Source organism: Patella vulgata, chromosome 1, assembly GCF_932274485.2.
Source record: "Patella vulgata chromosome 1, xgPatVulg1.2, whole genome shotgun sequence".
Lineage (NCBI taxonomy): Eukaryota > Metazoa > Mollusca > Gastropoda > Patellidae > Patella > Patella vulgata.
Window position 1 is genome coordinate 22,550,987 of NC_065879.2, and position 72,089 is coordinate 22,623,075.

Below are 72,089 nucleotides of genomic sequence, written 5' to 3' on the forward strand. Positions count from 1 at the left end.
ATTACTGTTTCTAGAATCATTTTATAGTAGTATATCAGCAGGAATCTCTTGATACCTGCGGCTGAAATATGCATGGCTGTACATTTTATATGGGTCCATTGCTTGGGACTACTCACATAGCTCTATTTTCAAGAATGAACAATTACCTATGAACAAAGTCTAACAAAATCTTTAATTGTGAGATATTGAATCTAGAGTTGTCAAATCGTGACCAGTGATAAATGGGTTGAGTACATTACGTCAAATAGATCGCCCAAAAAATATGAGTTGGCAAAATATACTTTCTGTTGCCCACCTGTAAAAACTGTGCCACTGGTCCGTTTAGTAGAATCATCTATTTTAATAAATGTACTTACATACGCATCGACTAATGTTATGAGAACTTGCATGTAGAGTTGTCTTTCCTCCGTCACATGGTACGCACGTGCTGTTATAATGGTAAGTACCAAGGGGACACTCCTCACAAATATCATTGATACTATTATACACACTTCCAACTGCACATGATTCTAAAATAACAATAATATACTGAATACATTTAATATAAGGAATAAAATTACGCGAAGAAATTTTAACAAAATTATAGTTATGAATATTTCTGCGTCCTCTATAAAAGGGTGGTAAAACTGTGTAGATTTCAGATTTTTATTTCGGAAATTTATCCTGACGGAAGACATTTCTTGCCCTGAGTGTGGACGGGAAAGAACCTTCGATATCTATCTTGTCCAGGTTTTACGGGCCGACATAACTTGTAGGTTAATTCGCGAAAGAAATGCTGGAATTATTGTGCTTATAGCCACATTAGAAACATAAATCTAAAGTATTATACGCCAAAGGTATATCATCCACAAGATATTTAATTCCCCATTCTAAAAGAAATATTTTATCACTTACGGCATGTTCCAGTGTCAAACTGGACAAATTCTCCCACACCACACACAAACTCGGCGGGGTTTTGGTAAAAATAAAAGCCTAAAGAAAATCCGGGAAAGGCGTTATCAAACGTCGCACTGTAGATGTCATTCTCCATGGCCAGTGCAAGTTCACTAAGATAAAACTCGTGCTCAAATCTTGCGTCTTCGATAGTCATACCATTTAAATCAAAATCTATACGGAATTGCCAGGTAATTATGGCCTTTTGTGTTTGTCTTTTATAAATATGACGAACCTCAAAATCCTGTAATAGTACATATGTGTTAACGACGGTGTTTCTGTATTAAAATTAAATATATTTCAAATAATGGCGTGCTGCGGGACAGATGGGGCTTCCATTTAATTATCGTTGTACAAACTGTGCAGCTTAATCTAAAGCATCTAGCTTTCTCACATTTCTCAGTAGACTACTACTAGGTTCTATACGTGAGTCCTGGAGGCATACCATATAGGAGTTGGCCCCGGCATCACAAACCATCTGAACGCCACTGATTCAAAATCAGTGGTCACCACAGCTTTAACATTTATCATCTCTGCCAATAGTGCGTCTATTGTTACTAAAAGTATCACACTTATCACGGCTACATAATCATAATACGCGGATAGAGTGGTACTTTCGGCAGGTGCAGGGTATTTCCGGTTTCTAATATCGTTTGAAATTTGCACATTATTGAGAGGCATAAAAAGGATACTTCCGGTTGTTAATATCGTTTGACATTTGCACATCATTGAGAGGCATAAAAAGGTATTTCCGGTCGTTAATATCAATATCATTTGAAATTTGCACATTATTGAGAGGCATAAAAAAAGCCCTGATATACCATCCATCACATTCTTCAATGTTTCATAAATTACCTCGTGTCTTTTCTTTCTGACGACTTGTTCTGAACATTGTACTTGAAGACGTTCTATAGAACACTGTCTGCCTGGTAAACATGCATCTTTCCACGTACCAGTATCATGTAGACTATTCATGAAGTTAGCTTTTATTTGGTCTATGTGAGTTTGGTCAGTACAAGAACCGTCATTTATTTCTAATTCCGCCACCATAGACATGTGTGTTGCAAACTTTTTATCTGTGAGTGGAGGAGAGAACAAAATCCTGTTTAACGTCCACTCAACACATTCCAGGATCAACATATGGTGTGTCTTTATTTCTATAACTTCGTTGTGCTTAGGGAGTTTAACCAGTGTGTGTGTGGGGGGGGGGGGGGTCGTTGAAACCAGAGAGGGTACACAGGTGAACCAACGTTTGCCACATGAAAACATGAGATGGTAACCATGGCATCTGAGTGAATGACCGAGTTTATGATCCAAAACTCACGCGCTATACCTGCACAATTAGGTAGTTTAATCTGAACTTCTTACTTGCACAATTAGAAAGATTGTTATGCACTTACCTGTACAATCAGGTAGTCTATTGGTTGGTTGCCATACATTATTTTCTATATCACATGTTAAAACTGTATTAACATCTCTAGGATAATCATACTGTCCATTACATATTAACTCACAAGTTTTAATATTAGAGTTCGTTGTACATGTTATTGTTCCTTGTACTGGTGCCAGTAAATCCACACATGGTATATCTAAAATAAATAACAGAAGACTGAATGCTAAGCATTAAAACCCATGCATTATATAGTAGTACATCTTTTACCAAATACTGTTTATAATATACCATTGTCAGTACTCAGTTAACATTTACTAAAGCTCATACTTTCCCTATTCATCTTGAAAAATAATAAACTTCTTTGATTCAAGTCAAATAAAATTATTGTATTGGGTTGATCTGATGTGTTATTTTCATTAATGATGAGGACAAACTCTGGTTATATTTTTGTTGAAATCGACAGGAGAACACAAAATCGGTTACAACTCAATACTGACTTTATATAATAGAAAATACTCAACTAAAACGGGTTATTATCGAAAAAATCAAACATAAAATCTAATGAAAGAGGTTTATAATCACTTTTTAAAAGATCATTATTAATGTTTCAACATACTTCAAGCTGGCTTACAGAATCGGTTCATCTTTGAGATCAATTTTGTCCTTAGGTTGTAGATATACAGTTAACAGTTGTGGATTCACCTTTTCATCTTTACGTTCCGGTTAAATTTTAGCACTTTGCGCATTATATTCCTAGTGTAGTTATTGTTTATGTCGCTGTAAAGAGATCTGTCAGTACCCCAAAAACGTACTATGCTATATTGGTTTCATATCACCTGTAACATTCACTAGCAACCGATTGGATATGTATTGGCAAAAGTCAACCAGTTTATAGTTCTCGGTTTTCTTATTTTGATATAAACATTAAAATATTTTTACCTTGACAAGTGGGTTCCCCGTTACCATTCAAGTTCCACTGGGCCTTTAATGGCTCACTACCAGAGTCTTCACATGTTATTGATGTTGATCCCACCAGAGATTTACCAGGTAAGCACGTGATATTACATTGATCACCTCGTGTATAACCACCACAACTATATCGTACAGTGGTATCAATAAACATAGGATCAATACATCGTAAATCTGGAAAAAAAGGCAAACGCATTAACGCGGATTCTATTTCGTTTCGTTTTCATAGATCAAATTTCTTAGTGGAGGTTGTCACTGAGAACACCAGACGACATTTAGTCATGGGTCGGTATTCTGTCGCCCTATGCAAAAATGATACATGTAGCGCCTAAGTCCACTGTGGCTCCTTTATTCATTTCTAACTTATACTGGTTTTTACATTACGCCCGTTCTTAATCCATTTTAGAATTTTAAGCGATAATTTGAGAGATATATCTAAAGATACTGACGTTTTACCACAATATTGAAGGTACAGATTGCTTCCTGGGCAGAGTCCTTTGCGACGTAAGTTACCGCTGTTGATCCAACTGGAAAGACTGCTCCGGATCCTTTTGTACTGTTCAAAATGACACTAACTATACCAGAGTTATCTTTGGCTGTGATGTTACTCCAAGTAGCTACTGTTGACACATGGATATCACTGGCGGTCAGAAATATTTGCTCCGATGTCGGACAGTTTTCAAATACTGGTGCTTCTGAATCTTAAAACATGAAATAAAATATTGGTTCGATATCTAACGATCGGCTTTCTCACACCAGATCAATTAACCATGACTGGAGTAACCAAATTCGATATCGAAAAAACTAGCTAAAAGTACATATATTTTTGCTTGGTCATTTTATGTGCTCTTTACATAGAGCGGCTTCCGTATAGCATTACTGGGAAATATTAGTGAAAAGAGACTGGTTATAACAGAATTATCCATATTCCTTTGATCTTCAGAATATTTAATCTAAATACATTCTGAAATGGAAGAACAATTAGTTTGTTTAACCTACCAGCACATTGGGGTATTCCATTTTCCCACTGTCTATTTATACATATACTAGTTGTTTGCGATCCTATAAGGGAATAACCGGGTTGACACCATACGGTGCACTGACTGTTGATATATTGACCATTACTACAACTGATATAGGTACCATTAGAGACTGGTTGTGAACATGTAATAGCTATTGGTAATAACAAATAGATTTTTAAAAACACCACAAAATATAATACATTGGTAATATAAGTTTATTAGATCGTATATCGTTTTCTTTGTTAAAGTCGCATTCTGGCTTCATATGTTATATAATTTATTATTTATTAACATGAAAAGCCCATAATGAACTCTCCGATGTTAAGTAGATAAAAAGATAGTCGAGACTTCGCTCAGAATAAGGGGTAACTTGACCAAACTTTTCAATATGTTCATTTTTAATTTTCTAAGAGTAAGCTTACCATCGCATGTTGGTTTGGGGTTATCATATTGCTTAGTATCCAAACAATTAGTAACAGAAGGACCATTGACGGTGTAACCAGGGTTACATTGAAAATTACACTGGGTTCCTCTTCTGAAATCTTGATGGTTGCAACTTAGTTGACCATTAATGGGTGCAAGAAGAACACTACAGTGATCAACTGAAATAATGATAATATTGTATTCCTGAATATGTATGAAACTTAATTTTAAACCCACAACACGCTAGAATAAAGATTAAGTCCATATATGGTCAAAAGTGTTTTTATTTAAAAAAAAAAACATATTGCTTCAAAAATTATTCAAATCGCTTTATGCTAACTTAACTTGAATGCCAAGTTTACATTGGTATCTATTGATTTCATACCACCATCGTCCTTATCCCTTCTTTCTTTGGGGGGGTTGGATGGCCGAATGGTTAGCACGCGCGCGCTGTATCATACGGTCTGTCATTGAGTCAACTGGCGGGGTTTCGAATCCCCGGTTGTACGTGACAAGGAGTAGGGTCGCTGTCCAACCTCGTGGGTTTTCTCCGGGTCCTCCGGTTTCCTCCCACAGCTAAAGACCCCTACGCGCAAGCGAATTATTGAAATAAAATTGAACCATGTGTTAGTCCCGAAATGACCTAGTTTGTGTAGAGTGGACGTTAAACCCCATTTCTCTCTCTCTCTCCCTTCTTTCTTTGTTCTATCTTTACTTTACTTACATGTGCTTAATTACACAGGGTATTTAAATTAGAATAACACTTTTTTATTATCATGAGTGTCAGTGTCAAGATATTAAGTGGTTTGTACGTATACCTTCAACTTCAAAATTAAAAGAACAGTTGTCTCTATAACCATTTCCATCTATTATTTCAAACTGTATAAGGTAGAGCCCTTTAGGAAACTGGTCACCAGATGAGTATTTACCAGCAATTTGTTTGACTCCTTGTATCTCATTCCCAAATGTATCTAAAGCTATCGGTGGTGACCACGATATCACGGCAGTTGTTTGTCCAGAATCAGCATTAAAGAGTTGACTAGATGGTGGATAACATGTGATAGATGGTGGACTTGCATCTATAACATTACATATACACACGACATACAATGAACAGATAAATAAATGTACATACTGTCTACGCTTCCAACACGGTCACTTGGATTATCTGCCTTCACCACTGGGCAATTTAAATCTGAGACAGGGCCGCCACCTTGTGCTTCCCAAAGAGTACAACAGGTTTTTTGTGTAACCATCCTACAGGTAGTCATTTAGACAAGAATACAGTGATGAAGTGACACGGCGTACAATTTGAGTCTTGGTCCTGTAACAATATGATCAAACTACCCCCCTCTAACCGTTGCGTAAATTCCCTCCCACCAGATGTTAATAAATGGAAGAGCTCCATCCGTCCTATCAGATGTTGCTAAGAAGTGTTTGCCAATGCTAACCTTATAGTCGTGTCAAATATTAAACTAGATCTATCTTTACAATACGAAACATGAAAACATAGTGACATAATATGTAATATAAAAAGAATGGAAAATTAATAGTCGCCGGCAAACGTGAACACAGCGCGAGAAAATGTCCCAAAAAATAACAAACTTGAAAAAAGTCCCGTTCTCACAGCTTTCTTGGCGAGATCGCAGAAACCTGACGTTTGTTTTGACTCGGCGATCTTTGGCGATGATAGAGACCACAGTACAATATCCACCACGCTTTTACCACGCTTATGGCGAACTTGACGCGCTCGGAGACCATTGTCCGTCGCCGTAACCGCGCAGTAAGGACGCCACCCCGGTCTGACGGGGGTATTATGTCATAGTTCTGTGTGTAGTTTCCTGTATATAACCTTTGTATCATGGATGCTATAAAGTTATTTAAACAGATTTATAATAACAAAGTGTTCCAAAGTTGCTTGATCATTGAGTAAAAAAGGTACACAGCGTGAAAGTCCAGATTGGTTAAGTGTCACCATTGTGTCACAGTCCGTTTTTTGGAGATCCGCAACCAGGATAGTGTCCCATTGGACTGAATATGTTTGATCTGCTAGCATTTAAATACATCAACTCTTTCAACACTTTATTACATTTTGACCTAAATCAAACAAGTTTAGTTCCTATAATTAACTTACTTTCACACGTCGGCGCTTCCTGGTCAAATTGACCGTTGTTCAGACATTTGGTTTCATTTGCTCCATTTAAACTATATCCTGCATTACAAACAAACTTACACCTAGTTCCCCAATATGGTGTAGATGAATCACAAATTCTCTTTCCATTGTCTGGCCAGGTCGGGACAGGGCACGTGTAAGCTGTAGATATAGTACATGTATGTTTTGATGTTCTTTAAATTTTGTAAATGACTGATACCGACCGACACACGATGACATATCACCTATGGAAGACTGTTGGGGCCATTTTATAATCTCGACATCTCGCTGAGAAAAGTCAAGAAGTCGACTCGGTAAACAATTTAATTTCAGAATACCAATCTACCAGTATCTTCATTTTGTTGTGCATAATTGTCCCGGTAAAATATTCCTACCTAGCAGGGCATGGCTAACCGTCGAAATAAAAATTGTCATTGATTGTTTCAAAATATTGTATTGACTTAAAATCCCATTCTGAATCCTGACAATTACAAGAAAATTTAAAACCTTTATTCATAGAAAGCCAGTACAATACATATAATCCCTAAAATGACCACAGCATGATTTAAATTAATCAGAAATTACGCATCGGTGAGTTCATTGAATTAACGTATTTCATACCTTTGACTTCAAATTGGAAACTACACGCCTGTGTAAAGCCAAGTTTATTAGTGGCACTATACATTATCTTATGGATTCCAATTGGAAATGCAGTTCCAGATTTGCCGTAACCACTTGTGAGAAATATCCTGTCAAAATATTAAAATATTTAGGCCTTAGATGTTATATAAATTATTAATTAGAAATTTCGCGACCTGAGAATTACACCATTTAGGTCAAAATTGAGTTCGATAGTAGAAATTGTTGGTATTACAAAGTTCTATCTAATAACAGGATTTATAACAATAAAATATTGTGGTCTTACGCCTACGACACAATTACAAAGTTCCAATTCACTGATGGACACCTTCTTCAAAATAATAGGGTTCTATATGCCACTTTAGGATTCTATCTGTCACTTTCCGCGTGGAAAGTGGCTGATAGAACCCTATTATTTTGAAGAAGGCGTGGGAAGTGGCAGATAGAACCCTACACTGTCAAGTACTCAAGATGACTGAACATCCCAATTACTAACTTGAAATATTCAATAGATGTGAAGAATTAGAAATTGAACTTTACAATCGCTTTTCTTAAAATGACCAAAATGTTAGTTAAAACCCTGTAATTCTCAGTTGCGATTATTAACATGTCAAGACAATAACCAACTCTCGATGCCATCTGATGCTCCAGATTTTAACTAGATTAGAACTTTCAGTCATTTATTGATTTAATTTAAAAATAGAGCAGAGAGTCTAAGTCTAAGTCACGAATATACCAATCAATGCGCACATCTTGTCAAAACTACAAACCATGATAACTTAGCTCAGAATAAAACAATTTAAATAAAATTGTCAGTATATTCATTTTACATTATCTATTTTTGAACTATTATAGCAAGAACGTTCAGTTCTTTATTTAAATCTTACATAATGTATCTTTAAGTGAGTGTGGTTAGGGATAATTCTGTACTCCGAATGCCGCATATATCTTAGATTTCTATCCGCCAAGCGAAAATTGTACTTTACGTACATCGAGAATGAAATCCCTTATACATCATTAAAGATTTTTTTTTTTTTTTTTTTTTTAGCAGGGAACAGAATTTAACAATTGTTTGAATTTGGAAGAAGTCAACTAATTTGATGCACTGGTCTGGTTATGTGTGTACTTAGTTTTTTTTTAATAGCCTGAAGCGGTCAGTAGGAGATGTACGCGCCTGCCAATCATAAGTAAAGCACAGCCTTGTGTAACAAAAACTTGATTAAATCAGAGAAACAGAATTTACTAACCCGTTACTGTCTAGATCTATATTATTATGTATTAATGTCGGTTCATTCCAAGTTACAACAGCTTCTGTCTTGCCTTCCTCTGTATATACATCAGTTGGTGGTTCCGTACAGTTAATAACCGGTACCTCATACACTGATGATAATAATTTGAAATATTTATCTCTTTTATGATTAACAATAAGTATGATGAGTGTGTACCAGAAAACAGAAGGAAATTACAAAATTTACAAAATTGATGTCCAATTCTTAAATATTTGGAAAAGAATAATAACAAAATTGTGTACATATTATTATAAACTAACTCGAGGGTTTCCATTGCAGTATATTATGATCATTTAATGGCAATCTGATTAAAAACAGCTCCATATTTCGTTTCGTTTTTTATACTTTCGATGACCTCTAGTACATGGCAGGTTGAGTCAGGGGTCATACGAGCGGGTTCCAGATCATAGTGCAGTAAAGACAAGTAAAACGAAATTTTGAACTATAAAAAACGAAACGAAATAGGATCTGTGTTTTAATCAGATTGATTTAAAGGAGCTAAATCGCTAACGCATATAATACTGTAATATGAATGTATATAAACTGATTTACATTCAATGGTTTCCGTTTTTACTCCAATTTCAAATCAGTTATGTTCGGCGAAATAAGCCAGCAGTCTCAAGCGAGTGCAAATTTCTAGCGTCTGGTTATTCCAGTCTACATACGCCGTTTGATTTGGTGCAATGTGTCTAGCCTCGTCCCTCGAGTCTCTTGATACAACTGGGGCGGAAGCTCATGTTGATTTAATTTGACAAATAAATCGTGTTTTCAATGTTGAAGATTTTGGATGATATTGAGTTAGAGACTTAGCTCCTTTAAGGTTTACATTAGCTTGATTTCACGTCGCCATCGTTTTGCGACGGTAATGTTTTGAAATATATTATGCGGGAATTATCCCCAGCAAACGTCGGCGTCAAGGGATCATCTAACCTCCATTTTGTTTGATGTCACATTTCCTGTTATATTATATCCATGTGTTTATTGCTTGAATATAGTTACCTTGTCCACACGGCGCATCGTACCATTGATTATGGTAGCAACCTTCACATTTATTTTGCCCACTTAGTTCACACATCTCCATTTCAGGAACTTTGGTATTGAACTGGAAAGCACCTGCTCGTTGAGAACATCTAGATAAAGGACGCGTTACTGTACATCCCTGTAAGGTGGGTTTATGCACCTAAAAAAATCGAAGTAATGGGATAAACTGAAGAACAAGAGATAAATATTATCAACGAATATACTTATGAAACAATATGTCGCCTGTTTAATCAAAATCATATTACCCCAGCTAAACTTCCCAGCAAAACACAGAGTACGATACCCTTTACCATTTGGAAAGATAGTTGGGAATTTAATATATAAAGAGACCAACCTCGAGACAAGCAGGCTATACCATCAACTGGAGTACATTTCACTCAAATTATATAGAACGGGACTTACCAGTTTATACATGATATTGACTATTGAATTCTCTGATGTTACCAGATACATCCCTTGAAGTAACAAAGCTAGTTTTATTATTGACAACTGAAAAAAATAGTATCATAAAAGGTGAAGATTGCACAGACAAATCCCGACATAATAAATGATACAAGAACACAGCATAGAAAATTATTCTGAGCAAAGACATGAAAATAGTATGCAGAAATAAAAAATAGATAAAGGAAGATCTGGAGAATACGAGCTTCAAGTATAAAATGCGTAATGTTAAACCTAAACTGGGGCTTATTTCGAAAAATGTCAATATAATTGTGGTTTATAATTAGTCTTAATGATTCTGGAACTGAAATGTCTTAACGGGTTTAACAGGTTTGATGCAATTCACATCGTTTGCAGATTCCCGTATCGTCAACCCAATAAACATGGAGTTGATCTTTGAATATTGTCCAAGTGTAAAATAAAGCTGTCCACAGCGGTTGTAACTAGTGCAGCCAATGTATTCTCGTATGTTATATGGTTGATAGCATTTAAATCAGAACACACCTTCAACGAATTTAAGTTTATATTGGTCCGTGAGTGGAGAAGTAGCAGAAATAAACAAGAGCGCCATATATCCCTGTGTAACACTGGTACTAATATCAAACTATTATTTGAAGTATTACTAATTCAGTGTTAAGTTATTCATCGAATCGAATGACCAAAAATAATGAACCAGGTGACTTACCATTCTCAGATTAGTGAAAAAAAATCGATATGAACAAAACAATTCAGTTTTAACAGCGATGTCATGATAGTCAAATCCAGTATGTGGTGTTTACTGTTTATTATGACGTTTCTAGCATGTGGAAGACTTTCTTATATTTCCCATTATAATACTAACCAATGACTAAAGATTTATGATATGTACCTCTATATAATTATAAGGTCACCTTACTCACCTATATCTATCAATTTCTATAATCGAATATAAAATGTGTGGGATTAAGAAGAAAGGCTCAGAGTATTCATTGATATAGAAATATATAACTATATGTAGTATTTTTCTTCATTGAATATCGACCAATAGTAGATTATGCCATCCATTTTTTCTGCTCAAATAAATGACATTAAAATGATGCCTATAACAACATTTATTCGATGCCAATATTAAATACGTTTTATTATATTGTTTATTTTTTCTTAATGAATTATTCAATTTAACAACCTTACTATAATATTAAAGAATACGCGATTAAAACTACATCGCCAACACCGGGATTGAACCGGGACCTCCTGGTTAGTGAGTCAATGCCTTACGCATTGAGCCACCGTGGCTCCCTAAATCGCAACACCAGGATTCGCACAAATGGAGCGAATAAACAAAATTCCTCACTTTTCTAACTTTTCGGTTCCACTATAATCTGGACCTATATAAATAACAAGAGCAGTAAGGTAATCGAGTACACGTATTTATAGAATATATTAATTTTTACAGAATTCGTTCAGCTTATAGTTACTTTTAAAATGAAAGAAAATAGAAGAATAGCTTCTTAATGCAAGATTCGTTCTTTCTTCTCGACGGAACTATCTCTCTTTCAAAAGCGTCCTCTTAAAGTTGCTAATAAATACTTATCTTTAATCTTTGCTAAATGGACACGATTATTATTTAATACGTCAAACACACAATTTAATTAAAAGGACGAAGGTCAACAAAAATGTCCAATTATGACCATGATTCCAATTTGTGTTATGTTATCTTCAGAACTATACTGAATGATATAGACAGAAGTTGAACTGAGATACAATGGTTTATTCAGTGTGTGTCTAACCTCGAAATAATCCCATGAATTAATCTATGAATGTTAATAAATTCGCTTATTGTTACAACTATAATCACCTATACGTTAGTCAATCAGTACAGTATACTATACTATATATATATATATATATATATATAGTATTTATAAGTAAAATAATATACGTCAGTCAAACAGTATTCTATACGTCTACTTACTTCATGACGTACAAATTTCTGCAAATTCTTTTTGAATATATAAAAACAATGTCGTAACTAACAACAGCTAGAACAACAACACCTTCCACTCCCAAAATCAAGAAATGCATTGCCTATAAATAAATAAATGCATTGCCTATTATTATGTACATAAAGAAGAATACATTCGCGGATATGTATAGAAAGGAATGGTGTAAAAAAACTTTATCTATGGAAAAAACAACATTTGTAACTCAATTTATCAAAAATTATTATAATTAACTGGGAAAAGCTGTATTTACACCAGCCCGTAAATGAATGCCACAAAAGTAAGGATATGATAGCTATGCTTATTTTCAATAAATTAATTAGTTTCTTTTTTTTTCGGGGGGGGGGGTAGTAATAGGTAATTAATATTGAAAGTCAAAACCACGCAAAATCTCAGGTTTTATGGGCCTACTTGATAAGACATAATCCGAAATGTCGGACTCTTTCGTTGTTTTATGGCCAGTTTAATTAAAATTATATCTGAAGTTTATATTAATTGTTATAAAATTTTATCAGAATTAAAACTATAAATATCCCGCCACGGGAAATGATAACAATTAAAATACAACATATTTTACACATTTTATCAAGGACTTTGTAGGATCCATAATATACTCTTCAAAAAAAGTTGGGGATATTCAGAAACAATACAAAACAGCGGAAATGCACTGCTGTTTTTATTAGAGGTAACCAGTGTATGTTAATAACAGGCCAATTGCCTACACATGAACATAAACAGTTCATATGGGCGGCTTATCTGACGGTCCTATTTCACTCGCAAAGAGATACACTGTCAAAAGTGAAAATGGACGCTTTTGATTTTTGTCTTAATAATGAGTAATTGCTCCACCAATCCTCAAACATTCAGCAATTCGTCGTGGCATGCTCCTAATCAACCGTCCAATCACGATTTGGGGCAATCTGACCCACTCCTCTTGCAGTTCCACGGCCAATTCTTGCAGTGGTGTCGTTTGACGTTGACGAACACGTCTCCCGATCAAATTAAACGTGTAACACACTAAAGCAAAGGTACGCTAAACAGTAAATCTTATGCAACAACTGATAGGAAAGTAAACATGGATAGGATAAACCAGCAAGCGGCAGTTTTCACCAACCCTGACTTGAAGTGTCAAATTTGACAATCAACCCCTCCCAAGTGTATGGCGCTATTGCGTGTCGCACATGCAGATCCAATCTAATTAAAATATAGATCTATATTTCGTTTCGTTTTTTATACTTTCGATGGCCTACACCAACTGTAGTAAAGACAAGTAAAATCGAAATTTTGAACTATAAAAACGAAACGAAATTGGATCTGTGTTTTAATCAGATTGATGCAGCTCAGTGGTTCTGTTGGGGCGATAAGGTCTTCATTTGTGAACATATACTCTCAAAGCATGTCAAGTGTCCATGACTATCAAAAGCGTTTTATAGCTGAGGCGCTGGAGGCGCCAGCCTCCTCGCGATAAAAGTCAAAGAAGTTGAAAAAATTAAAAGGGAGAAAAATGTTAAAACCGATGAGAAAAATGAAAATGTACCCTAGTTAGGGAGGGCCCTAAAGGCAGACAAAGGGGATCCACGTCTGACAAAGGGGCACCTCTGGCCATGGGAAGAGCCCCCGAGTCCGAATCAATCGTTTTCTATACACTGTTACTGTCGAATCCACTATTAAATGAGAATGCAGTCATTGCATTGGCATGAAAATCATCAATCAAGAAATCACCTTTTCTGAAAAACTACTAATAAGCTATTCAGGAAAGAGATGGCTAGGCCGCCTAGTGTGACCTGGCCTGGCGGAGCGAATATTTCTTTGCTGGGTATCGAATTGGGCCCCGGCCCTCAGATTAAACCGGCCTCGAGGGGCCTGGGGATATGTCAGAATGCACCAAAATGTTTTCTATTTTGCAAAATTTTCTCGACCTCCGGTGGCCGGGGGTAGAGACCCCCCCCCCCCCCCCGCGGAAGAGGGCCCTCAAAATCAAAATAGTTTAGCCTTCGTCATGATAAACCGTAAAACGCCCCTGATGACTATTTATCATATCACAAACTGCATAGGTATTTGCATTTCAATATCCCCTGCTTTTTTTGAAGAGTATATTATTTTAAAAGTTAATTTTCGGGGAAAAAAATTGCTTTCTCTTGACCATCCTTTTATGAAAAGTTTCCTATTAAACTAAGGGAATGGATATACTTCTATGTCCAAGTTAGGTTCGGTAAAAACCGGTAAATAGTCGGCCCTGTTCTCCGGTGGCATAATGTATATTGGTGGAAAAAATATCATTGGCGCACTGTCATGTACATCATTATTCATGATCTGGTTGATCGAGAGTATTATGCCTGATCAACCAAGACTATGTTTATGTTCCGGTCAAAATTAAATTTGACCTGCCTAGATTTGGGTAGGTCGGTATAATAAGCTAAGCTTGCGACTAAAATAGAAAAGATGTTTCGCAATGGCTTCGATTTATTTGCTAGCACTTTTAAATTATCGACATCTTGTATTTGATGAAAACTGGTAGGCTTAATTATGTCGGGTTGCTTGTTATCGCCGGGAAAAAGAAATCGACAATTGCCAACAATGTCTGAATCTTCTTATGCCAATGGCAATAACAGCGTTGTGGAGGAAAGTGTTACAGACACTTCCGAGAAACCAAGAATATTTGGACCATATACTAGGTGAGACAGCTTTGTTTCTTTTATTTAGAGATCCTTATAATATTTTATAACATGTAAAATATTAGGACTGCTACATGGCTGTGACATGTTAAAAGAATCTTGAATAGTAACCACTATGGTGCTTAACTTTAGGAAGATTATTACAAATAAAAGCACTTAGTAATCTACAACCGGTGGCATTTAAATGTGTGGAACTTTGATACAAGTGAATTTTATAGAATTGAGCAGGAATATCATAAAATAGAGCATAATGATCTAAGAAAATAACATTGGTATATTGTTTACAAACATCATAAAGAATGTTGTTAATTCTGTTTATGACACTATTTACTTTGTTGGATTTTCTTGGTAGAAGCTTGATGAATTTAATGACTGCATTGGGGAATATAAGATGACACTTTTCTATAAGGGATTTATATTGGGATCTTGTGTAGTCTATATAGGGGGAATTACTTGAATCATTGGAGCCAATTAGAAAAATAATATTTAATACTGTATTAGAAAAATGGCAATAGTCAATATAGTCAATTACATTAGCAATACAGGCACCGGGCATTGTTCTAATTTCAGTAGAATTACACCACTACATATTCATCTCTCAATAATAGACTTTCTATCTGTAGACCTAATAATTAAATATTTAAATGTAGTTTACAATATAGAGGCACAGTGCTTTGGAATTCTCTCCCATATTCACTTAAAAATATTAAAAATCTTCATTTATTTAAGAAAAATATCACTAGGCATGTTATTTCTTCTTCTTAACCTGTAGCCTATATTTAATATATCAACTACTTACTACATATTATCTATCATATTACTTTTAGTTTTAAAGTTAAACTATTTAGCTTATCAATATATATTTGAATGTTTTGTGTGTGAGTATTTGTTAAGTGTCTTGTTCTATTACTGTCTTTTTCATTTCTTTGTTATAAAGGGCAAAATTGTAAACAGGCTCTAAGCCTAATTTGAAAATAAAGATATTATTATTATTATTATAATTAAAAATCATAATTTAACAGCAATATTATTATTTATATAATTAATATTCCGGTAGGCTGATCATAGACATAACGGCCCTAAACCATAACGGTCAAAACATTTGGTCATAACAGCCCAAAATTTAGTCGAAACGGCAAAAGAAATTGGTCGAAACGGCCAAACAATTTGGTCATAACGGCCCTAACAAAACAAATCATTTTTTACATGTAGGAAATTAAATTTATTAACAAAAATATTGCGTAATAGATAATATAAATACATTAATTTAATAGATTAAAACAGAAATCCATTACATATAGATATTACATTGTATATCTCTTTTACACTACTGGAACATGAACTCTGGTACATATCCCTAGCAGCATCGACACACTGATACTACCTTCTTTGTACTCGTTCCACGAATTGAAAATTTCATCTTGTCTTTCTGTTCTATTTTTTATCAAATACCTGCGAAGTTTCCCCTCAAACATCAGAGCAGATTGGAGTGGCAGAAGTAAATTGGCTGATCTTCTTCTAAAATTTTATTCGCTACTTCGTCAAATATTACCCTGGCTGGTCTGAATGGATTGGAGAAGGCCATGTCTTTTACCTTTATTTGATAAAATATAAATGGTTAATGTTTATCTCATATTACCTAATCAGATCAGAGGGTGTGAAGTACCTAATTAGGGATTATCCAATCAGTTAAATAATTAGAACTCACCTCTTTCCTTTGAATTACAGCATGTAATTTGCCGTTTGGCTTGGGTGGTTACGGGCTATTTTTCCACTGGCAAATTCTTCAGGAAACATGGTTTGTATAACAGTAGCACCAAATTGATGTTTTATTGTCCTGTATCTCAGTTGAAGACTTCTTGACATATATGTATATCCATTTTAACCTAATTTATTTTTTCCTTTCTGCGACTCACTATATACCACTGTAAACTCTGGTACAGTTGTACCTGAACATGGTTCACACACCATACATATTCTGGTGAAGCCAAGGTGGTGTAGTTATTCCTGAATTTAATGTTAATATATCAAAAAGGCTACCAGATGGATGCTCCATCCATACCGCAGAATTAAAGGCAATATCCACAGCTCTTGAGTGGCTTATGTCATCCACGTAACGCAAGCGGATTCTTTTTCCCCACAGGGTTTTTTCTATCCGCACTGATCGTGTCAAACATCATTTAGTTGAATCTCCTGTTTTAACATGTTTTTATTATAACAAAGGGAGAAGATGACCCCCCCCCCCTCCCTTCTCACGACAGTTATTTTATAAGTGTGCTTTAAATTGACTATTTAATATACAAGGACATTATTTTGTGTGTTAACCAATTTTAAGAAGACTTTTGATATACACGGACGTTTGTATTGTATGTTTTTACCAATTTTCAACCAATTAAGTGTAAATAATTTAATTAAATCGGGGGGTTGGATGGCCGAATGGTTAGCACTTGCGTGCTGTATCATAAAGCCTGTCATTGAGTCAACTGCCGTGGTTTCGAATCCCCGGTTGTACGTGACAAGGAGTAGGGTCGCCTGTCCAACCTCGTGGGTTTTCTCCGGGTCCTCCGGTTTCCTCCCACTGCTAAAGACCCCTATGCGCAAGCAAATTATTGAAATAAAATTAAACCATATGTTAGTCCCGAAATGACCTAGTTTGTGTCGAGTGGACGTTAAACCCCATTTCTCTCTCTCTCTCTTTAATTAAATCAACCTGTCCATAATATCATATCTAATGTATTGGAAGTTAAATCTGTAATAAACAACAACATACAACAACAATATTTGCTCAGATATATTGCTTTTCATTAAATTAAAAATGTTTGGTCGTTATGACCAAATTTTTAGGCCGTTATAACCAAACTGTTTGGCCGTTATGACTAAAGTAGGCCCGTTTTGACCAAACCTGTTTTTGGCCGTTATGGCATAGGGCCGTTATGACTACATCCCGATCATACGTGTGTCATAAAGAAGGCCTTGCCCAAGTGATTCGTGTTGGATTCACAACGGGCACTGGTCTTGGGTGTCACTTTTAACCACAATTTGATAATAGAGAATTAAATGAGCAATATTGAATGAAATTTAACTTGCCTATTCAACTCAATATTCTGTCATTTTTAGACAGATACCGTTATATGGTAATCTTTATTTCTATTGTTACAGTTAGTGTGCGATACGAGGTAGAATAATTCTGCCTGGAAGTGGATAAATTTTCTGTTGTACCTTCCGAACAACTATTATAGACACACATTCTTTGTCAGCAGGCATATACATATACACCTCTGACAAGTGAGAACTGGTCTTAAAAAAAACCCCATCAAAGCTCTTCTCGATCCACACTTTGATTCAAACTCAAGACATTCTAGTTGAGAGGTGTCGGTGCCCTTTCAATTGACAGGTCAATTGAGCCAGACCCATTTTTCACTGATAACATCCATAGAATATATTTTTTTGTGTGTGTGTGTGTGTGCCTCTTATTTGAGTGGCTTGTAGTAAGTAGTGATAGAGATACAGTAAGGTAGGCCTACCGGTCCCTGAATTTTAGTTTGATATTCTGAATTTCGGAATTAAATAGGATTTTGTAGAATAGGTTTTCTCCCATAACTGTTTAATTGAATACCATTATTAAGATTACTACGGAAATACGTAGTTAGTTTTAAAGGGAATATTTATAATTTTGTATGCCTTCAGTGGTTACTTAAGTTTTAGGATGCTTAACAAATACAGCCTCTGACATTGTGAAGATGCTAGCTATAATAACCCTGGATCATTAGAACTTTGCAGTTTTTGTTATTACAGATCATATGGTATATATATATATAAATACACATGTAATCAACAGCTTATTTATTATATTAATTATTTTAGACATTTATTGGAAATATTTGAAAGATATGCTAAAGATGGTAAATTATCGCTGTGTAATGTGGTGTCAGCTTTCCATGACTTGAATTTATATCCTTCTCACTCTCAAGGTAAATATAAATTTATTATTTATATCTAATCACTGTTCTGTGGGGAGGTGGCTGTGTGATGTAACACATACGCATTACATCATAATGTCTATGTGACAAGGGCTAGTCAGAGCAGAACAGTAGGACGTTAAACCCCATTTCATTTTATTTCTGTGTGACTAGGAATTCATTCATCTTCCTAACCTCCAGTGTTTTCTACAGTTCCTCTGTTTCCCTTTCCCTCCACTTTGTCATATCATTCATCTCTACAAAAAAATCAGTAGGCTATTACCTATGCTATCGAAGGCAGCAAAAAGAAATTAGCTTTTGTTTTATAAGTAGCCATAAGGTATGTAATATATACAACAATGTAATGATTTGTTATGTGTATCATCATACCATAATTCTTGATACAGCCAATTCTATTGAGCACTTACAATATTTAGATATTTAAACACAGCTGTCTTAGACATAATTATTAGGAAAGCTGAAAATTATAAGATAAATTTTGTTTCCAGAGTTCCATCGGACACATAAGCTTGTATTTAGTTGTATATTCAAAATAGTTACCTGTAGATTTGTTGACAATGTTGGCATCTGATAGATTGACTGGCTGAAGATAAAAAAGTGTATTTTATTTTGAAATTTATTGTCTGGTACAATATTCATACAGAATACATTTATATTTTTTTCACAGTTCATCAGATGGTCCATTGTGCTGTAGAGTATGGAAGCCCATGCGTAGCTAATAATATTACATTTGGTGAATTTTGTGTTTTAGTGGAAGAATTACAGCATCATTATATTAAAAAGTTAGATTTTTGATTAGTTTTATTATAAGATATGTAAAGAAATGGAGAGTTTTCTCGGACGATTAAGTAGTCTTTACATCATTCTCGTACATGTATCTATGATATCTTGCCATTTCACTAACCCCTGGTCCCATCTCTTTAGATAATCAGTTTCATGTTATTAAAAAATCACTTTAATAGCTGAATAGAAAAAGTTCTATAGTAACAGATTTCTACATGTATGTTGAAACATTTTAAAAATAGAGATCTCTGAAGCCAAGGCACCTAAGAGATTGAGAATGTCTTCTTATCACATGCCCAGAATTGTTATGAACATATATTAGTTCCAATTAAACGTACATCATGCAAGAGGTAAATCTGCCTATTGCAGGTCTTTCTTTAGGCCTAAAATGTTATATAAACTATTAATTAGACATTTATTAGCATGACAAGACCATAATCAAGTCTCGATCCCACAGATGGGTCTGATTATAAGTAGTTTAAAACAGTTCAGCCGTTTAATAATTTAATCTGAAAATAATGAAGCAAGGCTATCAGCGCACACATCTTATCAAACCTTCAAAGGCTAATATCTTCACTCAGAATAAAGTAATTTAAATGAAATTTTCAATATATTCATTTTACGTTATCTATGAACTATTATAGCAAGAATGGCCAGCTCTTTATCTAAATCTTACATAATGTATCTTTAATGAACTTATCATAACTGACACAGTCATATGGAACAACAGGATTATAATGAACGTATATTTTACTTCCAGTCAACCCCTACCATGCCCTTCTTCGGCTGTCAAGTTGAAATGTGATGGTACAGAAAGCAGAAGAAAAAGAAAAGGTTAGTCTGTGTTTGGTAATTTTATCCTTAATGTTATGTTAATTGTTTGATTCATTATAAAAGGATTATTTGTCTGTGACACCCTAATTTCTCTTTGTGAATAGGTGCTTACTCTTTTCTAAACAGGTGATACAACTTTGTCATGGATAAACAAACAATTCTGACACAATTTTTTGCAAAGTCAACATACTATTACACTACTTTATCACTGCTGGACCTTAAATCGGAATGTCCTTTAAGATCAATGGTACTTGTTTCATTGATGCTGATGCTAGGTTCTACGATTGAAATCACGGTTTTAATCATGGAGTAATCATGGTGATCCTGACAGGTCTTATCGTAGCAATCGTGTTGACAGTATCGAAACGTATCCGAATGTGTCTGCATGTAGCAAATCATGGACTCAGTAGGGACAATCCTATCGTAACGCATCGTACGACTGTGGGAACCTTACCTGGCATTAGCCAGGGAATCAGTGTTATTTGTTTGTGTAAATACTGGTAATACGAGTAATTGTAATCTGTGGTGTGTTTTTTTATTTGTCCCCCGCCTTTCGAAGAAAGCAGGGGACTATTAAAATGGGTCTGTCGGACTGTCTGTCCGTCACCCTTTTTGAGACCCAATAACTCTCTTTCTAATTGAGCTAGAATGTTCAAACTTGGTGTAGGTGTTTATTAGGTCAATACCTTGATGGAGTTCGAAGATGAGCATTTTCTGCTTAGGGTAAGCAGAGATAAGCAATTTGATTGGTTGATGCTTTGGGACGCGATAACTATAGTCCTAATTAAGTGAGAGTGAGGAAACTTGGAGTATAGCTTTATTACATATATACCATGACTAAGTTTGGTAAAGAACATTTTCTGCTGAGGGTAAACAGAGCAATAAGCAATTTGATTGGTCGAGACTTTGGAACACAATAATTCTCATTCTAATTGAGGTAGAATGTTCAAACTTGTTGTAGGCATTCATTAGGTGAATCCCTTGATGAAGTTCGATGATGAACATTGTCTGCTTACGATAGGCAGAGATAAGCAATCTGATTGGTTAATGCTTTAGGGACACGATAACTTTGGTTATAATGAAGTGAGAGCGATGAAATATAGATTCATTATATCATTACCTTGACTAAATTCAATTGTGCAAATTTTCTGCTTGGGCTAAGGAGCGATAAGCAATTTGATTGGTCAAGACTTTGGAACATAAAAACTCTGCTTTTAATTGAGGTAGAATGTTTAAACCTGATGTAGATGTTCATTAGGTGAATGTCTTGACTGATTTCAGTGATTAACATTTCAAGCTAAAGCTAAGCAGAGCTAATCAATTTCATTGGTCGATGCTTTGGGACAAGATAATCTTGATTCTATCTGATAGAGAGTGATGAAACTTAGTGTGTAGTTTGATTGCTCTATTCTTTTGAAATAAATAATTGTGTGATTAATTAATATGCGTCATCTATTTATTTTGGGATTTCGGCGGGGGACATCAGCCTCACTGTTGGCGTGTTCTGTATGTTTTTCTGGATTTTATTTTCATACGATAACTCAGTAACCTTAATATTCAAGGTCATATTCTATTAATTCTTGCAACCCATCTTAATTACTGACACTGTTTTAGTGACATAGCTCGTTTGGAGTTGTCAGTGTTTTCTTTCAAAAGAGCAGTCATCCCTTAATCCTGTTGAATTAAAAAGAACTACTATAGGTAGTCTCTCTAAAATTCATTTCATGGATTAGTTCCAAAGTCCACATAGACAATTAATACTTAAATATCTCTTGATGATAGAACTTTTGCTTTTTTATATTGTTAGATTTAGATCTATCCACTGTCTTGAATAATGTGGATCACAGTAACTTAGTGGAAAGGCGCTGTTCAGATTTTGGTATAACTAGATCTGCACTTGCCCATATAGCTTGGTATCTAAAGAAAATAGTGCACAGTGTGCTGTCATCAATAATTTGCCACAGATAATTTTGACTTTTGGTGTTCCTCAGGGATTGGTACTGGGTCCTATTCTTTTTAAGCTTTACAATACATTACACCACTAGGCAATATTTTTCGCAAATATGGATAATCTTTTCACTTGAGTTATATACTATTCATTTACTCCCATATCCAATATCATGATACGAAAATCAAATCTGGGTCTGTATTAAAGGATTTTATTAAAGTTAAAAGAACAATATTCCAGGCTAAAAGGTGAATTTAGATTTCAGACAATAATGATAAAAAGTATTGTTAATTGGCTCACTTTAACTTAATATTTACTTTGAATACAGACCATATATTGCTGATATTAAGTGCTAAATGTCTAAAAATTTGAATGATGATCAAACTAGATCAACAAAATTGTATTTATGGGTAATCAACAGATTTAACTATGTTCATAGACTTGTCACATAAATAATTAATATAGAAGTATAAGTTGGTAAGAAAAAACAGTTTTTATTATTTAAGAAATACAGGAAAAATTTGAAAATATATAGGTAATGATACTACCATACCTGTTCTGTAATAGACTTTTGACAATTTTACTCGCTGCTAGTTGACCTACAGAAAGTTCTGAACTCTACCTCCAAACTTATCACCTTATCTAAATCTGCATCCTACATTACCACTATTCTATACACACAGCACTGATTCCCTTTTCTTTAATATCATAAAAATAATTTTTTATGTTATAAATAAATGCTAGAATAATTAATTTAACTACTCAATATTTGTCTGAAATTCTTGTTATTTGTAAGCGAAGTAGAAATTTCAAAACACCTGATTTGATGACACTAGCCTTGTATCTAAGTACAAAACTGCTGCAGGCACAAATTCTTGAATTTGTAAATTAGTAAATGTGATCAAGAAAAAAGTCCTATTTCAAATGACCTTTTATCAGATTATTTTTGTCAATGTGTTTTTATAAATGTGATTTCTACATTCTTCTATACTGTATTATGAATATTTTATCCATGTGTTGAATATTAGATGGTCCGTTTGTTTTATTTGACTGTGCAGGATACGATATATTTTTTTGAATATTGTATTATAAATCACACATAGCACATATTTGTGGAATCTTTGACTTTGCACTATGAAAATGTTGATGATAATAATAATAATATTGAGTATGAAGTTGTTGAAGTATAAATCAGTTTATTTTGGCTTAGCTTTATTTAGTCTTTTATATTGTTTATTGCAGAAAGTCAGTCAAATTCTCAAGGTAAGTTTATTAATGATAATATACTACCAGAAGATCTTGTTTTATATAAATTAAAACATCACAACTTTATCATAGTATGACTGAGGTTGATTTTAATTAACTTTTGAAATTTATTGTTTAACTTATAGGAAGATAGGCCATGGTTCTTCTGCTTGTTTGGATATTCTTTAAAGGTAAACTAGACATGACAAAATAAAACATAGTATACTTTATTTACTATGGCTTTACAATTACATGCAATTAGTTACAGTTGAAATTTGACTCGAGCTGCAACTTCTAGCAGCTAACAGACCTTAAACGTGCAATTTGTACACTTTTACATCCCATCGTTGCGTAGGACAGAACTTCTGTTTTCGTAAGCCAAGAATAAGAATAAATCTGGTATTCTTGAAATATTTCAGTTTAAAACAGTACGATGTACATTATTTTTATACGCCCACATGGAAATGTGGTCGTATATTGACATTGCCTCCGTACGTCACCAATTTCTTTTGAACACTCTACAAGCTACATTTATCATCTGACCATTTAAAATATATATATATTGTTTACATTAGTGAGATGAAGAATCCTATTTGATTTCAACAATTTCTGTTAATCACTTCTAGAATTATGGTCTGTTTTTCACTTTGTTGGATCTGTATTAAATTTATGTGTATTATTTAGATAAGTTAAACTAAGAGGCCAACTGAATTTTCGTTTGGAACTTCTAGAGTTATGTAACTTTTTTTTAACTTTGTTATCATCGGATCTGTATGAAATTCATATGCATTATTTAGATTAGTAAAATGAAGAACCCTATTGAATTTCAGCAAGTTATCATCCAGTCTGTATTAAATTTAAATGCATTATTAAGATTAGTAAAACAAAGAAGCCTATTGAATTTTTGAAGCAATTTCTGTTAATAACGTCTACAGTAATAACCTTTATTTGGACTTTGTTGAACCTTGTGATTATTCGATCTGTATGAAATTGATATCGTGTCTTGTAAATGCTCCTGTTACCTACAAAAGCATGAATATGACAGTGACAACACTTGTCGACTGCTTGGACAAATTAGCTACTGTGGTCGTATGTTTCATTGCCTAGCAACCTATCTCACAATATTTTTTTCAATTCGTGTTATTGTATTTTATTATTTCAGTATTTTTGGGTGGATCATGTAATCCTACAACATGGAGACATGATATAGCTATACCATTCCTTAAAAAACGGGTCATAACATTCTATAACCCTGTAAGTATTCTAACAATATATTACCAACATAATAACATTTTTATGTGGACGTATTTTGTCGCCCCTTTTTGTCCAGACCTCCGTTCACAATTTGTTTGTGGACACTCTGCAGGCCCCAATTTTTATCCAATTTTGACGAAATTTTAAATATATAGCTTTATTTCCCAAAGATCCTGTTAAAAATTTTTATCCGATTTTGATGAAACTTGAAATATATGTTTATAACCCAACGATCTCAGTTCCTTTCGATATTGGCATGTATCATATTGTAACTTCATGGATTATGGCCCCTGATTGTACGAAAAATTACGTTTTTTAGCTTGTGGACACTCTAGACCCTAGTAGAGGTCACAATTTTTATCCGATTTTGATGAAACTTGAAATGTTTATAACCCAAAGATCTCGGTTCCTTTTGCTATTCGCGCATATCAGACAGTAACTTCCTGGATTATTGCCCCTGATTGTTCGAAAAGCACATATTTAGCGTGTAGTCCCTCCAGAGGTCACAGCCGTTGGAATATATCACCGTTACACCATAGTGATGGTTCAGTTCGAATTTCGTGAAATAGTAGGCAAATATTAGTGTTAAAGTATGGTTCCTAGGTTCCTTTCGATATTCGTGCACATCACACCATATCTTCCTGGATTATGGCCCCTGATTATAGAAAAATTCACATTCATAGCTTGTGGACCCTCTAGAGGTGACGATATTAATCCGATTTTAAAACCATATAAATATATCACCGTTACACCATAATGAAGATTGCCCAAAAAAGGGCCACTCCTTGTATGCAAATAGTGTAAAAGCATGTGGACCCACTAGAGGTCACAATTTTTTGTCCGATTTTGATGAAACTTAAAATATATTTTTATATCCCAAAGATCTCAGTTCCTTTTGATATTAGCGTATTTCAGACCATAACTTATTGGATTATGGCCCCTAATTGTACAAAAAATCGTGTTTTTTTTTTTAGCTTGTTCTCTATCTATCTCTTGCAAAATGTGGGCGTATCGTGCATGGTAACCGCTGGTATAACCTTAAAAATAGGTTAATAACAAAAGGACTTTATAAAAATACAATCCTCTTGAAACACATGTAATAAATGCTTCTCACCTGTAAGGACATGACAGATATTAATCATTGTTTTGCTATATCATGTAAAGAAATGACAGATATTAATCATTGTTTTGCTGTATCATGTAAAGTAATACAGATATTAATCATTGTTTTACCACAGCATGTAAAAATATAACATTTATTAATCTTCGTTTTACAAATCTGCATTTAAGCGATGGCATATATTAATGTTTTTCTCTACAGTAGCATGTAAATGCATCACAGTCCTATTAATCTTTATTTTATTGTAAACACATGATGGTAATACTAAACACCCCAAAAATCTGAAAAGTACCGAAAAAAAAACTTTGATTATAATTACTGAAGAACTCCGAATACCGAAAAATCACTAAGTATGGAAAAAAAACAACACTATAATTACTAAAAAAAACCCCATAAATATCGAAATACTATAAATTTAGGGACCCCATTAGGTTCCTGGGCTCCAAGCCTCCAAGACTTCCCAGACCCCAATGGTATTGGCTCATTTGGGCGCCCAGCTCTCAGTAGACTTCCTGGGACCCGATCTGAATCTCCACTGTGCACAAGGGCTTCCAATGGTTTTCCTGTGCTCCTAATGGGCTCATAGCACCGATGGTCACTAGCATGGATCCCAGTGCAGGGGGAGCCCATTGAACAAACTGGACTCCTGTTGGGACACATCAATTACACTGAGGCCGGGGAAGTGGTTCTAGGACAATTACCCCCAGACAACTACTACCCCTGACAACCACCCATGACAATTGCACTCCACCCCTCTAGAGTCACACATAAGAAATGCGGAGCATTGCAGGTTGGTCATGGGTCAGACTAGGCCACACATAAAATTGTAGGGAACTCTAGGTTGGTCATAAAAATTGTTGGTAACTCCAGGTCACACATAAAAATGGTGGTCACTCTAGGTGGTTAGTAGATCATGCTAGGCCAGGCATAAATATAGTGGGACACTCTAGGTTGGTCATGGATAACGCTAGGTCACGCTTAAGACTTGTGGGGCACTGTAGGTGGGTCATGGGTCAGGCTAGGCCACGTATAAAAATTGTGGGGTACTCTAGGTGAGTCATGGATTTTTTGCCATATACATGTAGTACAGTTTCACATGAAAAACATTAACCTTTGTTTTACCATAGCAGGTAACACTTGACAAACATTAATCTTTGTTTTACCATAGCAGGTAAACACTTTACAAACGTTAATCATTGTTTTACCATAGCAGGTAAACATATTACAAACATTACTTATTGTTTTACCATAGCAGGTAAACACATTACAAACGTTACTTATTGTTTTAACATAGCAGGTAAACACATTACAAACGTTACTTATTGTTTTACCATAGCAGGTAAACACATGGAGACCAGAATTAATAGAATTAGAAGATAAGGCTAAACAGGTAAATATTAATGTATTGCATCATCGTTAGAATGTTTTCTGTCGCCAAACATTGCCTTTGAGAATCATAAGTTTCATATACTGCCATTGTTTATTTTGTCATGCCCTTGTCATGTATTTGCTGCTCAGTGACACTGTTAAATTTTCTGTAACGTATAAGCACAGAGTACAGTCTACAAAGATATAATGATAAACATTTACCAATATTAACGATCAAATTCAATGATTTTCTAAGAGTGTTTATGTGTTTTTTTAGGCCGCAGATTTATTGTGTTTTGTGATAGACAATCAGACACGAGCTGTTGTTTCTATGATAGAAACATCATATCTAGTCGGTAAGTCATGCCACGATTTTACACTTTTAAATCTTGCATCATCACAAACATCGTGCAAAGCCTGTAACAAATGATTTTAGTTTTGTTCACCTCTGTTAATATTTCAAATTTTAATAGTATCTTTACATGTAACAGGGTACAGTACTGATTTGACTAACGATTGTTGGTTAATAGTAATTTTTAGAACAATCACACCAATAGCCTATTCACTTTATTCACAGTTTTAGGTAAAATGTAGTCCATTTGTTACTTCACAAACCTGTTTTGTTCATTCCTCATCATTTTTTATATTAAAGATGCACATTACTTTGATGAAATATTACACAATTTTCACATATTTTATCCCATATATTGCAATATATTAATATATTGCATCTGGTATGTTCGTAATATATTAATTGGTGAAATCTGGCATTGACACTGTTGATTACAGGATGTTATCGCCAGATTATATTTGTAATGAAACAATACGATATAGATGAAGATATTATTATCAAAGGTGAAACTGTAACAGATGCGTAAGTTTATTTTTTCAATTTCTTGATTCTTTAAAACAAATTCCTTTTTTTTTTGAGAGAAGTGTAATGTTAAATGTCTTATTTGGTATAACTATAAAGTTTGTTATATATTTATTGAATTTAATATAATGTGAAATATATTATATTTTAGAGAGAAGTTGTGGTATAATATGTGTTATATTTTAGAGAGAAGTTTAGTATAATATGTGTTATATTTTAGAGAAAGAAATGTTGTATAAACGTGTTAAATTTTTAGAGAGAACTGTGGTATAAATATATGTTATATTTTAGAGTGAAGTGTGGTATAATATGTGTTATATTTTAGAGAGAGAAGTGTGGTATAATATGTGTTATATTTTAAAGAGAGAAGTGTTGATATAAAATGTTTTATGATTTAGAGGGTAGTGTGGTATAAAATATGTGTTATATTTTTGAAAGAAGTGTGGTATTATATGTGTTATATTGTAGAGTAAAGTGTGGTATAATATGTGTTATATTGTAGAGAGAAGTGTGGTATAATATGTGTTATATTGTAGAGAGAAGTGTGGTATAATGTGTGTTATATTTTAGAGGGAAGTGTGGTATAGTATGTTTTATTTTGTAAAGCGAAGTGTGGTATAATATGTGTTATATTGTAAAGCGAAGTGTGGCATGTTTTATTTTGTAGAGAGAAGTCTAGTATAATATGTTATATTTATATAGTAACAAGTGTGGTATATTTATTATTTTATGTGTGTTGTATTTTTAGAGTGAGAGAGAATCGACACAAATTAAGTCATATCGGGACTAACACATGGTACAATTTTATTTCAATAATTTGCTTGCGCGTAGGACTAGTAGGAGTCTTTAGCAGTGGGAGAAAACTGGAGGACCCAGAGAAAACCTACATGATTGGACAGGTGACCCTATTCCATATCACGTACAAGCAGGAAATCGAACCGTGCATTCCACCTACCCCCTCCCCCCTCCCCCGTCATATTTAAGTGAGAGAAGTGAGGTATAATATGTGTTATATTTATATAGAAAGAAGTGTGGTGTAATATATGTTATATTTGTTGAGAGAGAAGTGTGGTATTAAGATCTAAGAAGTATGTTATATTTTTAGGGAAAAGAGTGATTTAATACGGGTAAGAAATGTATTAATAGATATAGTAGAGAGAAACAGTATACCTGTATTTACAGATATAAATGACGCTTTACAGTGTGTTGTCTACTGTGTACATCAGGTTTGTACCTAATATCTTGAATACTGATAACTTTTAAACAAATTAGATTAAATACCATCTTGGCCTAAGAAATAAAGATGGTGGCATGGAATCAATAGAAAGTAATGTAAACTATAGAGATGGCAATAACTTGTTTTGGTGTGTTTAATAATTTTTGGATCGATATGGATTTTATGTGGTCTGTGTTTCCAGTTTATTATGGAATATTAGGATATGAGCGTTGTAATTTTATGCGTCTGCATTTCTTGTGGAAATATATTTTGATTGTCGACATCATTGGCCGTCCAAATAAATTACCCAAGGTGCTGTAATGGTCATGTATTACAATATGTACTTCCCAATTATGGTGGCGGTCACAAAAGTTCCACTGCAGGACCAACTGAAGTTTGTACAAGAGAATTTGCGTTGTTGTTTGTTACAGGGTATACCAGTACAAGATCTAGAAAAACATCATGGAGCTAATCCTGTAAAACACGGACATTTTGAAACTGGACATGCTTTATTGTACGTATTGTATAAAGTTTATAGTTAACTAGAAAACTAGAAATACACAAAATAATGTACAATAACCATACTGCAAAATGATATAAGTACTTCATTTATTGCAATATATTTCATAGATTGCCATACAGAGTTCCCTATGTTTTAGTTTTATTGGTGACTACTAAAAAAAAACTACTTTGCATTTACAAATTTCGGAGCAAAGGGGTTCCTTAAAAACAGATTCCATTTTTGATATGCACTTAATTTAATAATTTTTTTTTTATTGAAAGGAAACTGCGAGAAACATTTAATTCTATAACTTGTGATAATGAAAAAATGAGTCGTAAAGATGTAAGTACTTTTATATACATTTATGTTGTCAAGTTTTAATATCACTACATCTGTGATTAGGATTAATGGGATGTTGGATGGTCTAGTTATATATCTAACACATGTGCTTTAGTTTATAGGATTGTGTTGTGTGGACATTAAACCCTATTTCTCTCTCTGAAAGTCTATATTTATCCCGCTGTATCATAAGGTCTGTCATTGAGTCAACTGGCATGGTTTCGATTCCCCGGCAGTTGTATATGACAAGGAGTAGGGTCGTCTGTCCTCTGGGTTCTCTGGTTTCCTCCTACTGCTAAAGACCCCTACGTGCAAACGAATTATTGAAATAAAATTGAACCATATGTTAGTCCCGAAATGTTCTAGTTTGTGTCAAGTGGACATTGAACCCTATTTCTCTCTATCTCTATATTTGTCCTTCCAGTCTGGAATATTTAACCTTACTTTATTGTTATCTGTTTTAGGTTCAGTTGGCATATAAATGTATCACTGGTGAAGTTTTACCGTCAAATTGGATTCAAAGTCATTCTCGTGTATCTTCCTTTACTTTCGAAGATTTATGTTGTCTGGTTACAGAATGTAAGAAAAGGGTAAGCTATTTTACTTCTGTAAACATGGTCTGAAATAAAGTCACAAATTACTAGAATGTAAGAAACTAAATCAAAAGGACATTTCAGGAAGCTTTAAGCCTAAATTCTTAATAATTCAATCAATGACCATGACGAAAAATGTAACATTTATTTGGTCCATATGTAAAAAGACAGTATACACAAGCAACATCTTCTATTATAAACTTCATACCAGTCTGTTATATTAAAATGTGTATTAATCTAGATATCCTAATTTTTGTTACAGCGACCTTCCTATACTTCATCATTTCTGTCTCGATTAATTAGTCCCTTTACCAGCTTTATAAGTAAGTTACTACCTTAATATACAAATATACACTAGTTAAAGATCAAATCTAAATTATGATACTGGTGTTAGCTGCTATTCTTGTAAAACAGGTAGATAAAAAGTGGAATGATTTGATTTTAGATAAATTTAGAAGTAGACCACCACCACCACCAGTGTTTGATGATGGTGAATGTCGGGATGTATATCTTGGTGGTAGTTATGGAGTATCAACATGGAGAAAAAATATGGCGATTCCTTTACTCAGGTAGGAGACAAATTAGGACTTGACATGTTGGCAGTGAAATGGACTGGGTGATGACTTCGGCTTTTAGTTAGTTTACATGCCATATAGAATATTTCAAATTTAACCTTAAAGCTGTGGACACACTAGCTGAATGTTTTTGGCCGAATCAATCGGCGTCAAAATTCGCCTAGTGTGTCCACTGTCATTCGGCCGAATGATTCGCCTGAATCAAACAGTTTTGATATATTCGCTTAGTGTATCCGCTTCGGTGAAGCATTCAACTGATTGTAGAATTCATTAGCCAATCATCACTCATCATCCACTCATCCAGTCACACGATTGTTTGAAGACATGGTCGCCACCATGTTTAATCATGTGACATGAAATTGATGCAATCGACTGGTGAATCGGGCAAAAGATTTGCCTAGTGTGTCCACCCACACGGCCGAATGATTCAGCTAATATGTCCAACACTTTAAACACAATAATGACGTCATCCTTACTAGGAAAATGACTACTGGCTAGTTCCTTTTTAATTTTTGGAAACGGTCTCATCTATGGTTATAAATTGGGCCAAAAAATTATCAGGGTCTGCTTCAAAACAGTGCAGATCGTCACGGGACGTCAAGAGCTTTGGCACCCATTTTGCAGGAACTTTTGTCATTCCTTAACTCGTTGGCGATAATGTGCTCACAACACGGGCAATATGTCGAGTAGTCAATCATCGATCAGCCATCACCATGTCATGCACCCGGGTAATGTTTTCTTGAATGGGGCCTTCCAGGATACGGGTCATCGTCGGGGCTCTCTCTGCCACGCTTAAATTCCACAGCCAACTTCTTTGCTGTGGAAAAGGAAGAGGCAACATCCCCTAAAGTGAAGACTATGTTGGCAGGTATCTGTGCTGGGATTAGTCCTTTCAGTTGCAGGTACATGTACTTGATGACTGCCCTATAGTCAGTTTTGTCAATTTCTGGTGATTTCAATGGGTAGGGTCACAAGATGGTCTGGTACGAAGACAATAATAACACTACAGTTGCAGTTCTTATGTCTATGATTCATTCAATGATTATACTTGTTGGTGGCAAAAGCTTGGTTCAACCCAATGGATCTATCCTTTTCAGGATATAGATATAATAATTATGTATTACAGAAGACATGGGTTAATCCTATTTAATAGATATATTAATTATATATTACAGAAGAAATGGGTTATCCTATTTAAATCCTATTGTTAATGAATGGTCATATAATTTGATACCAATGCAAGTGGCTGCTAGAGAGAAATGTCGTCTGCTGCTCTATGTTTTCACACGTGATACAAGGTCATTTGCTGCCATGGTTGAAGTAAGTACATCAGTAACATATCAGCTGAGAATCCTTGGTCTTCCTCATCATTTATTTGTATTTAGCATCTTGGGAGCCATGGTGGCTCAGTGAGTAAAACGTTCAATCGGGCTCGTTAACCTGGGGGTGCGCGTAAAAGGTTCTTTGGCAGTAGGAATTTGATATATGAATGGGCTGTAGCGCCACTGTCCGGTCCATCTTCATTAGCCAAGTTGGAGTAGAAAAGTAGGACATTAAACCCCATTTCATTTCATTTCGCAAACTCCTCTTGTTCTGAAATGAGACACTATTGTAACAAAAAACTCTGTTCAAAGCTATCCATAATTCAGATACATTCCACTTCATTTTTACTTTCAAAGCTCTTGAAATATAAAGTACAGATTTTTGTGATGATTTAAAATTAAATGAGCAATCTCCTGTGAATAATTTACTATTTTGCCTAGTTTCGTGTTACTGCTATATTTATTTTGATAAGCCGAAAGATTTTGCAATTTTGGGCTGAAACTATGAGACCAGCAAAATAGGCTATTTCTTTACAGTTCGGTTATTGAGTTGCTCACTTGAATTCAAACACAATATGGCCATCAATTTAACTGCTTTGGTAGTCAAACACATTATCCTTTAAACTCATAACCCTAGAAGTTGAACTGCTCTTTTAGTGTTTTGTTTTTATATATTGTAGGCGGGTTATTATATAGGAAGAGGATGTCGTGTTGTGTTATGTATACAGTATATAACAAAAGATGCTGTTATTGCTGGAGAAAAGGTAAATTCATGAATCACTGTCTATATAATCATACAAATGGTAGAGGAAATGAGATCCTTTTAAAAAGCAATAAGTTTATTTATTATAATAAAGTACCATATCCCATGTTGATTTAATCATTCATTTTTTTATGAAAAATGTATCCGGGAAGTTATAACACAATAAGGCCATAACAAATTTATTCTGGTTCTCATACAATTCTTCCAAAATATCTGAGATGGTAGAAAGATCACATCAAGGTTTTCGATCTATCTCATTCTCTTCATTTATTAATTCATGGAGATTGTAAAGAATTACTTACATAATTACTGAGTATCATGTTACTAATGTGTATCTAAAATCTACTTCTGTTAATTGATGCAAAGCTCAATACAAGTTATTTTATGATCGCTAACTAATGTTCATCCCATCCTATGTGTGACACAAGTACAGTATCTGATAAACACAATAATTTATTTTATATGGCCTTGCAGTGGTAAGGCCGGACAATTTGCCCAGTAGCAACCCAATACTGTCAAATACCACAACATACTACCTCATTATTATCAAAAACTAACAGAGTTAATTGCTGGGAAAATTTGCAAACTTGTACAATAAACTGGAATGCGTGAAAAGGTTGGTATCTTGAACAAAATATTGCAATAGATGGTCTATTATCTGCAATATAACATATTTTGTTCAAATAATTGTTATGGTGTTTCATTTTTAGGTAGTATTGTGTCATTATTTTGTAGCATTAAGATGTTTTTTTATTAACATTAGGATAATATTTGTTAGTATTAAGTTATCAAGGGAGGAAACTGGAATTGCGAGACATTGTTCATCACAATTGCTGTTTTGGGTAATTGGGTTAGTATTAGCTGGTATTGGGTAATCATCCTAGACAGTATTCATACCATACTTTGCACTTGACACTTGACACACGGGTACTAGCCACATTAAAATATCAGTTGTGTTTGTATTTTTTATAGCTCAGTGAAAGTGCCTTAGAAGATTATAATCGTGGTCGAATGTATTTAAGTGATATGGCAAGTAAAGAAGGTATACAGATATTTGATGATATCAGTGATTCTATCAACTGTGCTATCTCTCTACTTAAAGAAATTAAAGAGCCTAAAGAGATATGATTAGTATATTGCCTGGGTCACATACTTATCATTCTCTTACATGACATATTTATTTTCAATCAGATTGGATATCATACTATCTGAAACTGTTAAATTAAATGGATTAAGTGGTACTATTATAATAAAGAAATTAAGTGATACTATTATAATAAAGAAATTAAGTGGTACTATTATAATAAAGTCAAGTGATACTATTATAATAAAAAAATTAAGTGATACTATTATATTAAAGAAATTAAATGGATTATGTGGTACTATTATAATAAAGAAATTAAATAGTACTATTATAATACAAGAAATTAAGTTGCAATATAATTACTGTTGTAATATAATAAAGGTACTGTTGTAATACAATAGGTGTGTTACATGCATTATTGTAATACAAGAATTTGAGTGGTACTATTGTAATACAAGAAATTAAATAGTAATTTTGTAACACAAGAAATTAATGTGTCATATTAAAATATAATTCAGATAGTCCTGAAATGACCTGTTTTGTGTCGAGTGGACATTAAACCCCATTTCTCTTTCTCTCGTATAATTCAGACAGCATTTTCTAGATAATGTCATTGTTTTGTTGTCAATAAAATTGATTTATCGTGTAATTAATCACCATCATGATTATTGTACTGTTTTCTGGGGTGTTTTTTTTGATAATTCCACTGATCTATAGGATAACTACTCTAAAACTGTTTTTTATGTGTATTGAAGTTAATGGGGCTGGTCATAGGACACATTTAACACATTAATTTCTTGTTTCCTTTATTTTTTTATTTTGTTGTAATAATCGATATCATGTGAATCATTTTTTATACGTGGACGTATATTGCCGTCACCCTTGTCTGTGTGTGTGTATGTGTGTGTGTCTGTGGGTCGCCTACATGGCGCAATTCTTAATGGATTGTCTTCAAACTTTGCATACTTATTCCTTATACCCTAAGGATGATCCCTATTGTTTTTGGTGCCGCCTACAGGTCGCAATTCTTAATGGATCGTTTTGAAATCCTTTCATACTTATTCCTTATTCCCAAAGGATGTGACCTCTATTATTATAATTTGGTGCATGCCCAACCCTCTGAGACAGAGCCATGCCAAATTTTTGTGTCTGTGTGTCATTTTGAAACTTTGCATACCTCTTCTTTATACCCCAAGGATGATCCTTAGCGTTTTTGGTGAATGCCCGACCCCCAGGGGCAGAGCCACACATATTTTTCCTTTGTGTGTTGCCTACAGGCCACAATTCTTAATGGATTGTCTTGGAACTTGGCATATGTATTACTTATAGCCTAAGAACGACAACTGTTGATTTTGGTGTATGATCCACCCCGTCTGGACGGTGCCACACCCACTTTTTATTAATATTTTATCTTTAAATGATCTAAAGGTTGCAATTATTAACAGATTTGGATCAAATTCGGCATGATCCACCATAGGGTTGTACCTATTTATATTGTTCCATATTCAACCCTCAGGGGCAAAGCCATGTCCAATTTTTAGTGTTTATCGTCTGCAGGCTGCAATTCTGAATGGATCATCTTGGAACTTTGCATATCTATTTCTTATACCGTAAAGACAGCTATTATTTATTTTGGTGCATGCCCTAACCCCCCAGAAATGTGGACGTATATTGCAGCGGTACCGATGCCCTTGTTTAAAACTGTCATATGGTTTTTATACTTAGTCTAGTTGTATAAGTTATTTGTGATTTCTGTGTATTTAGACTATTTGTAGCAGTGCTTCATAATATTAGTAATTTGCATAATTACAATGAAGTCTCAGTGTGCAAATGTACAATGCAATTTGATAGTTATGGGATCCGATCTTAATGTTAATTAAAAATGGTGTTCTCACACAGTAAGCTTACTGCAATAAGTATTATGACAATTATGTATAAATTTTTAAAAATTATATGATCTATACTAGTTATTTAAGGAGAACTTTGGAATACTCTTCAACCTCTTTCCACTATTGGCAATTCTTTGCTCTACATATGCTGTTCCAGTAGCAAATGACCCAAATTTATACAGAAAATTGCACTACATGTACTTAATTTGTTCCCAGAATATTTCTAAAATATTTGCACTTTTTTTGCACTGCTTTTTATCTCCATGGTGTGAAAGAAAAGATGATTCTAAATAAATGATTAGTTTTGAGACTTGTATTTCAAGAGTACCATTAATTGTGCCTAGTCTATATTTGCCGCTTAATCTGAAATATTGTGCCTTCAAACCTTTCTCAAATATTCTATATTGTGTGCATAGAATATTATTTATATATTGCTAATTTTATGTGATATTTTCTGAGAAATAAACGAATCTCTGTATAACTCCTAAAAAAAACTGATAGGGAATGACAGATCCTAAATCATTCTACCTGTAATTAAATTTATAATAATATTTTGTTCATTTCTGGGTTGGTTACTTCCTCCACTACAATTTCTCTATAAACCAATCAAGACTCATAATTCTTAAAAATTTTGTAAAGAATGCCCAAATTTGTTATGCAACCATAGAAGACATAAACTGGCCCAGAAAACATTTTTCTGAAACGGTTTTTCCATGTTAATATATTGACTATTATAATAAATGGTACGAAAATCATATTAGGTTTAATTAGATTGATTATAAATGGTCTGACTGAAAATATTAAATGTTTGTTTTGTTCAGGTTTTAAAGCATTTTCACATTGTATGAAGCATGATTTATCACCCAATAATACATTCTACAGTAGATACCGCTTGTGTGATATATATCATAATCTACTGCGATATCTCCTAAGTGAGATATCGCTTTACATGAATTTGATTGGTCAGATGAAAAGGAACTACTTTTTTTATTTTCAAAAAAACAGTTCATTTCTTATTAAAAGTTACTTTTTTTTTATTAAAAATAAACTATTGTTATTTAATTGACCTTCATGGAAACACTTGGTCAATATAAAGGACTTTGCAATGGTTGAATTGCTGTCAAAAAAAATGATGTATCACTACGCCGTAATGTAATCAGATTCAGTAAAAGTGAAATCTTCAGCAAAGAATTATATATATTTATTTGTGCATGTAAGAAAGGATTGGGTGATAAATAAAATCTGCTACTCGCCTTTTTTATATCAAAAAAGACTTGTAGGAGATTCTCTGTATATTCCTAACTGACTGAGCTATGGTGTTTATCAAAAAGTTGCTTGGTCCGATTCTGAAGCAATGGGCAACACATCCAAAGTTCTAAAGCTTTTCATAACCTGTCCAGTTTCTGCATATGAGTCTTGTTTGTGACAGATGTTCTGGTCACATCCAGTCAATAGTCTTAGTTTATTTTTTAATTGAGCAAGAAATCAGGTTTAAGGCCCATTCAAGCCTAACTAGATTATTTTAGGACAACAAATGTTGCACATAAGGAAAGTGGTAGGAAACCACAGAAAGACCACAAGATTGGACAAGCAACACTAATCATCACAAACAAATGTGGGATCGAACTTGCATCCATGACCAAACAATATGCTATATAGCTTAGACCCTCCCCTATTTATTTTGATAAACAACATCCATTGCAGTCATGGAAAATATGTGTAGTACTTTTACCAATAACAAAATAATGTTGATCTATGGGGTAATATATTATTATGTACATGTATTTTCTGACTATAAAAATGGCATATTTCTAGTGTGAATTTCAATTCTAGAATTATTTATGTAGTAATTGTTTATTTTTTCCCATTTGTATGTAATTATTATACTGACTAGTTTCTTTCTATATAAAATTATGAGGCAGTGCCAAATTAAACATTTTTTCAATCTTATGTATTATGTTATGGACATTGATCCTTCTGTTTGCCCAGAAAATTCCTTAACACTGGCCTTTGTCACTCCAAGCTATTCATCGTGGACAGCCTGATATGTCGACTGAACACAACAAAATTGCCAGGCAAGTGATGGATAAGAGAACAAACAAGAAAAAAATTTAGCGATTTTTCTACAATCTGGGGCTATAATCCAAGAAGTTCTGGTCTGAAATGCACGAATATCAAAATGGACTGAGATATTTGGGATACAAAGATACATTTTAAGTTTCATCAAAACTGGATAAAAATTGTGACTTCTAGAGAGTCCACAAACTTGGTATTGCATACTTTAACACTACATATTTGCATACAAGGAGCAGCCATTTTGTCAGGCAGTTTCGAACTCAACCGTCATTAGGGTGTAACGGTGATACATTTAAACGTTTTTTTAAATCGGATAAAAATTGTGACCTCTAGAGGGTCCACAAGCTAAAAGCGTGATTTTGCGTACAATTGGATAATAATTGTGACATCTAGAGGGACCACAAACTAAAAACGCGATTTTTCGTACAATTAGGGGTCATAATTCAGGAAGTTACGATTCGATATCCTCCAAGATCTTTGGGTTATAAACATGCACTTCAAATTTCATCTAAATCGGATGAAAATTGTGACCTCTATAGAGTGTCCACAAGCTAAAAACATGATTTTTCATACAATCAGGGGCCATAATCCATTAAGTTATGGTACGATAAATGCCAATATCGAAGAGATCTTTCGGAGACAGACGTACATTTCAAGTTTCGTCAAAATTGTGACCTGTATACGATCTACAAATTGTGAACGGGGTAACGGCATAAAATGTGGGCGTATAAAAATAACACAGTGAATATTGACCTACATGATATAACCCCCATGCTGTAAGATACAGTGTTTCAGTAGTGTTCATTATAAATTTCCCTAATGTGAATTAACAACCCAGGCTGCATTAAACAAGATGAGTTTTGAAGCGCTCCAAAATCAGACACATTCAAGATCTTTTGATCCATAACTAAAATTAAGTTTCATCTGAATCGGGCAAAAATTGCAGCCTCTTGGTCTACAATTTTATACATATTACACTATTTGTGTAAAAGGGAGCTGCAATTTTGACGGCAATTTTCGGTAAAATTGTCACGAAATCCGAACTCGAGCTAAAAACGCGATTTTTCGTACAATCTGGGGCAATAGTCCATTAAGTTGCAGTCCGATACATGTCAATATCGAAAGGAACGGAACCAAGATCTTTGGGATACAACCATATTTCAAGTTTCGTCAAAATCAATATGAATGGAAGTTCAGGCGTCCCCTGAATATAATAGTCCACTGAAGTATATATAATTTTCTAATTTTACAAACTAAATATCAACATTGATTCGATAAATTCTTCTATGTGATGACACAGCTGTCTTGGGAAGCTAGTGGTGTTTATTATACACCATCCTGAAGTGATATTAATCTTGAATCAAGTAGTGTTTGTATAATAATACAGAAGGAATGGGTCATTTCACATAGCTTACACATTAAAGGGAGTTAAATAAACAAATTGTCATTACACAAGTGTAAATTTAAATATACTTTATGCAAGAGCTAAATCTGCCAATTACAGGTCTTTCTTTAGGCCTGAAATGTTACCTAAATTATTAATTAGACATAATTAACTTATCCAGCCCATAATCAACTCTTGATGTCATCGCTAGCCTGAGCTATTTATTGGATTATAATCCGATCTGCTGCTCAACGCTCATTCATGATTGAATCAAAAGGTGGATAATCGAGTCTTATGTTGTTTTTTTTATTGTTCCGACTTTAGTAATGACGATCAAGGCTAGGCCCAAAATTTAATCACTAAATTCTTGGTTCAGAGTATTAATGACTGAAATTTTCAGCAAATTCCCTTTACATTATCTAGTTTTTAACTATTATAGAGAGAACTGCCAGCTCTTTATCTTATCTCCCATAATGCATCTTTAATCAAAATAAATGCAGTTACCACACTTACATTATTCGGGGACTATTTAATGTGGATACGTTTTTAAACTTTTATGATGAAAACTTTTGGCTCTTCTACTGAATAGTTGTATGTACCATCCTCAATTCACACAGAAATCAAATAAACATTACATTTCTTTATAGACGTCATTTTATTTTTCAACTTGTTATTATAGCAATAATTTACTTTGCAAATTTTGTGGTAAAAACTGAAGACTCACTACAAATACTTACAATTATCTTTTTCAATTATTTGAAAAGTGAACAAAAATAACACCATATAAAATAAAATGTACAAGCATTTATTAATGAGCTACACACCGCTGTAAATGGCACAGCACATTTGATCTGACTCACTCATTCATATACAAACAAATATGAGCCACAGACCTTATCAAGGTTGACCATGTTAAATCATCAAACATTATCAGCCTCGCACCGTGCGCAACCACTATAAACAACTTTCATACAAATAAACAAAGACACTCTTCAATCAGACACAAGTTAAAATGGACATCAACTGTCCTTCCGTTTGTGCCTTTTTATCCCACGAGGCTAGCTGGTATGCACAAACACAATAGAAGAAATACTTGTTCTTCTCAGCAGACCTCAAGTTATGATGTATAACAACAAAGTCATGCACAAATAATATATTAACATAAATAATTTTGTCTTTTTGCTAAAAAAAAAAAAGAAACAACATCTATATTTACTATATATATATATATATAAACACACAGCAATACTATGAGTCCTATTAATTAATTAGATGAGGGGCAATGTCACCTTTTAATTAATAACCATCACTATACAAATGTATAACCACTTTTCCAACTTACGACTGGGGGCACAGTCCAAGTAGGGTTTCAAGTCATCAGCATACAATTAAAAAACATTTTAATAGAATAAGCATTGTCAAAAATAATCAATATTTGGCCTTTATATCTTTACACATCCACCTCCATTTAAAATGGCTTTCTTATTATCATCAAAATAAATCTCTCAACTACCCATACCAGTTTCCCAGAAACCACACTTTGGCTTGTGTTAACAGGCACGTACAGGACATAGAGCATTGCTTTAAGCTAAATTTTCTTTCAAACTGAGCCACATTTTTTCTTCTGAATACATACATAATAGAACCTGGAACTAATACTAAATATATATATATATAATTCTGTGTACATATATATATATATCATAAACTACCTGTATCTGTGGTGCCATTCACACAATTTATGTTACGAAATCATGTGAAATAATCAATGCATAATGTACAAAGCTTTCTCATAAAATATGTACAGGTAAATACAAAGTTTGAGGATATCACATTTGACTACGCACATAAAATAATGTTTTGACCCAAAAATGGCGAAGAAAATGATCTGAATATAAATGAATGAAAAAGAAGAAAAAAAAAGAGTATAAAGCAATGGTTGAAATTAGTTCCTATTATGAATATGATGGTATGGTAATGAGATTAATGTAGGCTAGGTTTATCTTGGATCTTTCAAACCTAATTTCAACCACTGCTTTTCTCCAACAATGAATATGATAAGATTTTGGCACACAGGTTTAATATATAATATACTTAATAATAAAATAGGAAATTTACACAACTTCATTTATTTTGATGAACTTATTGAATTATCCTTTATTGTAAACATGTAATTTATAATCACAATGTTTACAAGTCCAATCTATACACTTGAGGTTTTAGTCCAGATTAAACAAATGCAGTCAGTAGAATTATCTTCCAGTAGTGCCTAGTCCTGTTCCGATGCTCTTTCGGTCCCTTTAGTACGTTGAGCCAAGGCCATAATGACTTCACATATTAACATTCATAGTTTGTTAATCAAATAAATACCAGTCTTCAAAAAAGAAAAAAACTTTGAAAAAGGAGAAAATACACTAAACTATATATAATTCAATCCACCTTCTAGATAATCTGATATCAGATTTAATGTTAAACACAGTGAAAAAAAAACTGTTCCAATTTCACAACATACTAATTTTTCTCCTTGGTGGTAGCAAGTTGATTATCCGACTTGCTTTCTGTGATACTACTTATAGCATCACTTAAATTCTTATCTTCCAGTGAGTCGGCTTTCGGTGGCGACTTGATACTGGGCTTGTTTTGTGGGTTCAGAAAGCTCTGAGCGTGTGCTAGAACCTCTCGTCTCTGTTTCTCGTGTAGCGCTTTCATCGAAGGATTAGTGGTCTGTGTGACAATAACTGGTGTTGGTATGGAAGTCTGTGTAATCAATGTTGTATTTTGTTGTACACCTGGTCTCTGTATTGGGGGAGGAAAAGTAGGTTGTGTTGGTGGAGCCGTGTTTGATCTCATCATACTTCCTACCATAATAGACGGCCTTACAACAGATGCTGAAATAAACAACATGGAAAACAATTAACATCTAAACTAAAGCTGACAATACTTGTGAATTTAGTACATATATCAGTTTTCCATGTAGAAAACATAAGCATTAAATAATTTCAAAATAGGTAAAAAAATGTAATTTTTTGTTTAATATTTTTTAACTTTGACACACATGGCAATGTAAAGAAATGTAAGACAGGTCATTTGCACTACTTTGTATTATACTTGTTATACAATTAATACATACCTGCACCAGACAATTGTTGAGCAACAAAAGTATTACCATACTTATTTCCTTGTAGCTGAGCTACATTAGGAAATCTCGGGGGCTGTCGGTTTTGTACTTGTGATGTGAACACCTTAGAGTTCGGACTGAGAGCCGATAGGGCCGTATTCATCATGCTATTTGGTGTCAACATGCTATTTGGTGTCATATTTTGAGATGGGGATTTCATCTGCAAGAAATTTGAAAAAATGTTTATAATCAAGCCATACCCATAAACAATTTAATTATCAACAGGGCCCAATGCTGTCGGTTGACAAAGTCACAATTTGCAATAAAAATATGGAAGTGGCGATTAAAATTTCATTTTGGCAAGAAGGGTCTACTGTCCAACCTTGTGGGTTTTCTCTGGGTCCTACGGTTCCCTCCCACTGCTAAAGACCCCTACGCGCAAGCAAATTATTGAAATAAAATTCAACTATATGTTAGTCCCGAAATGACCTAGTTTGTGTCGAATGGACATTAAACCCCATTTCTCTCCCTCTCTCATATTACTGTGAACCACAAATATGATAAAACTGTAAAAAATCTCTTGCAAATACCGTGGACTAAAAGCTCTAAAAGTGAACCATAAATATGATAAAACTGTAAAATATCTCTTGCAAATATAATTGAAATTCGTATCCTAACAGGGATTCATATTCTGATACCCTTTATGGTACCTGAAAATTATACACGCAAAACAAATTTAGAGAAAATTGGCAATCATTGGATGATATTTGACATGTAAATACTGAAAATATATTGTGTAGTACCATGTGCAAATGACTAAGTCACCAAATATAAAATCTGTTCTTAGCAAATCAAAACTGTGCTAATGTATTATGTAAAGACAGATTTTTAAAAAAAAAAGAAAAAAAAGTTGTATATCATATTGTATATATTATATATCAGTAATTGTTTTATAATAGGCCTACCCGAGACATAAAATTGTTACAAAATTGTTGTCTTTTTTTTTTTAATCACATTTTTGGCAGATAAAATATTCCAGTTATGTCCAAAAAGCTGTTAAAGTTTTATTCTTTTGAAATAAGGGAGCATCATCAAGATACTCAAATATTCAAATTATAGGAAATAGTCTCAAAATAAACAGTGTGAATGATCATTGTAGCTACAGTTGAGGACATTAAATCGTGGGCGTATAAAAGAAGCATTAGAGGTACTTACTGCATTATTTTGAGGTGATTGTTGTTGTATAATAGAATTAAACTGGGAGCTTTGTTTATTTGCTGTAGGTTGATTACCCGCAGTATTAGATAAACTCATGTGTTGGGATGAGTTCATATGATTTGTATTTGAAGCCGATTGCTGCAGTGTCAAGCCTAGTCCTTGACCTTGATTACCAAATGCATGTAATGAGAATTGTGGTGCTGTAGCTGCAACTTGTTGAAGTGCACCCTGATAAACAAAACAAAGTAACTTACAATTATAATGCAACAGTAAAGATGCTATAGAATCATTCTCTAGCAAATATTTAATACCTCCTATGTTTCTTGAATAAAAATATCCCTACAAATATCTTTATAACAATCTGATTAAAACACAGATCCTATTTTCTTTTTTAGTTCAAAATTTCGTTTTACTTGTCTTTACTAAACTAGGATCTGAAAGAGTTGTTATATAACCCACGTTTCATGAAGATATCTTAAATGGTTTATGAGATATGCTCCAGAAAAAAAATTAAATTGAACACCAAAAACTAAGTCAAATTTGTTTCCATGGAAACACAAAATATAAATCCCAGAAATTCCTAAATAGCAAAAGGCACAACTACTGTAATAAGTTAATGTGGGGTGTGCTAAGTTTCAGAAAGACATCATAAACGATTTATGAGATATGCTCCGGAAACGAAATCGGGACGGACTCCATTTCAATATCACTCCCTAACTACATTCGGCGTGGAATAAAAAACAAAACGAAATATAGATCTGTATTTTAATCAGATTGTCTTCATGATGAAGATTGGGAAATTAAGAGGCAACAGAATGGTCATCCCTATAGGCAAATCTAATTACTAGTACCAGTGATATCCATTACATCTTGTCAGTAACGCCTCTATTTGCACCGCTAGTGATTACTTCAATAATTAATTATAATATGTTTATTACCTGTAAGGCGGATGTAGGCTGTGCTTGAGATGGGTAATATCCAGTCTGTGGTAGAGTTGGTTGTGACTGAGGAAAGTATGTTGAAGGTTGAACAGACTGAACATTTTGTACAGCATTTCTATAATTTACAATAAGATAAATTCTAATCAAAACCTCTATATTACAAAAACACACAAAAATTTATAAACATTATTTAGGAGGGGGGGGGGGTTGTGTTTTTTTAATGTAATGCATAAACAGAAAAGTCTTAATCTCTTTTAGGGGGTAGAACGGGATAAATCTCAAAAATTTATACTAGTCCTGTACAATTATCTGAAGCTGTGTGATACTTTTTCAGATATATACAAATCTTTCAGTATGCATTTGGGGTTGGCAATAATGAGTTCCTAAAATTCTATGTTGTTAACTTTTCTTGCTTAAGTAATAGTTGTAAGTAATTATCACAATTATTAGTCACTGATATAAAATACAATACAATTATTTACCCCATTAAACAAATCTAATGATATATTAACAGATCAATATTTTAATTAAGATACTTTCAAAATGGCAAATAGATTTTCTTACTATTGAATTCAATCTTTAATAATCCCACTTTTATTGATGACCTAACAAATCTTACACTGCCACCCTTTAAAGCAATGTATACCAAGGGTGACTATAGTCGTTAACCTCAAAAGTAATGGATGCATGCACAGAGCAACAAATTCTTTCCTAAAAGCTTAAGATAGAAGGACCACATGGGTCATGTGGACATGAACACACACGCTCTAAATATTTGCATTTCATAATTGTCATCTGTTGAGTGCTAATTCAATTTTGTTAATTGCACTAAATAGTTTGTGAAAATCATACATCAGATCTTGGAGGTAAAAATCTCTGAGTTTTAGTGAAAAATGCTGTGGATTTTGTCCAAAGATTTGTTTGGTTTGTTTTAAAGATTAAAATAGAGTTAATGAAACAGAAATAGTCATCTCACTTAATATTGGGCCCTGTTTCATGGAAAATTTTGATGGGTTTTCCTATTAGATTATTTGGCTCGAAAAGTAAGCAAAATATACCTTGGTTGAACAATATGTGAACTCATCAACTGCGATGGATTCACATTTTGTGAATTTGTTGGATTGGAAGCCAATAACTGACTACTGTTAAACAGTGATGGTTCATATTGTATAAACATCTGTGATGGTTGAACTGATGAATTATTTAAACCTTGATTAAACTGTACAGAACCTGATGTCAAATTCTTCTGTAGAGAACCTGTAGAAAAAAGTAATAATTCACAATCATACCCATTTGTTGACTATAAAAAAAAAGCTTTTTCACTGGTGGTTATGAAACTAAATAGTTAAGAAGTACATGTATATAGTGTAAATGCTGAAACCATATTAAAAAAAACATATAAACCGGCTCAATTCTCACTCCAGAAAAGTTGCTGAACCAGTCAGACCAAGATTGAAGCTAACTTTTATCCTTGGAGTAAACCCTACTAAAAACTGATTTTTTTAAAATATATAAATAGTAATAAAATTATATTATTACCATAAGTATTAGTACTAAAAACTGATTTTTATAATATCTAAATAGTAATAAAATTATAATATTACCATAAGTATTAGTAGATGGTGGTTTGATAGATGTGGACATCAATGAGGATGTTGATGACACCATTATGGTATTATGTGTTGGATTCTGGCTAAAGTTTTGTTGTGTTTGACCATAATTTTGTTGTGGGCTCTGATTAAAGGCTTGACTACGTTGGTAAGGTGCCAACTGAGATGGCTGATACAAGTCTTGTTGATTTGGTGTTGGCAGAAACATACTTTGTTGAGAGAATGATGACTGTCCAAGCTGAGTCGGGGGTTGAGTTTGAGACAAGCTGAAACCAAAATTCTGCTGTGGAAACTGAAAGAAAGGGTATATTTTTATAATTATTGAAGAATAAAATCATTTCATTCAGAATGCTTGCAATACACCAATAACTAATAAACTGGAATGAGGTTTAAACAGTGTCATGAGAGATAAATTGTCTTTCTGTCATTCCATAAGATTTATTACCTAGGGATTTTTTTGTGGCTAAAATTGTATCTAGTCTTATGGTCATTAGACTTTTTGCAGCGCAATAAGTGTAAAGAGTTTAGCGTGTTAAAAGTGCACAATAATATATATCCTAAAATGTATTCTAACGATGGGTGATTTTGCCACCTATCATGTGAATGAGAAATATTACATACCCTAGATTCTGGTGTTAGTAACTGTGTACCAAGTTGTATTGTTTGAAATGGTTGATTCTGTACAACTACTGGTGGACTAGGTACAGCAGACATATTAGACATCAGGTTACTTGTATTAGACATAATAAAATCTAAATGTTGAAACTGTTGAGGCTTAACCTAAACAAAATAAAACATTACGAAATAAAACATTATGATACCGTTGTCATATAATGGATAAACTGATGACTGTTAGTCTGCAAGAAATAAAGAAACGTTGGTTGCCGTGCATCAAAACGTATGCTCAATTAAACTATAACAACAAAAACTGTGGAAGTTAATATTGAAATCATTGAGATGGGAGTAAATAATTACAACTTACTTTACAGACGTTACTAGCTTCAGACATAAATGTCGACTTGGTTTCGACATCAGACATTTTCATATCCATCTGAGCTGTGGAGAAATTGAGATAATCTGAATGTCTTGGAGACAGTGTTGACTGTCCTGGCGAGTAACTGTTGTCACTGCGGAAACCATTCAAATCATTTCTACTGGAGATCACATTATCCATTACATTAGACACTGGTGTTAATGATCTCTCCACTTCACTTGTAGAAAAAGCTGTGAACGAATTGTTATTGTTACTTAGGTTATCTTCCATATGTGACGAGATTGTCTGTCGTGGAGTAAGCTGTGAAGTCTCATGTATTCTACAATGCAAAATTTTTAAATTATTACAAGACATTTAATAAAGACAGTATTAAGTTATTTAAAGCTTGGATCAGATTAATTAAAAAAAACAATTATTGCACTATGCAAATGAAATAAATAATAAAATTGTAAAAATGCAAAAGATTTACAGGGTTGCTAGATTGTAGTTCAAGCAAAATGATGTAATTATCATCTCCATAACACGAAAGACAATGATGATCTGTTTGTATTCCACCTGACACAAGCCATGCAGGTCTAACTGTATATAATTTGACGACCAATCCGACCAAGCTTGGGTTTATGTTAACATATAAAGATAGGTTGCCAGGCAATGAAACATACACCCAAATCAGCTAAATCGTCCGAGCAGACAAGAGTTGTCACATATTTATTGGAGTTTTTACAAGACACCGATATCAATTTCATACAGATCAAATGATAATTTTTGTTCACAAGGGCTGCAACAAAGTGAAAAAGGACCAAAATTCTATAAGTCAGTAATGGAAATCGCTAAAACTCAATTGGCTTCTTCATTTTCTAATGTAAATATATAAATTTAATACAGATCAGATGATAACTGTTGCCATTAGAGCATTCACAAGGGGTTCAAAAAAGTGAAAGTTATTTAACAGAAACTGCTAAAATTAAATAGAATTCTTTGTTTCACTAATCTACATAATCCATATAAATCTAATACAGATTTGATGACAAATTTCGTCATAAGAGGTTTCACAGGGGCCATAACTCCAGAAATTGCTGAAATTCAATAGGATTCTTCGTTTTACTGATCTAAATAATGCATATAAATTTCATACTCGATTGAGTGTTCACAAGGATCAATAAAGTGAAACAAGGGCTTAAATTGAATAGGCTTCTTCGTTTTACTAATTTAAATATTTCAAAATGATCAGATAATAAATGTAGTCTGTAGAGTGTTCAAAAGAGAGAGAGAGAAATGGGGTTTAACGTCCACTCGACACAAACTAGGTCATTTCGGGACTAACATGGTTTAATTTTATTTACATAATTCGCTTGCGCGTAGGGGTCTTTAGCAGTGGGAAGACCCGGAGAAAACCCACAAGGTTGGACAGGCGACCCTACTCCTTGCCACGTACAACCGGGGATTCGAAACCACGCCAGTCGACTCAATGACTGTATGATACAGCGCGCGCACGCTAACCATTCAGCCATCCAACCCCCCTGAGTGTTCAAAAGAAATAATGGACGATGGACGGAGGCAATCTGACCATATTTCCATGTGGGTGTATAAAAATAATAAACTTACGTTTCTCTCTTATAAACTGTACCACAATCCCATACTTTCTTGACAAGGGCAATCTTTTGATTAAGATCTTGTGTAGAAGGTGATGTTGGTGTAGTAATAACTGGTTGACTAGTTATAGAATCATTACTAGATACTACTGGTTTACTCATTTCAGTACTTGTCATCTCTAATGATTCACTTCTTTCTTCAGTTATATTACTCAAAGATGCATCAAATTTAAAGTCTAAATTCATAGAATTATCACCCTGAAAATAAAGGTCAAAGCTTTTTTTTTTTATCCTGCATTAAATTAACAGAACGAAATTCATTTATTCGTAACAAGTGACAGAAAATATCAATTTTTAATATTCATTTAGGTTATCTTAAGCTGATCATATGACTTACATCAGCAAATCGATTGACTATTATAGGAATTATAAGCCATGGCAAGTAGGTTAGAAAATAATTTTCAAAGTCATTTACCTTGCCAAATAAAGAATCTTTATAAGTAGCTGGCATCTGTATTGGTTCAGATTTTTCAATAGTAGTTGTTCTACGCAACTGATCTTTTACATCAGGTTTTTTCTCACTTTCCTCTATACCTGTTGATTCTTTACTAGTTTTAATAATACGGGTTGACTGTAGAGAAATAAAAGTAGGAATTACATAATCAATGCCACACAATTCTCCTTTCTTTAAAAAAAAAAAAAAAAAAAAAGAAAGAAAAAGACATGAGTTGCCAGGCAACGAAGCATACACCTACAGCAGCCGATTCATCCGTGTCAACAAGGGATGTCACATATTTATTCTTTTGTGGGCAATTGGGAGCATTTACAAGACAATTTCATACAGATAAGATAATTTTCGTCATTTAAGGGTTCACAAGTTTCTACAAACTGGAACAAGGGCCTTAACTCAGGAAGTAATGTACAGAACTTGTTGAAATTCAGACTTTTTCGTTTTACTAATTTGAATAATGCATATAAATTTCATACAGATCAGACAATAACTTTTATCATTCAGACGTTCACATGGTTGAACAAAGTAAAAAAAAATCTAAAATTGACGGAAATTGCTGAAATTCAAAAGAACTTTGTTTCACTAATTCAAATGATGCATATAAATTTCATACAGATCGGAGAATAACAAACTGAAGCAAGGGCCATACCTTTAGAAGCAATAAACGGAAATTGTGCTTCTTCGTTCCACTAATCTAAATGATGCATATGATTTTCATTCAAATCTGATTAAAACTTTTGTCGTTAGAGCGTTCACAAGGTTCAATAAAGTGAAACAAGGGCCACAACTCTAGAAGTAATAAACGGAAATTGTTGAAATTCAATAGGCTTCTTCGTTTTACTAATGTAAACGACATATCTATTTCAAAGCAATCAGATTATACAGTCTGTAGAGTGTTCAGAGGAAATTGCGGACGACGGACGGATGATCTTGAAATATTTAAACAGATTTAGATTCTTAGTTTTGACATGGCTTGGTAGTTCCGACTTTCTTTAATAGTAAGTGCAGGGTACTGCACAACAATTATACAAGACAAACCTACGGACAAGACACAGTATACAGACATCACAAACAACAAATGTACATATGAGATCATTTTAGGCAGTTATGAAGAATTGAGTCGAGAAGTTTCTAAATTTAAGAAAAATGAAATGTAGTCCCTGTCAGTTCTGCCTATTAACAGATAAGGGGCAATTGCAATTGGGACATAATCAAACCAGTGATTGGTGGAGATCTTATATTCTGTTGGCACTAGACTTGTAACATTCCATTCTAGAAGGTACCAGCGAGTTTGTAAAATGTTCGATAAAAAGATAGTGTCTGATGTGTTCTACCTTAGGTTGTCTTTGAGGTTTAGGTGCTTCATATTCCCCAATCTCCATATCTGGTTTAAATGTATCAACAACTAATTTCTCCACCTGTAACAATATATATTCATTATAGTTATTTCTATCTTAAAAAGCAAATTACATCAATAACACAAAAATTTCTTTAACAAAATTCTTAAAATTGTTTTAGCAATTCGAAAATTCTTGCTTCACATTTTCAATCATGGTTTACACTTCAAATAAATGAAAGATTCTTGGCCCCTTTTCCACAATACGGTTCAGCTTCAACCACTACTGCAAATACTGCATAATGTAGTTTCAGTGTATTTGAACACAGTCCTATTTAACTATCATTGCCGAGGGGACTTCGTACTTTTAATTCAATACGTATCTTCCCAAATATTTCACAAAATATGTAAAAGAGTGCTCTACAATTAAGATATATTTAAAATGGTGTAATGTCTGACTGATGCTGATCAAACAAGTTAAAACTAACCAAAATGCAATGAAATTTTAATTGCCACAATAAAACTGTTTTCTTGGCAATTTATTTTTTTAATTTCTAAAGCCTCATGCAATCAGCCTTCACCAACAAGCTAACTTAATCTGATATTGTTTGTTCCTTTTTTTTTTTTTCAAAAGTAGACAATTACTATTGTTAAAAAAAGATACTGTCTCCACCACATAGATCACAAAATAAACTTTGCTCATGTTCTTCATCCAAAAACATCAAAATATTTCTATATTTACTTTCCATCCAATATAACGTTTTGCCATTGTGTTGAATACAGTTTGCTATGCTTCAATATTTTGTGCTTGCTGTATTTGAGGCAACAATGAACATGTACGATGGGTGTATCAGGTATAGAAATAGTGGTTTAAACTTTCTGCCGGACATTATAAATAAATACACAAATTAAAGACAAACCAGTGCTGGATAAAATAACAGGTACGTTACAAGATGGATTGGATCTGACAACCCCTGAAATTGTGTCTTAACATTGTCTGTGACAGGTGCCTTATATTCAGGCTTGACAGGCACTTGAATGGATTAAAACTAAGACCGCATATTATTACCACGGTTGTGTACAAACAAAGTCCCTTTATCTATTTTTTTTGTGTTGAATAGACGTGGTGATACAACCAATTACACAAATTTCTCTAAAATTGTTAAAAGTCAATAGCCTTTTTCGTCTCATAATCATATGTGGTGAGACAGAAGTTGTATAATGTTCTGGTGAGTTTACTAATTTATTTTATCTACATTAAAATCATAATACTGTTGTATCATTTTTCAGGGTAACCAGTATCTGGTGCCAATAATTATCAACAGTGGGACTTAGTGAGTGGATAATACAAAATAACATTAAACTAAATAATATGTATCAAGGTAATGATGTCTAAAAATATATTAAAGAGAAGTATTTTAATAAAAGAAATAGGTGAAGGATAAGAATAACGAGTAATCATATATATATTTCTCTATCTACGTTATATTGTAAATAAAAACATAGATTAACTGAAGGTCTAGAAACTACTATATAACAAGTCTACAACACCAAGAAGGCATCATGCAAAATGGCCATCACCCTCTGGGCTCTCAATATCCCTGGTACCTTCTGATCATCCTTAAGCTTGTTTTCTGCACTTGGGGAACTTCGGGTGGATGAGGCTGCTGAATTAGGCTGGTCACTTACGTCAATGCCGCTGTCATGGTTATCCCCCTTTTCGAATTTGAGCTCGTGACCAGTGTTATTGACAGCAAAGTTGATTGGTTTGGTCCATGCACTGACAGTTGGTACTGGAGCCAGAGCTGTTGGTACAGTTACTGCAGTACTTGATTTAACCATCACTGGAGACATATTTGTAGTTCCACTGCCTAAAAATATAATAAGGCATAAATTGTTTCATGATAATTATCAAGATTGAAAATTTCAAGGTGTGTATGAAATAGTTACTGCACATTGGCATATTTGCCAGTAGACTTATGTGAAATGGTTGAAATTACAATACAAATTCCTTACATATAACATACATAAATGAAAGGGTGAATCCACACACTACTGGAATTAACATAAACTTATGTAAATTAAATGACAGACAGTAGCGACTTCTGCGGCAGTAAGGGGGAAATTTCAGGATAATCGAAATGTAAATTAACGCTAATTTCATTCCAAACAAGCCAACAGTGAGGCTGATGTCCCCCGCCGAAATAGGAAAATAATTAGAGGACACATATAAATTTATCACAAATTACTAAGCGGAACGGACAGACAAACAGACAGACGGACGAACCCATTTTAATAGTTCCCTGCTTTCTTCGAAAGGCGGGGGACAATAAGCATGAACATTTACTCAATTCGAAGATCAACCAATCAAATTGTTTATCTCTGCTTACCATAAGCGGAACGGACAGACAGACAAACAGACAGACGGACGAACCCATTTTAATAGTTCCCTGCTTTCTTCGAAAGGCGGGGGACAATCAAAGTAGGAGAGTTATTGTTTTCCAAAGTCTCGACCAATCAAATTGCGTATCGCTCTGCTTACCCTGAGCAGAAAATGCTCATTATCAAACTTAGTCAAGGTATTACTGTAATGAAACTATACACCAAGTTTCATCAATCTCACTTAATTAGAACTAAAGTTATCGTGTTCCAAAGCATCAACCAATCAAATTGCTTATCTCTGCTTACCCTAAGCGGAAAATGCTCATCTTCGAACTCCATCAAGGCATTGACCTAATCAACACATACACCAAGTTTGAACATTCTAGCTCAATTAGGAAGAGAGTTATCATGCCCCAAAGTATCAACCAATCAAATTGCTTATCTCTGCTTACCCTAAGCGGAAAATGCTCATCTTCGAACTCCATCAAGGCATTGACCTAATAAACACATACACCAAGTTTGAACATTCTAGCTCAATTAAAAGTTATCGTGTCCCAAAGCATCAACCAATCAAATTGCTTATCTCTGCTTACCCTAAGCGGAAAATGCTCATCTTCGAACTCCATCAAGGCATTGACCTAATCAACACATACACCAAGTTTGAACATTCTAGCCCAATTAGGAAGAGAGTTATCGTGTCCCAAAGCATCAACCAATCAAATTGCTTATCTCTGCTTACCCTAAGCGGAAAATGCTCATCTTCGAACTCCATCAAGGCATTGACCTAATAAACACATACACCAAGTTTGAACATTCTAGCTCAATTAGGAAGAGAGTTATTGTGTCCCAAAAAGTGTGACGGACAGACAGACGGACAAACCCATTTTAATAGTCCCCTGCTTTCTTCGAAAGGCGGGGGACAATAAACACTAACAGTAGATATGCTAGTCCTAAAAGGAGTGCCTTCAAAACACAATCTGACAAATATTATGAAAAAAAATAATTTCCTAACTCGTGCAATACTTACTTTTATTTTCTTCAACATCCAAACCATTCACTGAAGAAGGTATGTTGTTAGCCAAATCGTTATCCCATTGTTCTATCTTAGGCATAATATTTTTACTCATTTCCTTCTCTTTTTCTTCTTCCTCTTTCTTTTTGGCAAGTCTAGGTGGTAAACGATTGGCCTTACTAAAACGTTGTCTGTCAGACTTAGATGACATACCTTTTGGTTTTGCAACAACCTATAAAAATGATGTATATAAAAACATTTTATTTCCTACTTCTTGCAGTTTTGTCTACACAATTAACCAGGTGAAACTTGACTTGGCTTTAAAAACTTAAACAATAGCATTATGGACAAGCCTGCCTTTTCAACTAATTATCCAGTCTGTATTAGACAGTGCCTAACTGCATAGCAAAACATATAATAAAGAGGACACGAACATAGCTCAGCTTATCTAAAGTCATCACAGTACAACATCTCTTGCACAGATCAGTCCAGTGATAAGAGGTAGCGGGTGGTCTGGAAACTATGCATACCCTGTCAAGTACATAACACCCATCACAACATACTACCAGTCAAATATTGGTCAGAGTTTATAGGAACATCTAAGGGAGTGAGTTGCAGAAAAAGATTGTTTTTGGACACCTATATCCTTTTTGAGCATCAATTGCAAACAAAAATTATTTTTGCATATTTCTGAGAAAAATTACTCATTTAGAATTGACGAAACAATGAAAAAATACCAAATCATACCTTTGTTGTCTTTTTTAATTCTGTGGATTTCCTTTGTTCAGCTTCTTGCACTTTTTTCTTTGCTACAGCTTTTTTATAGGTTACTTCTTGAAAGCCATCATCTTTCTCATAGAGAAATGTTGGATCATCTATAGTAACTTCTGGCTGATCATCTATAACCACCACACCTAAATATAAACCACATGTTAAATCATGTTATATATAATAACTGTTCATTCAGCAAAAGAACACAGAAAATCTTGGACCAACAAATACCCTAGACAGGTTAACTTGGAATATATATATTATTTCATCAATCTGTAATTTCATCTGTAAATTGATCTCAAATAATATAAAGTTGTATCAAATGTCATCTGCAAATTGATCTCAAACTATTTAATATATAGTTTAACTTGCATCAAATTGAAAGATAAAGTTGGTTATCACCTCCATACTTCAAAAGTTATTTCATATATAACCAAGCAAATCATAGTGCTGATTTTTCAATTTACTCCCAATTTTTTTTTTTTGTAATCACTGCTTGAAAGCAAAGTAAGCAATCTTCAGTAGAGAGAAATATTTCATATTGTTTTATTTTCTTTCTTGTATATAATCTACTTACTAGCATAATTATTGATATCTATATTGGCTAGAGCATCCTTCTTTTCCTTCTCACTAGGTAGAGGTTTAGATACATCTGTTAAATCAGGTTTTCTTTTCCTATAATACAATAATCTACATTATACCGAATCAATGTAGTCAAACCAAATATATAATCTTACTTCTTGGCTCTATGTAAGATGAAACGAGTTTAAAAGAAACTACTGTAAAGCAAGAAATGTTTACATTCCATTATTGATAAAAGTGTTCAAATTTAATGCAAAATATCCTCATTAAGAATCAATTTTTACAAAAGGACCTCAGAAGATTACTTGCTTTACTACAGCAGTGGGTTTTTTTTTTGTAAATTTTTAACTGGCTTATTGCATTGGGTCACTCTCTTGGTTAGCTACCTTTGATGATAGTCAGGCTTATAACTATATTATTACTCATGATCTACATTGAACACCGTGTAAAGTTTGCCAAAGAGCCAAGGGTAGTTAACAATAGCTGACCAAAGAAAAGATGAAAATGCTGCATTCTACATGCTTTTCTCTTTATTTACATGGACATAATATGACAATGACATGAAATTAAGGATAATTTGACAATGACATGAATTTAACTTTGACAATGATATATGAAATACTGGGCTAATGAAGACGGGCATAGGACATACAGTGTGCTATGAGAGAAAAATTGTGCGGGCAGCGACACTATCGCCTACTCTTATATCTAATTCCAACTGCCAATGGTTCTTTTATGAGCATTCCAATGTATACACGGGACCTCGTTTTTTTTTACGTTTCATCCGAAGGACTAGACAAACAATGATATAATTTAAAGATAATTTAACAATGACTTAGGGACTTACTTGTTAGCCATACTATTAATAGCGTTATTAATAGCTGTTGGATCAGAATGAACAATACCATCTACTCTATATACATTGACATTTTCTTTGTGGTTGATGTGTATCGAGGCTTTATTTTTTGGACCCCCGCTGCCATTTCTGGGGGGCCCAGTCCCGTTTTTTGTCGAATTTGGAGATTTCTCTTTGTTGGAATTTCTATTATCCATGCCACCCATATTTCGAGTGTCAGAAGGGACACGCCGATTTTGTCTATCATTTAAAGGACGCTGGTTTGAAAAACTTTTCTTTGACATCTGGGGCTCACGGCGATCCTTGCCCCCGTCTTTATCGTTTTTTGAGTCTCTGTTAAAATCACTACTCTCTGATGCTGTTTCCCATTCCTCTCCTTCATTGGATGTTTGCTTGGTTAATGGAGGTCGAGATGGGGCTGAATTGGAACCCCTTCCTCTCCCTCTACCACGACCCCTGTCAAATCCCCTCCCCCGCTCCTGAAAACCCCCTCTCCGTGCAAATCTAGGGGGCTGGTTTCTTTCAGTCCGTCTGTACTCCCTGAAAAATTAAGGCATTTTGACTAAGTAAGAGTGGATGTCCAACATTATGAATAATATGCTAAACCTTTAATTCAATTGCAAATTTCACAAAGCTAACAAGTTTATTATTTTGCATTATGGGCATTGAGTAGTCTAAGATACGCGCTTACTTTTCAGCACCAATCTTAAAGACTTTGCATACTTGTTACATGTGTAAAATAACCCAGACGCAACAATGGAGATGCAAGCTGAAAGAAAAAACCCCAACTATTTATAGGTCAGCTCTTGAATAAATTATGACATACACATCAGTGACGTGATCTGCAGTAAACAATCATGGCTGTCTCCAGCAACAGTTTCACGCTGGACAGCTGAGGGATTACCAATATCTCTTTTTAGCATGTACTAATAGAATTTCCAAGAAACTCAGCCTGTAGCCAAATAATGTCACTTGGGTATATTTTGATTTATAATTCCACATTGTTCATGCCAAATTTGATAAAAATGCATGCAGGCATAACTGAGAAAATTAGACTTTTGTTGTCAACAGATTCTTTATAATATTATCATGCTTTTGGGCCAAGTTTGGAACATAGTTGGTAAATAAATTTGGTATTTTATATGTTGTTTATCACTCCAAATAACAAAATATGTCATATCTTATGAACAAAACTTACCGTGCTAGATTTAAAATGTGCATTTTGGACTGCAATGCCCCAAGGACTGCAAATATGTTTATTTCTTTCTCATTCCTAAGACATGTACATGTATATGGTCAGTTTGGTTATCAATTTTCTTGTATTTTTTCTGCGGAGTAAAAACTAATCTTACCTGCTTGGTCCTTCATTTTGATAATCTCTTCTGTCTGAACCTGAATTACCAGGAGGTCGGCCAAAACCTGCACGTGGAGGACCAGAATTAAATCTTTTACCTCTAGGACCACCTCGTGGAACACTGCCACTTGCTAAAATATATCAAAATAAAAAGTAAATCCAACATTCAACCCTTGTAAGGACATTTTTGGGGCGAGAATTAATCGATATTTTCACTATTCAACCTGACAAGCACCTGAAAATTTTCATTTGACAATGTGTTCAGATAGAAAGTATAATAGAGAAATAGAAAAATTGAATTTTAATGTCCACTTGACACTAACTAAGCAGATCCTTTCAGGACTAACAGACAGAATATTCTAATTTCAATAAGTCGTTTCTGGCCAGTGTCTTTAGAAGGGGAAGGAAACCCAAGTACCTAAAGAAAATGCAGACTGGCTACCCTACTCCTAAGGCGAGTACCTAAAGAAAATGCAGACTGGCTACCCTACTCCTTAGGCCACACACAAAAAATATTTTGGTTCTCATGCTGCGTTTTATTTTAAAAAAAAAATTATAACAAAATTATCCATTTCTGCATGTTCGTAGTTCCCACAATCAAGGGCAGTAACTCTATTAAGCATTTCTTGAAAAGAGGAACTGAACACTAGACACCACTATCAAGTACGTAACCATGGGAAACACTATTGACAATCATGAATGGCACTGGATAATCGATTAATTTATTTTTCCACAATGATTGCCAGATTTTGCTGAAAATCTGTCTTTTTTTACGATCAAAATGCCTATGTATCTTTCCCGAGAACTATAACTGATAACTGTGAGAGATGAATGAAAGTATTCTTTGTGGGGCGATTGAGGGCACAGACTTCGATTTAAATTGCCAGCAAAATCCTTGCTTTAACAATGAGTATGGTACTGATACCATGTAATGGTCGCCAAAATAAAAAGGATAGGTTGCTGGGCAACTAAACATATGCCCACAGCAGCTAAATCGTCCAGACAGTCAACTGGAGTTGTTGCATATTTGTACTTTTGTCGGTAATGAAACATTTATAATACACTAAAATCTGATTAAGAGTAACAACTCATTTAATAATTATCAGAAAATCATTAAAATATGTTTGGCCCATGCCAACGTTTAGTATAGAAAACATTTAATATCATGGATTTAGCTGTTCAAGTCATCAAAAATCAATATGCTTGTTCGTCTCAAGACCTTAAACTAAACGGTTATATATAGGCGTAAACACGGTGTATAAATATAAAATCTTGACCCAAAGATCTTAAACACAGTGCTATAAATTTAAAGTCAATCAGATATTAACATTAGCCTTTAGAGAGTCAACAAGATTTTTCAGAGTGATCAAAAGCCTTAACTCTGGCAGTAATTAGAGGCATGATTTTGTTATTTCTCAAAAATAACTGTTTGCCGGTCAACTAAGGGGCAGGGGGGGGGGGGGGGGGGCAGGGGCAGGGGCATGACCACATTTTAATGTGGGTGTATAAAAACTGCCCTACTGCATCAATTTTCTTTACAAAGGATTGTCTGAGAACCAGAATCTTTTTTTGTGAGTGGGCTTACAAACTGCATTTGACCAAACAGACATTCTAGTCCATAGGTCAAAATGGAACCATATCACCGATTCACCTTTAATTTACACTTGCAACAGATACTGCCAAAAGATGATGTAACTGATGTAACTTACCACTACCACCTCTACCTCTTCTGGAAGGTTCACCTCTAGGAACAAATGCATTGTAATTTTTGGTACCATCTTGATAATCTTGATTTCTCTGTGATCCTTGCCTATCAGAATCAACATAATTCCGAGAATCTCGTTTATCCCCAGAACTTCTCTCTCTATTGTTACTGTAATTACTACGACTAGAATTACGATCTTTATCCCGATTTTTAGATTGGCTAGATGAATCCTCCTTGGGTTTTGTGTTCTTTGAGTCCCGGTTACTGGCACTATTTTCTTTCGGACGTGAATTATCTCGTGCCTCAGATGTCCTTTCACTAGAAGTTTCACTGAATGAACCACTAGTGTCATCGACTGACACATCACTATCTTCATCTTTACCACGTCGTCTTTTAGACGCATCATAATTTTCTTCATTTTCTTCTTCCTGATCACCCCATCGTCCAATAGTACCTCGTCCACCATTATCCTGCCTACTACTGTTAGAATGATATGGTCTATCATAACCACGATAATCAGATCTACCACCACGTCCTCGGGTCGAATAGCTTCCCCGTGATCCACGGGCTCTACCTCTACCCCGACCACGGACAAATTCTCTGCCACGACCAGCCATGCGATTTCTGTCATCATCTCGGTAACGATCAGATTTATCACTATATCTTCCGTAATCTTCATCCTTCTTTCTCTTCACAGGAGGACGGCCTGATTGATTTGTGGATTCCATCTTTTTTTCCGTGGAAGGTTTAGTATCTTCATTACCTTCTTTTGCATTTTCTTTTTCCCGTTCTAATCTTTTCTGTTCCTCTTGCTTTTCTTTCGATTTTTCCCTAAAATACAATCAATTATAGATTCAAATGAAGAAAATAAGATTAACAAATTGAAGTAAACCCAAACTGTTAATGTTTAACAGATTTAAGTAAATTAAACACTGATGCTGTCAGTTTACAGTATACTGATCTGTAGGTTTGTGAGCAGTTATAATATGTTTAAACAGGCTCAAAATCAGCAATTTTACATCTCTCCATTTCCTTTTTTAGAATGTTGATAATGGTAGGCATCAATAATACAGACTAATATCTAGTACACAAATGTAAAATTCTAGCAACTACAAAATTCCCACTCAACTATATTTGAAACTTGTGAATATACTTACCAATAATTAGGGGTTTTATTTTCGGGCTCATTTTTTGGCTTGGATTCCCAGTCATTCTTGGCTTTTGCGTCCCAATCATACTTGTCATTTTTGGATGGCTCCCACTCTAACTTGGTTGGTTTTGATTCCCACTCATTTTTTGAAGGTTTTTGTTCATGCTCAGATTTGGGACTTCGGAATTCTCGTTCATTTTTATTATAAGACTTGTTGTTGTCCCATTCTGGTTTCTTGGGTTTGTTCAACCATTCATTTTTATTTGGAGGTTTATTATCCCACTTTGACTTTGGAGGTTGGTCACGGTGTTTATTCTCCCACTCATTACTCCTTTTATTATCAACCTCATTTCTTTTCCCTTTATCATAATCACTCCTTGTTTCATTAACTTTAATATCTTTGCTTGGAGTTTTTACTTCTTTTAATGGTTCCTGTAACAGAAAAGAAATGTTTTTATAAATGTAACATTGAACAAATGCTAAATGCTTTTCAGCATTTTCATTGAACAGCAGAACTGCACATCTCATTACATCCATCTTCAAAGTTCAATGTGATCCACATAGACCTACATGTAATTATTCAAAACAAAACCAGCTTAAACTGATCTACTTTTAACGAGTATTCAATGTGTTGGCAAATTTAACAAGCCAACAACTACCACTCAATTAGAATCAAAGTCATCAAGCTCCAAAGACTCGACCTATGAAATTGCTTATCGCTCTGCTTACCTAAAGTCGAAAATGCCCATTATCAAACTTAGTCAAGGTACTGATGTGATGAAACTATACACCAAGTTTGATCACTCAATTATAACAAAAGTTATCGTGTCCCAAAGCATCAACCAATCGAATTGCTTATCTATCTCTGCTTACCGTAAGCAGACATTGCTCATCTTCAAACTCCATCTTGGCATTCATTAGATGAATGCCAAGATGGAGTTTGAATATTCTACCTCAATTAGATAAGGAGGGTTATTGTGTCCCAAAAAAGTGTGATGGATAGACAGATGGACGGACAGGCTTATTTTAATGGTCCAACATTTTCCAAGAGATGGGCAGAACAAGCTAACAAAAGAGAATTTTTTTGTACAATCAGGGGCCATAATCCAGGAAGTTACGGTCCGATAAGAGTAAATATCTAAAGGAACCTAGATCTTAGGACCATAATCCATTAAGTTATGGTCCAATACATGCCAATATCCAAATGAACCAGGATATTTGGAGACCTATATTTCAAATTTCGTCAAAATTGGATAAAAATTGTGACCTGTAGTGTCCACAAACAAATGTAGACGGACGTCCTAACTAAACGGACACAGGGGCGACAGCATGATACGTCCACATGAAAATGTGGGCGTATACAAATCATACATTGAAAATTAAATCATTTGGCCATCCCGTTCAAATTTTTCAGACCATCTATTTTGAAATTGCTAATTTCAGACAGCCAAAGTGCAAACATATCGTCAGCATCTATAAAATAAAAGTAGAAATTAATTCATTACCTTGCTAGGTTCCTTGTGTAAATTGAATTTTTCAGTTGTAGGAATCTCTTTTGGAGAATCACTCTTACGGTCCTGAGAGGTATTTGAGCTACTTGACATATTAGATGCACTTCGCTTTAATGAAGTATAGTTGTTGCTTCTGCTGGGTGGTGGCTGTTGGGGTTGGGGCATAGGAGGAGGGCAGTATGGGTAGTTATCTCGTCCTAAAAAAATAAGCGTATATAAAACAAAAATTTTCACAGTTATGAAATGAAATGAAATGGGGTTTAACGTCCTACTGTTCTGCTCCTATGCTGGGCTAATGAAGACGGGAATACGCCATACAGTGTGCTATGAGGGAAATTTTGCCCGGGCAGCGGCACTTTCGCCTACTCTTATATCAAATTCCAACTGACAAGGGATCTTTTACGTGCATTCCAATGTATACACGGGACCTCGGTTTTTCGTCACATCCAAAGGATTAGACAGCTGTCCTTGTCAGGCCCTCCGTCCTGCATCCCTGACAAGGGGGAACCACGCAGGAAAATCTGGATGAACTTTCTCGGCTAGTGTCTTACCCACTTAAACCCCGAATACATTTAACCATTTAAAAAAACTTGGGATTTCAATTACTTTTATAAAAAAAATTCTTTTTTTTTTCCATTATATAAATTTTCATATATTCATGGACAAACAGGGTACATATTTAATTAACTTGCTTGCATTTTTTGGGGCAGTGGGAGTAAACTGGAGATCCTTGTCAAGGACACTACACTTTGGCATGTCAAAGTGCCGGATCAAGACTACTCTTCGAAATTTTTAACAGACCTAAAAAATTTAACCACTGAACCATTAATCTAGATATACTTACTGAAATCATTCTTACTTGGTCGTTCATCACTGTTATAGGATCGTAATGATCCTGGTGAAGATACATGACGTGTAGAACGATAAGATCCCCATCTATCATCCTCTTTATCATCACTATCATCTCTTTTCTTCTCATAATCTTTCTCTTTACTTTTATCTTTAGGACTCTCTTTTATCCTGAAATAATATCAATGAAGGGGATTGTTTATAGTATAATATTATATTTTATTAAGAGGTCTAACTTTAGCTGAAGTCATACTTTGTCAAATTGATGATCGGAAACAGAAGGAAAATAAATAAATGTAAGTAATTGTATGTATCTTAATTTTAACAAGAAATTCAAAATTAGCTAAATTAAGTCCACTCCAAATGCCATGTATCATATAAATACACGATGATGATCAAGGCATGATTATTTTCCCCAGTGTTAATAGTTGTCGAAATATTAAATACCATAGTTAAAATATTATTTCTACCAATTTTTGTACTAACTCATGTATACATTTGGGTCATTGACAAGAATCCCCCCACACACAAATTGATATGTTCACTAACAATACTTAAGGCTATAGTACACTCATAGGCATACAGGGAAATTTTTGACTGGGGGGGCGGGGGCGGTGGTGGTTAGTATGTTACATAATGATAATAAATTCGTTGTTAAATTGGACACACTCAAGAACACAATATTTTTTTTATACAACTTTTACAAAGTACAATTGTGTGCCCAAATTTTCCCAGCATTTGGTGCCCAAAATGGGGGGGGGGGGGGGGGGCAGCCAGCTTGTACGCCTATGAGTACACTGATCAATAGCCCATTTGGGGTATTTTCAATACATAAAACATGTGACCATGAAATTCCCTGGCTATACAATATACAAGGTTAGTATGGGTAACTATACATATGAATCCCAGATGTCTAAAATTACAGGAAAACTATGATAAAATATATGTATTATATTCAAACTAACTTATCATCTTTATCTGTTCTATCATTATTTACATCATCTAACACCTCTCTTGGTCCTTCACTCTTATGATCCTCCTCATCTTTATTAATACTCTCGTGATCACTGGCACCAGATTCATGGTCATCTTCTCCAGCATTTTGGCGATCATAATCCCTGGAACTAATTCAAACAAAAACTTTTTATTATCTATAATATTTCACAAAACTATTTTGAAGATTGCAAATAAATTATTTTTGGAACTTGTAAATCAACATAAAAACATCTACAATGGCCATCTACGGATTTTTCAACCTCAACAAAACAGTCATCTAGAGCCTAAAACAGGTTATCCATGAACAGCTCTATAAAGTTAACGATTTAAAACTTACTTTCTTTCCATTTCATATCTCTCATATTCTTGCTGAAACATATAGAAATTCTGAGCTCTTCTCATTTCATCATAGGCACCTGAAGAAAATAAACATTATTAGTGTGTATTAAAAAGACATCCCTTTCAACAAGAACAAATATCTGTACTTAAATGACCACTATAGGTTATGATGTAATCAAAATATCCAAATCAAGTCATGGATTGGCAGATGTCTCAAAATTTTCAAACAAGCAAATCTGAATACTAGTATAGTTTAACTGCATAGAACTCCATCCAAAATCTAAGCGCTATTGCTCTATATTCAAGCTGAGTAAAAAAAAAAGAAAAAAAAAAAGATATGCAAAAGATTTCCTGTCAAAATTTCAATGACATAATATACCGAAAAGTGAAAGATATGTTGCCTGGTAACTAAACATACACCCGCAGTAGCTAAGTTGTACAGGGTGTCAACAAGGGTTATCGAATATTTTTTCTTTCTACCAGAAATGAAAACATTTACAACACTAAAATCTGATTAAGAGTAACAACCTATTTGAATTCTAGTTCTGCTATACTCTAACATTTAGTAGGGTGACCCGTGCACTTTACAGAAAGTTGGTCTCGACACGGCTAAATGTGCACGCTTCAGTTGCGTGTCTCGAACTGATTTCTGACTACCCCGCACTCGCTTTGAGTCGATAAATAGCCATGGCACATGCAATTCTCTACAAATATATCAACTATTACAGCCGTAAAAAATCTATTGTTGACGATTTTGAATAGCAGTAAAATTTAGCTTCTTGGTTATTACAGCAGCTTTAGTAATTACGTTTGTTTTATTTTTTAAATTGCTTTATCATTAACTGTACCGTTAAGAGCGGCATCTTTTGGTTTAGTACAAATACTATCTCTGCATCACTTTCTTTAGCAGGAACATGATACTAGCAGTAGTTTCATTTTACTTTTACAAGTTTCTTAAAACAATTGTTGAGTTGTCTAAAGTGCTTATATCTAAATTCAATTTCTTGTTCTAGCTTTCTGTTATGTTTCGTAAAAAAGGTAGTCTTGATTATCCCGACCTGTCAATCAGACGTAGAATGGTCGATAGACTGGTTAAGCGAGACTAATTTCAAAACAAGGGCACGTAACCCATCTTTTACTCAAAAGTGTCTGGATGTTATGGACGCAACTTGGAACCAGTTTTCAGTCTATTGTTTATAGATGATTAATGGTCATAGCTTATTAAGTACAACATGATCGTTTATTTAGTGACTATAATTGTGTGAAACTGATTTGAGGCTTGGCATATATATAAATATTGTGGCGTAATTGTCGAGATATTTGGAAATATTTATTTATGGTGGGTCACCCTACATTTAGCACACAAAACATTTAATATTAACTTTAGCCTCCAGAGCATCCACAAGATTTTTAGAGTGATCAAAGGCCATATCTCTGGCATTAATTATCGGAAATCGATAAAAATCAATAGGATTCTTAGTCTCAGGGGCGACGACAATATACAACCACATTTCAATGTGGGCGTATAAAAACTCATTATTATTGCATTCTTCTTTAGGCCATTAAAATTTCTGTTTAGCAAAAAACAGATTTCCTAATCTCATACCGAATGTTATTATTATGAACATTAATTATTTACCTGGATGAGATGGAGGTGGAGGATAACCTCTACTTTCTAACCAGTTTCTGTGATCACGCTGTTGTTGTTCAAAAGTAGAGTCCGACGGTCTATTATCATCCTGGCTATCAGCACCAGATCCATGACTATCAGTTCTCCTACGAACTTGTGGCGGGAACATTGGCATTCCTGAAATTATAATATACAAAGAACCATATATTCATCTATATATTCCCCAGCGTTCCCTCAGGTCACCAAATCAACTACAACTCAAAGCACACAAAACAAATACAAAATTTGGAGAAAGAGCCTTCTGTTTCGCCTCCCCCCAAGAATGGGATCAATTGCCCCTTTCCATTAAACAAATTTATTCTGCCTCAAGTTTTAAGAAGAATCTCAGAACACACTATTTTAATATGGCTTTTAATCAGTGATTAGCTTCATAACGCATCTATCGTCGGAATGATCTCCGTGTTAAAATTATATTTGGAACGTGTTTAACCAGTTCTATCACATATGTGATAATGACTGACACCAATATTTTCCTTTAATCATATATCACTAAGACTTCCTGTGGTGCAAAAAATATTTTAATAGAAAATTTTTACCAAATGTGAATAAATCGGTTAACTGGTTGCAGTTGGATTTTCAGCGACCAGTTAACCGGTTCAATAATTTTTTGAACCCTTACATCACATTCTTACTAAGCAGAGAATATTCCAACTCGGTCAAGGCATTCAACTACAACTATAACAAATTTCAACATTTTACGTTGTTTACAAAAAAGTATGATAACACAGACAAGTCCATATTTGGGTTTGTTTTTTTAAGCCAAAACGCGGTGAGTAGCGGCTTATCTGAAGACAAAATCAAAATGGTCAAAAATTTATAATGCAAGATCATTTTACCTACAATAAATTTGAAAAACCCTCCTATTTATTTACAATTAAATCTTACTCTTCTGTATTGTGTGAAGATCAAATATTTCATGCTATAGTAACTTGCATTACTAAACTATTTACCTTGCATATCAACAGGTGGTCTGCCACCATATCTAGGATCCATGAATGGTGTCATGCTAGCCCAAGCTCTCATATCATATGGCCAATGGGGTGGAGGCCCTTGACGAAAGCCTTGTGGTGGCATTCCTGTGTGTGTACCAGCAGTACCTGGACTTTGTGATGTTGTAACAGACTGTCTCATCTGTTCCTGTTGTTGCTTCTGGAAGCGTGGGGGTACTGTATTCCTAGATTTATTATAACCCTGGTTACTCTAGAAATATAATCACATTATCATTTATGGGATTTCTATATATATCATAAAATTTTCAATTATTATATCAAGCTACTAGCACACATCAAATCATGTTCTGTTGTCTGTAAGTAAACTTACGTACTAGTGAGACATTTGCTTTGCCATTTAAAACAATATTGATTTAAAGAGGCATTAAGTAAGATCATATAAAGAGCTGAGAGTTCTCATTATAATAGTTAAAAAATAGATAATGAAAACAAAATATGCTGAAAATTACAGTCAAATTGCTTCACTCTGAACTGAGATATTAGCGATTTAATTTTAGGTTGTCGGTAGAATATGAGTGAATCAAGAATTCACAGACTTAATAATCTCGCCTGGCTTAAAAATGTGTTTTTAACCTAGATGTGTCATATACAAAACAATAAAATACATTTACAGCACATACCGGTGGATGTTTAGTTCCATCTCTACTGGGAATACGTTCCCTGGGATCTTTCTCGCTACTTTCACTAGTACGACTAGTGCGTCCTTCAGACTTCTTGTCTTCATCTTCTGACTTCTAGAACAAAATAGCATAAGCATTCTCATTCTTATATACAAATTTTACCTGTGATACTTTTAGCTAATTACATCACTGTTATATAGGGAATGTTTTCCATAATATAATTATATTTTCCATTCAAATTATTGAGGGAGTTGATAAGTACACCACATTCTATAGAGCCCCGATGAAAAACATGAATATTTGTTAACATGTTTTTTTGAAACTTTCCATGCAAAACATGCATAGTTATTTCAAAACCAATAGAACATTTTGTAAACTGGAATTCCAAACAACCAATGGAACAGCCCTGAACCAGTTAAAAAATTGATATCTTATTTTACAATAAATTACACGTATATACAGCCACAGTAAAGTGCTTACCACTTCCTCCCTTTTTTTACTTCTTTCATCTAACTGTTTAAGTTTCTCTGCTGCAGCAGCTTTACGCTCGGCTTCAGATTTTTTCTCACTTTCCTCTCGTCTTTGTCTAGCTCTCTGTACAATAGCCGATACTTCATCACTTGACTGTTTACGTCTTTGTTGCCAGAGCTCGTCATCATCTTCACAAGATTTCTTACTTGGGGAAGAAGCTTGTTGAGGTGGTGGTGGTGGTGGTGGTGCAGGACCAGCTGCAGGATGCCCAAAAGGTGTGCGCTGCTGGCCTGGATGTGCCATTCTGAATGGAAATGGAGGTCTCATGGGATAATCATATGGATGCATTGGCCAGCCTCTCTATGAAAATAAAAGATGTTACAAGATTTTAAATAGACAAAAAACAATATAAACAGTTACAAAATAAATAGCTATGTTTATCTCTCTTTACTACGGATCAAATAAACAGTGACTACTATTAATTCACATAACCAAAGTTTTCCAAATTTTATAATTCTATCAAGCTCTCTGAACGATTATTATTATTATATGATGTATTACTCACAGCATCCATTCCAGGATGTGGATGTCTTTGTTGACCACCACGGAACTGTGGAGGTACTTGACCCTGCCAATTCTCTCTTGGAACATTATCTCTACCTTGATTATCCTACAGCAAATATTACATATTAGAATGCACACGAGAAAACTCCACAAATATATAATCCCCCCGGATTCAACGAAGTATATAACAATTCTCGGTCTGCCAATAGTATAATTATAGAAAAACATGTGAATACCCTTAAAATCATTCGCTAGGGCTGGCCTTAAAAATATCTTGTTTCACCTAACACGACAGACCAGTTTAAACCACCCCTGACTTAAATTATTTTATTGCACTTTGCCATGGATCTTGTTTTATTTTTTTGTTAACTTGAAATATATCACTATAGTTATTTCCCTTTACTATAGCTACAGTCTGAGACAGGTAAAGCATGACCATTCCCATGAAATGAATCTGCTTCAAAGCCTGTGGAGCATTGTTTTAATAATATTTTTAATATCCGTTTTCAAGTAAAATGAAGCCACAACCCACACGATCATTGAAGACTTCAATTTCACTGCAAATCGTGTGCAAGTAGTGCTTCACTAAAAATCCTGATGGTCATCAGTATCGATTTGTGCGCCCACAAGTAAAGAAAACGTATGTTTCCAACAGAAAATGAACCAAGATGTCGAATTAGCTCTTCGAATTTGACTTTGAAAAAACCTAAACTTAAAAAAAAACAAAAAACCCATGACCTACCAACCCTTCTCCTTGATTATGGGTCGGATTCGGTGAAACAAAGATAATTTTAAGGTCAGTCTTGTCTAGTTTAAGACAGTTGAAAATTTGTTATCACAATATTAAATCAAAATAAACAAGAAACAATTTTGCCTACCTTGTCTTGATCAATATCTTTATCATGAGGGCTTTGTCTTCTATCTACTCGGTCTCTAGGTTCACCTCTATCACGTTCACCGTGTTGATCAGAATAATCTCCATCATGTTCATCACGATCTGTTCGTTTATCATATTGTCGATGATGTTGTTGTCGCTTCCTTCTTTCACGACTATAAAATAAACAAATATTGTCTTAATAAAAATATAAATAACTTCACCGGGAGAAGAAATAACTTCCAACGGGAGAACATTTTTAAAGTGTTCAACCTTTACAAATGCATCTTTGTTAAATTGTGAACATTTTGCCCGACAGCAAAGCAAAGACCTATTCTTATATCAAATTCCAACTGCCAATGTGTACACAGGACCTCGGTTTTTCGTACCAAACAGCTGTCCTTATCAAGTCCACTGTCCTGCACCCCTGACTAGGTGAAATCATGTCGAAAAATCCCAAAGAACTTTCTCTGCCAACACTGGGAAAGAACCCCCATGCTCCAAGCTAGCGAGTCAGCGTTTTATCCACTTAGCCACCATGGATCTAACCTTTCAATGCACCATTCTTATAAAACATTAACTGATAATGTATTCACGACTTAATTTTTTAGTTTTTACCAACAGATACATTAAGGACCAACACCTAACATTTTTACCTTTTTTTAAAGTTTATATTTAAGCACCTTTTATAATCAACAGTGACATCCTAACACTTTGGTGTTATACAATACAATAATAATAGTTATATATGTAGAAAACTTACTTTTTCTCTGATCCTTCATCTTCTTCATCACTAAATACCAACTTAGCACTGAAAATTTGAAAATATTATAAATTGTGTCAGTACAGTATATTCTTAAATTCAATGTTTTAAAACAAAATACTAATTAATTTCTTTGCAAGTCACAATTCTTTTGTCAACATAACTTTTTATGTATTTTATCCATATATTTTTTGTTCTAGAAAAGACTTACCTATAATCAATCTCCCCCTGTGCACCTGCCCAACCTCCATCACTGGGTTCAGCTTTTAATATCTGATCAAAGTTTTTCAAATCTTTATCTGTAATGATAGCTGCTCTATGAAATGACATGGCCTGTTGTCCATCTTCATCCCCTGCATTATTACTATTAGGTCGATTTTGAACAGGTGGTGGACCCCTTTGAAAGCTATAAGTATAGTATAAGTAGATTGATTATATATATAATTTATTTCTGGAAATATGTGAGACGCTCCAACAAAATCAGTCGCTTGTGGCAGGCCCCGATCAGAGATATAGGCCACCAAGTTGAGAAGACCGAATTGGGTCAAATTTTCACAAAACTTTTGTTGCAAAAACTACTAGATAATAAGAGCTGGGCAATATTCCAGAAATCAGATATTGCAATATTTTTTGAAAATATCACGATATAATCACCATATTTTATAAAATGTCAATTACAGTTTTTAAATGTAAAAAAAAAACAAACATAAAAAGTTCATTTAACACTTTCTGGTCAATATTATTAAAAGTTTTTAGCAGAAATACAGTACCGAATTTACCAAAGATACATTCCTGCGTACAAACTGGGTGATTTGACAATATATTTGGACTAAAAACATATTCAAACTAATTAATTTATCATAATTGTGCTTCAAATCCTTGCCAAGGAATACCCCTGCTATACAAAATCGATCGAAAGAGGTTATGTTTGTGTCATGTGACTTTACGTCTCAGTACCTAGCAACGGATGCGAAGTCGGAGAATTCATTGCATACACAAGACGATGTTGTCTTTAATCACTGACTATTTATTACAAATATCGGATTATAATTATACACTGCCCGCGTCTTTTTCCGTGATTTTTATCTCAGGAAGTGTTGTACGTCTAACTCTTCATAAAGTTTATCAACATCAAGCGCTCAATCTCTGCGTGCAACCTTTG

The 72,089-nt window shown here is 34.2% G+C and overlaps 4 protein-coding genes across 5 annotated transcripts in view; 1 reads left to right on the forward strand and 3 right to left on the reverse strand.

Annotated features, from left to right (window-relative positions):
- LOC126811612 (uncharacterized) overlaps nt 1–3,957 on the reverse strand; it is a 4,616-nt gene extending 659 nt beyond the window's left edge. Inside the window, exons 1-6 of the mRNA XM_050537358.1 lie at nt 3,745–3,957; nt 3,266–3,469; nt 2,334–2,522; nt 1,789–2,009; nt 895–1,177; nt 353–509 (exon numbers count right to left, since the gene is read on the reverse strand). Coding sequence (XP_050393315.1) covers nt 353–509; nt 895–1,177; nt 1,789–2,009; nt 2,334–2,522; nt 3,266–3,449 — 1,034 coding nt within the window. The 5' untranslated portion in view covers nt 3,450–3,469; nt 3,745–3,957. The remainder of the gene's footprint in view (nt 1–352; nt 510–894; nt 1,178–1,788; nt 2,010–2,333; nt 2,523–3,265; nt 3,470–3,744) is intronic.
- Nucleotides 3,958–14,644: 10,687 nt separating this feature from the next.
- Nucleotides 14,645–38,587, forward strand: LOC126826475 (uncharacterized). 2 transcript variants are annotated; one of them, XM_050555581.2, is made up of 18 exons: nt 14,645–14,959; nt 18,824–18,930; nt 19,607–19,721; nt 20,483–20,556; nt 23,747–23,767; nt 24,912–25,003; nt 27,460–27,513; nt 27,769–27,847; nt 28,281–28,365; nt 29,471–29,591; nt 30,013–30,095; nt 30,365–30,425; nt 30,887–31,012; nt 31,278–31,338; nt 31,461–31,584; nt 32,766–32,910; nt 33,593–33,676; nt 34,648–38,587. In XM_050555581.2, the coding sequence occupies exons 1-18, from the start codon at nt 14,811–14,813 to the stop codon at nt 34,801–34,803; spliced, it is 1,737 nt and encodes a 578-aa protein (XP_050411538.1). In that variant the 5' UTR covers nt 14,645–14,810; the 3' UTR covers nt 34,804–38,587. The 2 variants fall into 2 exon arrangements, with proteins under 2 accessions (XP_050411538.1, XP_050411539.1); XM_050555582.2 differs by having other exon boundaries at nt 27,463–27,513.
- Nucleotides 38,588–40,744: 2,157 nt separating this feature from the next.
- Nucleotides 40,745–46,932, reverse strand: LOC126826553 (integrator complex subunit 3 homolog). The gene is made up of 6 exons (XM_050555588.1): nt 46,925–46,932; nt 46,444–46,642; nt 45,383–45,500; nt 44,442–44,672; nt 43,239–43,446; nt 40,745–42,996 (listed from the first exon to the last, which is right to left on the reverse strand). Exons 2-6 carry the CDS (start codon nt 46,560–46,562, stop codon nt 42,620–42,622), a joined length of 1,053 nt encoding a protein of 350 aa, XP_050411545.1. The 5' UTR covers nt 46,563–46,642; nt 46,925–46,932; the 3' UTR covers nt 40,745–42,619.
- Nucleotides 46,933–64,555: 17,623 nt separating this feature from the next.
- Nucleotides 64,556–72,089, reverse strand: part of LOC126811594 (protein PRRC2C) — a 16,858-nt gene continuing 9,324 nt past the window's right edge. The window contains exons 9-18 of the mRNA XM_050537304.1: nt 71,139–71,333; nt 70,928–70,975; nt 70,169–70,340; nt 69,292–69,396; nt 68,736–69,086; nt 68,256–68,369; nt 67,576–67,825; nt 66,575–66,742; nt 64,934–65,012; nt 64,556–64,724 (exon numbers count right to left, since the gene is read on the reverse strand). Of these exons, the coding sequence (XP_050393261.1) occupies nt 64,556–64,724; nt 64,934–65,012; nt 66,575–66,742; nt 67,576–67,825; nt 68,256–68,369; nt 68,736–69,086; nt 69,292–69,396; nt 70,169–70,340; nt 70,928–70,975; nt 71,139–71,333 (1,651 nt within the window). The remainder of the gene's footprint in view (nt 64,725–64,933; nt 65,013–66,574; nt 66,743–67,575; nt 67,826–68,255; nt 68,370–68,735; nt 69,087–69,291; nt 69,397–70,168; nt 70,341–70,927; nt 70,976–71,138; nt 71,334–72,089) is intronic.

Coding starts and splice junctions, on each gene's coding strand:
- LOC126826553 (XM_050555588.1), bottom strand. CDS start 46,562: ATGTTTATACAATATGAACCATCACTGTTTAACAGTAGTCAGTTATTG. Junction 44,673..45,382: donor AGCCTACATCCGCCTTACAG/GTAATAAACATA, acceptor TTTGTTTATCAG/GGTGCACTTCAACAAGTTGC. Junction 42,997..43,238: donor TCAACAATTGTCTGGTGCAG/GTATGTATTAAT, acceptor TGTTTATTTCAG/CATCTGTTGTAAGGCCGTCT.
- LOC126826475 (XM_050555581.2), top strand. CDS start 14,811: ATGTCGGGTTGCTTGTTATCGCCGGGAAAAAGAAATCGACAATTGCCA. Junction 25,004..27,459: donor TCATAACATTCTATAACCCT/GTAAGTATTCTA, acceptor GTTTTACCATAG/CAGGTAAACACATGGAGACC. Junction 28,366..29,470: donor GGTGAAACTGTAACAGATGC/GTAAGTTTATTT, acceptor TTATATTTTTAG/GGAAAAGAGTGATTTAATAC.